Consider the following 72,089-nt stretch of genomic DNA (forward strand, 5'->3'; position numbering starts at 1 on the left):
GTACAAGTAGGGCTTCCTCTCACCTCAACCAATGATCCATTTTTTCCAGTTAATTTTTAAATACTGGCTGTACCTGAAGATGGTTTATGGGCCAATCCCATTGGCACAGGTGGCCAAGCTTTAGACCACTTAAACTTTTTTCTTTGTTCATAAAGTACATTTGTGCAGCACATGGCAGAACCCCTACCTTTAAAAAAGGTGCATGGCTATGACTAATGTCACTAATTCCCACTCTTGCACATTTGGCATCATTTTGCTCATTTGGTAATATCTCTACTTTGGGCATGTTGCCATATGTATAACTGGCTAGGTTAGTGGTGTGTAGCTGCCTATGTGTTTTAACCGTAACTATAATTGTACTTTGCTTGCCTCCTGTCACTAACATCTTCTCCTCCTCACACCGACAAAACAAAACAAAAGGACATCTCGTCTTTCACACAACCAACTCAAATGAAGGGTGTGACCTTCTGTACAGTATGGGCAGAGGAAAATTATACAATTTCAAACCACAGGGGTATCCTTATCAGGATACACAGACCCTCACTCACCTAGGTAACATGCTTCATTATTTGTTCATGCTCAACGATGGGTGGAGTGTGCAGTACATAACTAACTCAATATGAGCAGCGCTGTTTGAAGATCTTTTTGGTGATAAAAATGACATCTCTGAATAAGGACCAAGGTGATCATTTATAAGTACCCAGGAGACGCTATGCAAATATGCACTCTTCTACTGTGTAGATTGGTACCCATCTGAAAATGTACTTTGGGGCCATCCACCATTCCATCAACATTTAAAAGGTATGGTATTCATCACTCATTACAAGCTGTGCCCTTTAAAATTGGGCATAACATGCAGAGTTTGTCGCTTTGGACACCAAATTCTGCATATAGACGTATTTACCAGACATTTCCCCCCCTAAAATTCATCATGTTTGACCTGCCGAAATTTACAAGGGGGAAATATCGATATATGTGGTAACTACCACAAAACATATCATTCTGATTCCTATGCAAACAGTAGTTTGCACAGGGATCGGAAAAGAACAGGCCACTCTTAATGAGGGCCATAGTTTGTGCATTTGAACACCTGACTTGAGATTACTGCATTTCTCAGTAGTAACTATTTAACTCAATGAGCTATCCTGTCATATTATATGCAGTGCTCGGCAGACTCATATTAGTAGTTTACAATATCACTGAGGGTGGTGGTTGGAAGTTCCTATATTTAGGATGTCTATTATGTCCAATAAGGTTTCATCACTACAGTAGCTGTCTCTGCCAGAGGACAAGCCATTTTGACGGGGAAAATTTTTCCATTAATGGCTGTCAAAGCTGTCTGAATTTCTTCAGACCAGAAAGTAAAAGCAAATGTGATCCTCCTCAAAGTAAGAGCACTATGTAAGTGGCAGTGCATTTGCCTCAATGACATGCTGGGACATTCTGGAAACCTATCCATCTCTATAACTTCTATATGGTCAGGATGTTTTGGCCATTCACATAGAGTCCCAAAATAGGTCAATGGCCTTCATCAAAAACTGAGAATTCATATATATGCACTGTTTCTATCCTGCTTGTAGCTATCACAAAGAGTGAGGTGTGTGTTTGGTGTGTGTGTGTGTGTGTGTGTGTGTGCGTTTGTGGGTAGCAGTTAAGGTGTAATCAAAAGTCATCGAACTAGTATAATGTTGTGGTACATGGTTGACAATATTCACTGCAATGTATACCTAAAGTAGCAGTGTATGGAGATAGCAATGTTATCCAGAAGATATTCCTCAATTCCAGCACTCAGTATGAAAAACAAAACAGTAAGAGAAATGAACAAAAATATTTTTGTACATTATAATATAACTTCTACGGAAACAGTCACAATGCCTTTGTTACTTTCTCAGTGATCCTGCCATCCTCTCTGCAAAACAGCTTGGGTGCTAGTTGCCCTCTGTGTTTTTTAGCCCTTACTAGATAGTTCTAGATTTTGTGACAGCCTCCTTTCATCAGTGTATCTGTTTTTATAATTTTTTATAATTTATTGTATTTTTGAACTACTTTCAGCCCTTTAAACTTCACCACTCCTCCAAGCGAGTCAGACTGTTGTTTTTGCTTGTCTGGTTAGGAAGCAAGTGGAACGTGAACCACCATCTTAGGTGGTACAGCACCATTCATTCACATATGATCTTCTTGATGTGCTGCGACAAAGAGGAAATCATGGCTGTGGCGTGACCACTCAGCAGCTGCACCAATGACATGCCAAAGGCAAGCCCTGACTGGGCTCAGGGCCCTAAACCATATTGGTTTCAATTCACAGACAAGCTGTGATCTCCTTTTATCTCCAACATACCTTCCATGTGTCCCAATCCAAACTTGAAGCTTGGAGAAGCGTTTGTGTAATAACCCTTTCTGACAATAAAGGCCGTCAATAGTTATGATGATCCTTGCTAATGTCTTAACCATGTCACCCATTTTCATCGACAGTACGAAGGGCTCTAATAAATGTGCAGTCCCTTCTGAGGCATTGCACAGAACGTTTTGAAGTAATGTTTGAGTCTAAAAAGGATTGCCTATTTATGACAGAGGTTTGGTTGATAGATGACACTGCCAGAAATAGCAAAGGCACTTTCAAGCAGCTATCAAGTTGAATATAAAAGCAGAGTGGGAAAGACAGACAGGAACATAGCTTGTATTTTTAAATGGCACTTTGTGATGACTATATTTGGCACTATAGAAATTTCAAGGGAAGACTATCTATCAATCAATATTACTATTGTTGACCAGCTTGTAGATAAAACTATACTGGTATATCATACCCATGTTACCTCAAAAAGGTTTATCACCTCTTTCTTTGACACAGCTTCCTCCTGTCTTTTGAATATAAACATATTGATCCTTGGTGACATTAACCTGTATGTGGACTGTAGTCTCTTGTGAGTTAGTGATGGCGGGGCCCTGTTGTTTCCTGAGGGACTCTGTAGTACTGTGACGTAAGTGTTCGGTGTGGTGAATAGATTTCATGTTCAGAATGCTGACTTTGCAGTTATTCGCAGAGCAATAAAGGTATGTAAGACCAAGCTCTGTGTGTGTCATAGTCGTTTATGAGTACCAGACTGGTGAGGACGCTACAATTGGCAACGAGATAGGGGACATGTAACCCAAAGATCAACAGTGCTCTCCCACATAGTTTGCACTGGTTCAGAAATTGCCTACTTGTGCCACACTTGCCTTAGTCTAAGTGAAGATCGACATTTGGCATATTTGGAGTCAAAGTGCCACTCCAGCTAGTGTGAAGCTTTGAAGATAATGAAAGCCTCGTTGAGAAGATTATGAATCATGAAAGACGTACTGTGCCACTACACAACACTGAGCTATAAATCATACAGTATGACAGTGCTAAAGGCAGTGAGTACCAGGTACAGAAAAACGAAAAAGGTGGGGACAACCAGGTACAGATAAATGATAAAGGCAGTAACAACCAGGTACAGAAAATACAACAAGCAGCAACAGCCAGGTGCAAGAGAATGCTGTGAGCAGAAAGAAATACAATGCAGAGAGGTGAGAAGGGTGAAGAACCCATACAAGACACAAAGGGGAAGATTTAAGATACCCTACTGCCACCAGAGCATCACTGGCACTATGCACTGTGCCATATTTACAAGGTTGTGTTAAGCCACTTTTTTGCCACAACATCATCCATTGCAGTTTGCTCCAGATTTACAAATCAGCGCTAAAATCTAACACCACCCCAGGGGTGCATTTAGTATGCTGCAACAAGGAGAAATACTTTTATTTCTCCTTGTTTTTTGCTCTTTCTATGTTTGCTGCATTCTGAAGCACACATTGAATGAGAAAATCACCTTTTAAGATTGTTTTTGTGTAGAAGACTGTCCATTCCTGCACAAAAACAATCTCCTCCTCAGCACAGCCATCCTTGCACCATTGCGCCAGGGTGGCTGCATTGGCGCTTGACAGCAAATTTAGCGCCGGTGCAGGGAGCGACACAGGGGTGCTCCATATTCTATGAAATACTGTGCATCCTTGTGTTGTTAAAATGATAGAACGTGATGCTGCCAATTTTGGCACAGCATCACTCTAAGTCATTTTCTTTTCAATCTGGCCCAAATCCTCTACTCACCGCTAAAGAAGAAGACACCGCTTCACAGATAGAAAGCAGGTAGCAGGCACTGCTGGAGCGAGCTCCACTCTTGACAGCAAAAAGTTCCACAGGTTATGATGCTACTCATTTTTGAAACCACTGCTTCCCTTTGATACAATCAAAAAGCAAAATATTGGCGACAGATGGATTGCCTGGATAGAAATGTTTGATGATTTCAGTGATGCAATGGAAGATACAGACAACAAAAAAGTTTGTTAAATACCTTCAAAACCTTGCTGATGAAGGAGTAAAAGAGGTAATAAAGAAACTGCTGCAAACTGAGCAAGTCACATACCGTCAAATCAAAGAAGCATTAAATCTCAAGTTCAATCCAATGCAGAATGTCGATTACGAAAATATATTTTCAGTCAGGAATGACAGAAGGTTGGTGAAACACTCAACAAATTTGTTGAGAGGCTTCATACATTTGTCAAACACTGTCAGTTTAATGAATTCAGTGAAGAAGCTACACGTCTCAGAATTATTGACGGGTAACTGTCAGATTCATTCAGACAACCAATGCTGAATTGAAGCCCTTAGTCTCAAGCGAGTTCTTATGGCTGCCAGAAATGAGGAACATGCTGATTGACAAGCTGCTGACATGAAGGCTGGAGGTGCCCCGAATGAGTCAGTCATGAACATGAAAAGTAACCAGAAACACAATGCCGAAGGGCACAAAGTGATGTTTCCAAAGAAAAAGTAATTGTGCTTTTGATTTAGTTTTTGGTGTCCACACAAAGTTTAATGTCTTGCCATTGGGTAAGTATACAAAGGTTGTGGGAAGGAGAACCACTTTGTAATGGTTTTAAGGCAAAGGAAAAGCTAAGTGCACCATGACAAGAAAACAAAATGAATGCCAGAAAGATCCAGAAGCTACGTTCTACGCATGTGCACAAGGCCAAGAAGCAACATCAGCTGAGGCAAATCGGCACTAAATGGAGTTGATCATCATCTAAATTTTGGTCCAAGAGTTCTTCAGTTTCATTGTCAAGTGACATTGAGGAAGACATATGTTCCATATTGATGTTTACCTTAGAAAAATGTACGGATATCAGACTGGTCACTTGCAAAGAAGAATTCGAGTCAAAGAAAAGTTGATGAGTAAAATCACAAAACACAGTCAAACATTGTCCTAAGATTACTCTGAAAGTAATCAGTTGCTCAGTACATGTTATTTTTGACAGTTGTGCATCGACAAACATCATGCCTGAGGAGAAATACAATGAACTGTCTCCATTGCCCCTCCTCATAACATTGAAGACTAAAGTGTATATATGGGCTGCATTGATGCCAGATTAATTTGTAGCATCCATGAGATACAAAAAGACAAAAGTACAAGCAGCCTCTCACATACTTCAAGGTACTATGTCAGGTTTCTGTTTACTTAGTTTCAGTACTGCTACTGAGATGGGACTGATACTGTGAACTACAACATGAAGGCTCATCCCAAAATAGTATGTTAATTCCTGTCACTGTTTCATTGTTTAGGAAAACTGAAAGCCATGAAAGTGAAACTGCATATCAATGAGGATGTTCGTCCTGTTGCTCAACGACATAGACAAATTGCATTTCATCCTCAAGAATCTGTTGAGAAAGAGCTTGAGACATTACTAAAGAATGTTATAATTTAGTGATCTACTGGTCGAATTTCATGTTTTTCACCCCTACTGGTAATGGCCAAAAAGAACAGTAAAGAAGCTTCACGCATCTGTGTTGATAAGCTTCAAGCTAAGAAGGCAATTAAAAGAGTACACTATCCTGGTCCACACATTGCTGACATGATTGCACAGCTAAATGGTGCCAAAGCATTCTCTTGTCTTGATCTGACCAAAGGATATGGTCTGGATATGGATTGGAACTCAAAGAAAGTTGTAGGTACATTACCACCTTTTCTATCCATATTGGTTTCTTCAGATGCAAACACTTAAGTTTTGGTGTGTCATCAGCTGCAGAGCTTTCTTTAAGATGTCATTTGATATATCATACAACCTGTCATGAATGCTTTCAATTACATTGATGATGTATTTTTCTTTGGAGCTACCCAAAAGAAACAAGATAAAGCTCTTGCACAAGTGTGTTGTTTACTTGCTGATGCAGATTTAACTCTGAATGCCAAGAAATGTGAGTTTCACAAAACAAAATACTTTCCCCATATCTTTTCTGATGGTGGAATGATGCCAGATTCAACTAAAGTACAAGCTTTGTCAGCCACCAATCCCGAAAAAGATGTTACCTTGTTACTTTCATTCCTTGGCATGGCCAGTTGCCGTTCCAGATACATATGTGACTGCCACAGTAAGTACTCACTTATGAGACCTAACAAAAAGAAATGCTTTATTTTACTGGTCACATGAATGTTAAGAAAGTAATAAGAGAATCAAGCATGTGAAACATGAACTGTTCATGACTAAAGAAGGTATTCTCTTATGATGTTCAAGAATTGTCATACCAGAGAGTCTGCAGCAAGTAACAGAAGTAGTCCCTGAAGGACGTTGTGGAATTGCTGCCACTAAATGAGCTCTTGAGACTGAGTCTGGTTTCCTCATCTTGACACGAGAGATTTAAAAGGGAGTTGAAGGCCTGTCATCTGTGCAATTGCTTATCTCCTAAAATCACTCAACATGTGTGAGAGACAATGGTGTTGATTTCTTTGGTCTTCTTGGCAATAGGCATCACTTGATGGTGATTATCAATGAAAATTCCTATTTTCCACTAGTAGAAGATCTCTCATCCATTATTCAAGAAAGAGTCATAGATAGCATATTTGCAATATGGGCCATTCCTTCTACTGTGAACTCTGACAATGGCCTGTCTTTCAACAGTCAAGAATTTAGAGACATTTTAGTTAATCTCAAGGTGAAGGATCACAAAAGGACACCTCTTTGGCTACAAGCAAATGGTTCTGGTTGAACACTTTGTGAACACACTAAAAAAAGACTGCCCAGCATGCTAAGTTGGAGAATCTTGATCTGAAGTCAACACTTCATTCTACTCTTCAAGCTTATTGGTTGTCTCCTCTTTCAACGACAGGTGAAAGTCCTGCCACCCTAATGTTTGGGAGAGCCATAATGACCAAGTTACCACAATGGACCAACAAAAGATCTACAACAGATGGTGAAGTTCATCGAACAGACTTGTGTCGTAAACAAAACATGAAAGTATATGAATTTCAAAACAGAGATACCAGGGCACTCCAGATAGCAGTCCACAATGACTACATATACAATTTATATGTGCAAACATAAGGAATTAAAGTGTTTTCTCATGTGAAAACTACTCTCTGGAACGTTAGACTTTTATTCATTGTGGACTGCTATCTGGAGTGCCCTGGTATCTCTGTTTTGAAATTCATTTTCCAGCATGGCTCAAAGGAAGTCGCTTTTTCTTCTTCTTTTGATCTAGTGCAATTAATACCCTGGGTGGTTGGGTATTTCTACCAGGTTGGCAACCATTCAAGGACTCATTGCATACATTACTGAACATTGTTCCCTTGTGTTCAGATGTGCGAACACTAAGCATCAACCACCCAATTTTTGCGTATTACATGAAAGTATATGAGATTGAGTATTGGTATGACAAGAGAGAAAACGCAAATCTGATGCTCCCTTTGATGCTGAACCTTTCCAAGTTGTAACTAGCAAAGGACACATGGTGACTGCTCACTGTTCTGGAAAGTACATTATGCAAGAATTTTCACATTTCAGCCATCTGCCTCATTGTCCACTAATTCCTGATGTCAGAGATGAGGCTGGTTGCATTGAGACTGTAGAGATTCTCTTGACTGCATCTGTCCCTATATCATCGGTGTCAGTCATGGATGCGTCTCTTCTCTTTACAGTCTCTGAGGACACGATCTGGGTGTTTAGTCAGGGCTCCACAATAAAGTATTGAGGAGTTGTAATATATATATCTGTAAACAAATTTGTATTTTTTTGTTTGACAAGGAGGGAGATGTAGTGTCTTGTGAATTAGCGACGAAGGGACCCTGATGGACTCCATAAAACCGGGACATAGTTTTTCGCGTGTCGTGAATTGATTTAATGTTTTGAATGTTGAGTTCACAGTTACAAGCAATAAGGATGTGTAAGACCAAGCTCCATGTGTGGCGTAGGCATTTACGAGCACCAGGCTGGGAAGGACACTACATGGAAAATCCAGATGATAAAGATGGTAAAATGTTCTTGCCGTTTTGTGAGGCCATGCATTTATATAGATTAGATACAGTACCTGCTCATCACACAGGTCACTGTTTTGATCTAGTATTCAGCTCCCAACAGTGCATTCAACTTAAGGAAGTCCTCCCTTTAATTTGGACGGACCACCACCTGATCACTTCTAATGTATATGCTGAACGAAGAGCCATGTCGAAGTTTCAGAAACATGTGAAGTTCTGTGGAGCCTGGAAAAATTAAACCTACCAGAATGTACATACCCATTCTCAACCCTATGAATCCCTTTCCTAAGTCCCAGGCATTAGATAAGTGGATTTGAAATTCAATTGATGTGTTGGCTCCACCTAACAGAACAGTGCTTAAAAGAGCTCAGCCTTCACTTCTAGGCCAAAAACTATGAAACTGGAGAGTAAGATAGCAGAGGTGAGACTATCAGCCTGCCAATAAATGTCTCTATAAAACTACACTCCAAGCCTACTAGAGAGCAATTAAAATGTACAAAGCTAATTTTCTACAAAAAACACTTGGAGTACCTCCAGTCCCACCAGAGAAGCTTTTAAACTCTATATGAGACTAGCATGCCCCGAAGTAGATACTCACTTGCTCAATTCATTGCAAGACTTATGCAAGTACATGTGTGAGATTTTTATAAGAAAATCGTGGACACATTTTCTGCTACTCATGAGAACATGCCTGGAACAGCGTTATCCGAGGTAGATGTTCGTTGGCCGAGTTTCACAAAGACATTGCAAGAAAAATGTAAGGGGCATATTTATACTCTGTTTGCACTGAAATAGCTTAATTTTTTCCCACTATTTTCAGCGCAAACGTAATTCCATATTTAGACCTGTCTAGCGTCAAAATATTGGAGTTATAGTTATTTTTTGCCTGCAGAAAACTACCTTGCGTCAATGAGATGCAAGGTAAGCGTTCCCGGGCAAATAATGACTCTAAGGCCCTAGCACCTTATCTATCCCACTGTGCATAAATGGTGCACGGGAGGGAGGCAGGCCTAAATAATGGTGCTAATTTTGCTTAGCACCATTATTTAACACCTGGTCAGGGCAGGCGTTAGGGGACATGTGGTCCTTTTTCCTCGGTCAGAGACCATGGAAAGAGCCCACAGGTGCCCTTTCCTTAGCCCTATGATACGAAGTCACACAAGGTAGGATTAAACTCCACGTTTATTTCCATATGACAAAGAACCACCTCCACAGTATGTCCCCGGCACCACTCCAACTGCCTTCTCCCTCTCCGCATTTCCCGCATTCCATCCCTCGAGGCCACATTCCACAACCCATATTCTACACAGGAGCCCCCCCCCCACTCGGCTCAACAACCCGCGAGCCAAGCACAAGATAAACAGTACACAACATACCATCTCTCTTTTTTTTTTCTTTTTTTTTAAGCTTAAAACAAAACCAAACAATAACTACCACAAAAATGATAAAAAACCAGGGGAAAACAAACACTAACACAAACAAAAAAAAATATTATTGATCAGCTCTTAATTTCCATGGCAAAAAGTTTTCACGGGAAGATCTGCGTGGAAAATTTCCCTCATAATGTAAGGCCGACTTTTGAGTATTCAAGTCATGTAAGTTTTGAACATGTAACAATGGACTTCCATACGCATACCTGTCAATGTCATTACAAGGACTCAAGTCAGAATCATCAGATAACTTCACCACTCTGGAAAGGTTCCACCAGCGACCATCTTCAACCATAATTGCACTTCCACAAACTTTCTTTACCCTGATAGGCTTCCCAAAACTGTCATCACCTTTTTTTACAGACACATATTTTTTAATACGCACCAAATCTCCAGGGAAAACCTTGCATAACTTAGTAGCTTTGATCAAATCATATCTCCTCTTTATATGTTCTTGACCTGACCTCACCTTTTCCCACTCCAATCCCTTTTTACTACCACACAGTCCTTTGCTGTTCAGCGAACTGTCCAACCAAGAAGGGAAGAGAACAGTGGTTGGTTTACGCTCTTTTAAAGCTTCAAAAGGTGACACATTAGTTAATGAATGAGGTGTGGAGCGATAAACCCATTACATGGTGCTCACCGCTTCAAGTATGTCGTAATTATTGTGCCTAGCCCACTTTATATAGTCACCAACCACACGGTTCATCCTTTCAACCAAACCATTTGTCTGGGGGTGGAATAATGAACTTTTCAAATGCTTAATACCAGATTGCTTTAAAAAATTCTCCATTTCAGAATTAACAAATTGTACACCATTGTCAGAAATAATAATTTCCGGAAAACCCTCATGCAAAAAGACTTCCTTTAGAAAATTCACAGCATTAAACGCTGAAGGAACTGCATAAAAGCGAACCTCAGGCCATCTACTGTGATAATCCATAAGAACAAACGCATACCGTAAATTGTGAGGGAGAAAATTAAATGGGCCAATCATGTCAATCCCCAGCTTAGACCACGGTCTTGCAGGAATTTCAATGGGATGCAATGGTGGAGTAGTTACTTTCAACCCCTTTTCCGCCGAATTGCAAACAAGACACCCCTTGACGACCATATCAACTTCTTTGTCCATAGATGGCCACCAATAACTCTCCCTTAACCTCCTTTTTGTCATAGTTGCTCCAAAATGTCCTTCATGCGCTACATTAATCAGACCCGAAAGTAAATCGTGCAGGGGAATGCACCTTTCACCCCTCAACAGTATCTGATCTTCTATTGAGATCTCACTCGCAACTTTACAAAATGGTTGTAAGGGTAAGAGAACATTCTTTTAATTGGCCACCCATTAACTACAAACTCTTCAACCTGGTTCAAAATAGGATCCTTTGCAAAAGCTACCTCCCAATCATTTTTGTTATAGGCTCTGGACATTGGCAGATCCACAGAAGCAATAAAACAATCCTCTCTATCATCCTCAGCGTCAACACCCTCCAACTCATCCACAGGTAATCTAGAAAGAAAATCTGTTCTCACATTGAGCTTCCCCGGCAAAAACTTAACCTCCATATTATACTGCAACAACTTAGTGGTAAGACGGGCAATGCGTGGGGTAGTGTAATTGGTTATATCACACCTAGAATGTATAATAAAGGTTTATGATCTGTCACAATGACGAACCTTCTGCCCCATATGTAACTCCTAAATTTCTCCCTTGCCTAGACACAAGCCAACAATTCTTTTTCTATTACCGAATAATTGACTTCAGCCTCCCTCAACACTCTAGAAGCATAGCTGATGGTGACTTCACCATGTTCCGTGTCCTGGACCAGAACCGCCCCTAAACCATATTTGCTGGCATCAACCATAATTTTACACGTTAACGCAGGATCATAGGAATGTAATGATTTAGCACCAGTCATTTCGGTTTTTACCAACTCAAACGTGCCTGACAGTCCTTGTCCCATTTGAATTCAACACTCTTCTTCAACATATTTGACAGACATTTCATCTTGGAGGCATAGTTTGGAATAAACCTAGAATAAAATTCACATAATCCTACAAATTAGCATAATTCATCCTTATGTTTAGGGGGAAGACAATGGCGAACAGCATCCACTAGCTCAGGTCTCGGTTTGACTCCCTACGATGAAACAACATGTCCCAAAAATTCAATCTCTTTTCTCCAAAATTCACATTTCTCCTCCTTGACAACCACACCATTCGCCTAAAAAATCTGTAATACCATCTTGAGCACAGTATTGTGAGCCAGTAACTGTTTGGCAAAAATCAAAACATCAACCTGAAAAACCAGTACCCCCTCGACATCTTTTAGCAGAAATGACATGATACGTTGGAAAACTGAAGCAGTCGAAGCAAGACCGAAGGGCATTCTACGAAATTGGAAAGTACCAAACCGAGTGTTGAAAGCTGTTAAATGCCTAGAGTTTTCTTCAAGGACAACCTGGTGATAAGCTGAGGCCAAGTCAATTTTTGAAAACCAGACTGCGCCACTAAGCTTCTCAAGTAGATCACAAATTCTAGGTAAAGGAAAAGAATCTACCCAAATCTCTTTATTGAGACTTCTTAAATCAATACATAAACGGATCTCACCATTGCGTTTGCGAGCCACCACAATGGGAGACAACCATAAACTAGATTCAACCGGTTCAATTACACCAGAGGATTGTAACTTTTCCAATTCTGATCTAAGGTCCTCCCTCAAACTGAATGGGATTGCTCTTAACTTGTGCTTTATCGGAATAGCATTATCTTTAACTTTGATAGAATGCTTAAATCCTTTGATACATCCTAATTTTTTCCCAAATACCCTAGGGAACATCGAATGAAGAGTAGACAAATTCATGTCACCACAGTCTCTAACCACCATTACCTGCTCAGTGGTACCTGGTCTCAAAACCATCCCAAATAGGCCTTGGTGAAACCAGCCTAAAATATTAAGACCCTTGACAGCAACATACACCTTACCACGGATCTTGCGCCCCTTGAATTCCTAAACATCTTCAATGAAATCCTCCAATTCAATCCTCCTTCCTTCATAGGAAACAGGAGCTCTGTCAGGTGGAAACAATTTCCTATGACCCCACGTTCTCTTGAACAAGTCTAAAGTTATCATAGTAATACGTGCCCCAGAATCCACAAGTAAATGAAGTGTTTTACCCCCCACACAAATATCTACATACGGGTCCACACACTTCTCAAAATCATTCAAAGAAATTTGCTCATCTGTGACAACCACAATCATGTCACGGAATTCATTTTCCAAACATTGATTGGACCCTTCACAGATATCAGACACACTGCTGATTTTAACATTCTTGTCACTCTTGACACTCTGACACACTCTAGCAAAGTGGCCCGTCCGGCCGCATTTGTGACAAATAACATTCTTAGCGGGACACCCTTTAGAGTCTTTCAAATATGGAACATTCCCACATCTAAAACAAATATTGCTGCGTCTGAAAAACTGATTATTGTTGGTCTTGAGATCTTTGCGTGAGGAGACAACATTGACACAAACTTTCTCATCTTCCTTGCGTTGACACGAAAGTTCTTTAAGAGAAACTTGGGCTAATTCAATGCTTTTTGCCTGCTTAATAACCTCCTCAAGTGAAGGATCACCCATCGCAAGTAGTCTTTGTTGAATATGTCTGTCATAACAATTCCCACTGAGTTGATCCCTGACCAAGTGATCACGGAATGCACCAAATTGACATTGTGCACACAATTTACGAAGCACACTAACAAAATCATCAATCGATTCACTTTGTAGCTGGACCCTCTTGAAGAATTTGTGACGCAAAACAACAAGACTAGGTTGTTTATCAAACCTCAGGATCAGCTTCTTCACTGTTTCCTGATATTCATCCAATTCTTCATTATCTGTCATTTCAATTTCAGGAAGGTGTTTCAAAGTCTCTCGGCCTTCAAATCCCAGCGAATGTAATAACAAAAACTTTTTCCTTTCAGGTCGATATCGTGATGCCCCAATGGCTCCTAAGTAAGTTTCAAAAGCATCAAACCATTGAGACCAAGACACCGGTGGTTCACCAGGTGTTTCTAGAAATGGAGGAGGGGCAGAGACTGATTGCATATTTATCAAATAAAATTAGACCGTCAAGTTAAAGAAAAAATGATGAAACACACTCACAGAAACTTCTGATGTAGTTCTGAACAACTTTTGTTCAAAATTCAAGTACGTAGCCTGAGAGGGAGCAATAAAGTTGTTGAAAACAAATCTTGGCTAAAAAGAAAGAGAAAACCAAAAAAAACATACTAGTTGCAACCTCCTCATTGGCAACGTTCAAACCCCCAGTTCGTTTTTTAAAAGATGTTCACCTTCTTTTCCCCTTTTTTTCCAAATAGACCGATGAACGAGTACACATCCACCAGGATAATCCAAGATAACTGTGGTAACTATATATATTCCCTTTACAATAGATGACGAAACGTCCTGGGGCCAGGGACCGGGGACCGAAGATAAACAAATCGTTAATACGATGCACGCGCTATATGCCAAATGCATTTTAAAGCGCGTATAAACTTAATTCAGAGCACAAACAGCGAGTCAGCCAAAAATCTCTCTGTGACTTGTTCCAATGATGAAATCGATCTCACCTTCACCGGAGATCCGTTAATAGTGCTGCGTCCGCTTCAAAGAGGTTCACTGAGCGTAGGTTCGGAGGTGGTTCAGAGAAGACTCCTTGTTGCCAATATTATGTTGTATTCAAATGATACGAAGTCGCACAAGGTAGGATTAAACTCCACGTTTATTTCCATATGACAAAGAACCACCTCCACAGTATGTCCCCGGCACCACTCCAACTGCCTTCTCCCTCTCCGCATCTCCCGCATTCCATCCCTCGAGGCCACATTCCACAACCTACATTCTACACAGGAGCCCCCCCCACTCGGCTCAACAGCCCGCATGCCAAGCACAAGATAAACAGTACACAACACAGAGACCATGGAAAGAGCCCACAGGTGCCCTTTCCTAGCCCCAGGGACACCCCCACCTGCACCAGACGGACAGCGGAGGATGGGGGTCCCCATCCTAGGTAAGTATAGGTAAGTAGAGGTAAATAAAATATTTTTTTCCTGTAGTGCCATAGGGGGGCCTAGCTTGGGCCCCCCTGCATGGCATTGGACAAATGTCCCCTGGTCATGGTCATTGGGGTGGTGGGCATGACTCCTGTCTTAACTTAGAAAGGAGTCATGTCCATGGCGTTTTAATGTCAGAAACATTTGGTTTGGTTAGAGGCATTATTTATGCCTCCGTTTACTACGCTATGTAATTCTTCCTTATCTTCATACTGCTTCCAGTTAGCATGGTAATCGGACATAGTTTTGCCCCTCCTAAAAAAGCCGTTATTGGTTCCCAAGGTTTTATCCATTTATCAACCAGTTTCCCTGGTACTAATGTACACTAAATTAACTGAAACTTTGCAACACAAACAGCTGATGCCATTCCTATTACAGAGAAACCAATCGGAATTTCGTAAAGGCCACAGTATAGAAGCGGTTCCCATGAAGGCAATCAATGAGATTAGATGTATCAGAGGCAAAAGGTAGACAGTGTGCCCTGATTTTACTAGATTTATCGTTGGCATTTGACACTCTCCTTCTCAGGTGAAGAAATGACGTGGGTATGGCAAGGACAGTTTTCAATTGGTGTGCATCTTTCCTTCAAGAGTCGGGCCAAAGCAGTTAGACTTGCAGATTACTGATCTGCTCCTGAAACCATTGCAAAAGGTTCTCCTCAGAGCTCAATCCCGAGTCACAGCCTTTTCTATCTCTACGTTGCACCTTCAGCACAAATTACTGATATCTCTTTTTTTACCAGTGCTGATGTTATCCAGTTAATAACTGGACTGGATTAGGACCCGGAGAAGGTAACTGCTAACTTCAGAAATTGCCTACATGATGTGGCCAACTGGATGGATAACAGGACCCTCTCCTTAAAAAGAATTCAAACTGAAGGGATTCTGCTCAGACCACGATAATATATGGACCACTGAGTGGTGGCTGGACAAGCTAGGAGCTTTACCAAGACCTATACCTTGTGCTCGAAATCTGGTAATAAATAATGACAAAAATCTCAATATGGAGACACATGTTAAAATCACACGTGCCGCATGTTTCAAGCTGCACCATTACCTAAGAAATAGTCTAACTTTCATTCCCGAGTCCTTTAATAAGGATTTGGTAGCAGCCCTCGTTACTTTACATTTCGATTATTGTAACACGACGTTGCTCAATGCCTCAAAATACCTCATTCATAATCTTCAACTACGGCAGAATGATTTGGGGGTCTGAAAAGAGACTCACCTATCTCAACCTTTAGAGGCACACTAGAATAGCTTACCATGATCATAATCAAACTTCTTCCACGAAATCCATTTTCCTGTGGTGTGGCCCGGCAAGAGAACTCAAATCTAAACATAATACCAAGCCAAGGCTCAGGAAAATTAGACAGGTACGTTGCAGATTGTGGTAGCCACTGCCAAAATGTGAAATACTCTTCCACTAACCAGCAGTAAACAACTAAACATTCTGCACTTCTGGAAACAGATTAATAATACCTTTTTGTTTCCTTCCATAAACTGTAACTAGCAGGATTCTCATGGGCGGAAGTGAACTGTAGAAGGTCTACTGTATAGTACATTACTCTGTTTTTAGAACCGTGATACTTATTAGGAAGGGGCTGTTTGTTCTTTTATAAATGGCTAAATCAAGTCAAATCAAATTAACTCAAATCTAGTTATGTGGTCACGTCAAAAAAGGAACAAGGAACAAGTACCTCAGTATTTCACTGCAGTCAGTGCACAACGAGGAAACACACACCAGTGGTTAAAGTACTCCAACATTGTCCTAAAATTACAAGGGTGTATGCTTCATGAAAGGGAGGCGGTTGTGACATCCCCTGTAATCGTTCACTATAGAAAAAGTCAAACTTTCAAATCTGGATAACAGGGTGAGAGAGCGTAGCATTTATATTCAATATTAACATGAAATGTTTATGAACTAATGCAGTTAAAAGTTATATGTTAAGGTTTTGCTAATAAATCATTAGGCTTAGTTAGCATGAGTCGAGGCCTAGCTGCCCGGTTTTCATATTAAATGTGTTTTTCTAACGTGCAGTGTGCTGACTTGCTGAAGGACATGTACTCATACTTTTCCAAAGCTAAAGGATGAATGTAACCGTAGCAGATCCGTTCTCATGAAATTCGACTTGCTAGGAGAAACATTTTTGCTAAATGCAACACTGTAGACTAATAACAGGTACAAGGTCGCCTGAACCGGTACAGAAAATGGACCTACTGACTGAATGTGCGAGAGGACCACAAGAGTATGAAATCATACCAGACATTCTGCCCACTGGAGACGTCGATCATAAGAGCCAATAAACTACGTGAGAACTGTTATGGGGTGACAATTTTGATGAGATCATTGAAAAACTATTGGATGGAGATAGTGGGGTGCCAACCCTCACCAATCAAGAATTAGGGGACAGTACAACAGAAAAGGTCGTTGACACGAGGAGCCATTAGGAGAGATGCCATTGCAAACTTGTTATGACCCAGACACTTTGTCACTCTGCATAGAGACTTTGATGTTTGGTTCTTCAAACCATTCTTGCCTTGCCTTGCCCGATATATACTTTTCCTCCTTATGAGGGAAGTGTCCCTTTTACCCGTCTTGCTGTGTTTCCCTGACTGATGGCGAATCAACTGATGTCCTGAGGACGAAGACGGAATCTGTATACTGACCCATTACGGAGGGTAACTATATGATGATGAAATTGTAATTGTCTGATTGCCTTTCCTTTCTAGGTAACAACTGCTTCTTTTGACAGGGACCATAGTTAGATGTTTTTCCAAATTCGTGTTATCAAATTGTTTTGCATGAAGCCAAACATGCCAATGCTAATTCGAGGTTAGTTAAGGGGTTCACTGAATCGGACGCAAACAAATGACTGGTTCAATGCTTTGTTGAATGATGCGCTAACGATACTCTGCTAAGGTTAACCTATGTTGACGTCGTGCTATGTTCTAATGTTTGTGATCTTTGCCTTATTGAAATCTTATTCGAGTTGCCATATTATGACAAGGCTAATGTGTTTCATGGTTTAGAGACTAATAAACTTGCTAGTAGAATTGTAATCAATAGGAAATAAACTTCAAATAATCGTACTAAACTGGTGTGGTTATTCATGACTGCAAGGTCATGGTGGTTCCTGAGTCTTATTGATGACGTTATTGACATTTTGATTGACGTGTTCATCAGTTATCTCGTCCTAAGGTCTTCAATCAGGGTCAAAAGATTAATTGGCCTAAAACGAGTCCCAGAGTGAATAAATTAATCAGATTGGGACGCGTTAGCAAGGGTATAGGCATCAGACAGTCAAAGAAATCTGATTGGTTAAAAGTACTCCAGGAAGACACTGTTCAGGAATGACTCAGTTTTCCATGTACAATAGCTCTGTATGTAAACGGGATTTTTATAATAATATGTGTGCATTGTTATAATCCCTAATAAAAATTGAAAAAAGTACATCTTTGTGTAAGCTGAACCAGAATTTTAATGCTGAGGGATCCACGGTAGTATTAATGCTTCCTAAAAGCTGTTCTAAATGAAGTGAAACCTGTCAAATGGGGATGATATAGAGAATTTACTTTGTCAACATGACTGTCATCTGAAACAACCAAAACTGCCTTCTCTGGAGAGAGATGAAATATGTCTTGACACAGGTCTAATAATGTGAACAGGAGGCTGCATCCACCAAATGAACAATGTCTAATGCGCTAGGACATTTTTGGACACTGTCAGCGGACAAAACATGCTGACCATATAATAGACATTGGGATTGATAGGTTTCCCAAATATACAATTTTTTTAATTTGTATCCGTACGAGGAGAAGCTGACATTTAAGGCCACACTGTTAGTCCTGTAGAAAATGTTATCGTGTACTAGATGAAAGTTCGATCTCACCACCACCCTCTTTTGAGCATTCCTTACAGAGAAAATGTCTCATATGAGTTCTGTTCGGACACATTTGATGCCTGATCCGAATGAGGAGGAAACCTGATGATAAAATATGCCACCTTTACCGCCTTTGGTGAGTGGATGTTTCGCATCTTAAGTAAGGATCTTCTTTGAGGGGGCTTAGAGACTCTCCACAAGCCCTTATCTTGTTTAGCCTTGGTTCATTGGTTCGTTTGTGATGTCTTAGGGAGGAGGAATTACGGTCATTAAATTCCTCCCTCCCTTTACTCTAGTATAATATGTGTAGAAGGGTTTACATTTAAACTCTGCTTTGTAGAAGGGAATTCTGCTCCGTTGCTCATCGTTTAGTGATTCTCTTCTTGGTGATCCCTGTGATTTGCAGACTATTGATTTTTCTTAATAGACACTTTATGACTTGACCTGAAAACATGAGTTGGGGTTTTCTCCCATAGAGTGAAATGCATTCCAAATGTGTCATACATAGTTGTTTTTCACTTAAGACATTTTTAGACAGATGTGTTTCTTCTTCACGTATGTGATGTTGAATGTTATACTTGATTTGGGCATCTAACTCTATGTGATGTTGAATGTTATACTTGATTTGGGCATCTAACTCTCTTCATTGAACCTCTCACTTTATCACGGTTGGGGTACAACCTAGCATTCATAGATTTGTGAAACATTATTGGGTGTACCTTTGCCTGCTTAAGTCACAGTGTATACTCCTTCACTACACAAAAGTAGTATGCAAGATTGTCATGGTCTGTTATGTTGCTCAATATTAAAATGGTTTAGGCCATACATATTGACATCGACCTTTGGCTTCCTCTAAGCCCTGCTCCCTAGCAGTATGTGGAGCACATATCAGTAAGGGGTGAACATGAGGAGCTGTATGGTTGACTCATTTTTCTCCGGAGACACCACTGTAATAGCTCTGACAAAATGAACTGCCAATGTTGTCTCTATGAGGACCGTCGGCTGCAATGATACCCTTAGACATCTTTGCTTGCACGTTCGGGTACAACTCTACAGAGAGAGAGAGAAACATTGCATGTTGTGAATAAGTGAAACCAACAGACACCGTCCCTATTCAAAAGGGCAATGCGTAATCACATGTGACTGGATCCCTCTACAGGGTCACCCTCACCATGCCATTTCAACAGTATTTTTGGAGTGTTAAACCAGCAGCTGTCACATGTGCTTTATTCAAGACAGCTGTAAACTGTGAATGTTGTTTGGCAGTACACCATGTTTCTCTTCCACTTTCCCAATAAGTATATGAAAAGAATGCATATTGTTGTCATATAGTTTTTTATTTGTTCACACTCATCATTCACCTAATGTTTAGAATTTGCAGTCCAAATCATAGCTACATGTGCATCATGTCACTATAATAAAGGTATACTTGCTTGACACGTATTTCCAAACGGAATTCGCTGTAATGCGCAATGCCTCACAATGAGTCATCTTAAGCGAACATGTCTGAAGCATATCACACCTTGTAGGTAGAGCATGTGCTCCGAAACTGACAGTAACTGATATTACTGAAGTGCATTACGGCACTTCAGTGATATTAAGCTACATGAACATGCATATACACTAGGCATAAAAGAAGAGCAACGCAGCTTTAAGGCATCTGAACATATGAGTAGATTGGAATTTTATCACTCCCTACTAAGACTGACATATGTGTGGGATATACATACAGAGCACGCATACCCACGTGACACCTGACAGCCAAAGTGCTATAGGATTGAATTGTATTGCAATGTTTATATAGCACTTACTAGCCCTATGTGTGGCACTGAAGAGCTTGCCTACATTGTTACCATGATATGTTGTGTAGGGTGTATGGTTGGAAATGTGTTTGAAGTGTGTTGTCCTCATTTCAATCCTATGTAGAAGTGCTTCCATGTTGTGCTTGATGACTACAGAGTTGTGGTTATGGTGTTATAGGAGGCAGCACTTAGCAGCATGATGGATGAAAGAGTGAGAAAGAGGTGCACTATTTTTTACTAAGCTGGTAGTTTTTAACAGCTTTGCAGGTCCCCTTGTGGTAGTCTCATGATCATAATCCAATTAGCTGGCTACTGCACTGGATCGTCCATGGTAAGATATTGTTCTTAAAGTTTATGTCCCTGAGCAGGCATAGGTCGAAGGGTTAAATGGTGGAGAGATCTGCTGGGAAGTACTTTGTTAATATCATCCAATATTTCATTGTCATTGTGCAGTGTCATTAAGCGGTCATGGTGTGTAGCTTGTGATCTGTGGTGGTGGATTGAATTTAAGTCCTCAGTTAGTCAACATCATGTGTCATATATTTTCAGTTATTCCATACCTGTTCAGTTGGTAATGGGGTATATTGCTGTAGTCTGGTATAGTACTGGCCAATGGATATGGCCTATCACAATTTTACCTTATGTGAGTGTAAGAGTGTCAATCAGTATAATGGAATTGTTATGCAGCTTCTATAAGATACAATCGACTGCCCGAACACCGAGTGTTCTGGTATTAGTAGTAGTTTGGGCAGGAGGTTTTATATATTTATATATTGTACAGCAATTGCATTTATATAGTGCTTACTAACCCGATGAGGCATTAAGGTGCTTTACACTGGGCAAAACACTGCTCCAGAAACCATGATTGGTGTTTCTTTCAGTGGTTATTAGGGTTAGTCTTCTGCTCTATGGAAAACATTCCACACATTCACTCCAATTTTTTAGAATAAATAATTAGGAGTTAGATGCGGTCATTAGTGGGGGCAGGGGGCAAATTCATGCAGTGATTGGTGATATTAACAGATGATCTACAGAAATGTGGATATTGAAAGGATGCAAGAGTATGACCTTTAGAAGAAAAAGTTGTGATTTTTGTAATGGAAGAGTAGGAGATTTGCAGAAATATAATTACAGGGATTAAGGAACATATGCCTGTGACTTAAAGTATGCTGTGCTCTGAGAGCAGACATGCAGAGGATGGAAAATAAGGAGATGTCAATTTGGAAAAAAAGGAGAGGCAATAATTTCAAGTATTAATTAAAAGTCAATTTTCATAGGAATATAGAGGATGTTTTTTAATATTGCATGTAGCAATCTTATGACGCAAAACTGTAGAAGGAAAAATTATTTCCATGTTAGATAATGCTTTATAAGGTACTTTGATAAGCTCTAGAATCAGGCGAACAGTCACTGCCCTGAAAGACTACTGATTACTACAGCTGGAACTATGGCTGGACCTGCACATAGGGAAATATTGAGAGGCAACAGTAACCTCATGATCATAACAACGTCAGCGAGTACACAGGAAAAATAACACAAGTATCAAATATACATTTTGTAAATGCTGGCTGCCGATGGCTTCTAATGTTCACCCTTAAAGTCTGGTTCACAGTATCAATTAATCAAAGAATTGGGATGTATTTGGGGGGACCCAGTTTTGGAAAGGCACAAGATGAGGTAAGGATAGCTTCCCCAGTTACTGGAAGTGATTTGCCTGTATTCCTCTGACTGGAGAGTAGACACAAATACAATGAAGTGTGGATGATGTAGGAAGGGCTGCTTATAGCAATTTAAAGTCTTGTTAGTAAAGGGGTTCTGCCTGAGTTCTGCTTTTTGCTACATGGTAAGACTGGAGGGTGAGAGTATAGTTTCTGTTGTTCAAGATGACGACCTGTATAAGACAGGCACAACCTTATGTTCTCCAATTCCTACTCCAGGAAAGGTGATGACAGCCAAGTGCACACTTCATTGTGTCTATGTTGTGGGTACTCCTGCTTGGAACCAACCCCCAGTGCTTCCTCCATAATCCTAGACAAATGTAAGGAGTCCCAGAAGGTCACCTGAAAGGAACCAAACCTGTTGTGCAGCGTGAGCCAGAAGATGCACTATCCTTGGTATCATCTGTTGTTTAGGTGCCTTCGCCTGTTCACACATCAGCTCTCTTTCCACTTTTCTTGCTCTCCTCACCTTTCACTCTCTGTTCCTACTGCCCCTTCATTTCTCTCTGGTTCACCCTCTGCCCCTTCCATGTTCTCTCATATGGTTAAAACTGATTTGTTGGAAACGCCTCTATTGTATATTTTCCAGTCGAAATATAAATGCTTCAAAACGTGTTTGGATTTCACTGGGAAATGTGCCAAAAAGAAAACGAAGTAACAGAAGGCGAGCTGCTCTTTTTTCATTTGAACACTTTAATTTCTACTTCTGTTACTTATCGTTCAGGTGTTTCACATATTTAAGAAGGTTGTGCGTTTCATAAATAATTTTAGAACAGAACTTCTGACAATATTTATTATTGATGTAATCTTTGGACTTTTTTGATGTGATTTACAAACAAATAATTTCATATAAAATATGTAAAAAATTACTGCAACCACAGATCGCTATCTCCTCCACTTACATTTTTTATTGCTCTCACTATCTCCATGTGGCCCTTTTAGAACTTACACTTTCGCCCCGACCTCGTCTGTCTGTATGTCTGTCTATCTGACAAACTTCAACCATCATCTCCTCTTACACATTGTTCACCTGTTAGAGATAGGGTTTCTGGTTGGCTACAGTATGCACCTAATCCTTAATAGCAGGAGCTGGCTTGTGCTGAGGGGGCACTTGTCAGGATGCCACTGCCCAGGGACACCATCAGGAGCGTGCCGACTCCACTCTTTGTCGTTCCCGTGCCCCGGGGGCACGTTGAAGAGCGCGATTAGGATGCGCTGGGGAATCCCAGGTTGCGGCGGAGATTGCTTCCCTCGTAAGAAACAGCGCACTCCTCATGAGCCACAGAATAATCAAAGGAACGCTCTCAGGCGCTTCAGTAATTTCCAGAACAGGCTTTTCCAGGCTTTGTGGTAACGGGAGAAAAGCGCTTACTAGGCACTTGGATGAATAAAGAGGAGTGCTCTTTGGGCACTCTTCACCCAGGACAAATGATTCTTGAGGCTGGAAAACAAGTTGCAGAGGACACGGGCCACAGCAACCAGCCTCTGTAGACACAGGGGTGACACAGGGCGGCAGGGCCCAGCAGCAGGCCGGCACAAGGAGTGTACAGTCAGTGGCAGTGCCTCCTAGTGACCCACAGGTCACAGGTCAGCACACCAGCAGCAGTCCAAGGCAGTTTCTGGTGAGTCCCTCCAGCAACATTCTGTGTCCAGTTCCATAAATGTTCCTTGTTTGTCTTTATGGAGAAAAATCCCTGTACTTATACTCAGTTTTCAATAAGGGGTAGGGGAGGTTCCAACCAGTTATAACTGGCACTAGGAGTGTTCCCTCTCTCCTCCAGCACAGGCTCCAGACATCAGTTGGGGGTAAACGAGCCCTTTGTGTGAGGTCAGGGCACAGCCTTTACAAATGCAGGTGTGTCCCGCCTCCCCTTCTCTCAGTCCAGGAGCACCATTGAATATGCAGATGCACCTCTGTGACACCTCCACCCTCCCCGTGTACAGGCTGTCAGAAACGTATGCACAAAGCCCATCTGTCACTCTGTCCAGACGCGGATTGGAGTCAAGCTGCAAAACACCAGATTCATAAGCACAGAGAAATGCACACTTTCTAGAAGTGGCATTTCTATAATGATAATAAACAATTCACCTACCCCAGTAAGCAGCATTTCTCACTACCATTACAACCATACCAAAGATGCCTACGCTACCCCTCATAAATCAGACAAATCCCCCTAGACATGAGACGGGGCATTTCCAATGCAATTGTATGAGAAGGTAGCGCTCACATCAGTGAGAAACCAAATAGGCTGTTTGTCACTACCAGAACAGACCACTCAACCAAGCACATGTCCTGCCTTCTGCACACATAGCAGCCTGCCCATATGGATAGTTAGGGCCTACCTTAGGGGTGACTTACATGCAGTAAAAGGGGAGGTCTAGGCCTGGCAAGTAGATTCAGGTGTTAGGTCCCTGTGGCAGTAACCTGCGCATGCAGGCCTTGTGGTAGCAGGCCTGAGAAAGGTTTGAAAGGCTACGTCTGTGGGTGGTGCAAGCAGCACTGCAGGCCCACTAGTAGCATTTAATTTACAGGCCCTGGGTATAGAGATAACACTGTACAAGGGACTTACAGGTAAATTAAGTGTGCCAATCAGGTATAAGCCAATCATACCAAGTTTACAAGGGAGAGCACATGCACTTTAGCACTGATTAGCAGTGATAAAGGGACCAGAGTCATAACATCAGCCAAAAAGGGTCCGAAAAATTAGGAGGAGAAGGCAAAACGTTTGGGGAATGACCTTGTAGAAAGGGCCAGGCCCAACACCACCTCTATCAATCATTCAATCAATCGGGATTTCTAGAGAGCAGCTAGGTGAGGATATCCAGGTGCTGGGATCCTGCTACAATCAGTCAAAGAGCCACTTGGTTTCCTTTTCAATATCTAGCTGTGTCTTTTTCCATCCCACGTTCTAGTCATTCTTACAGAGCTCTAGAACCCCCTACCCTGTCTTCTCTTCCCACTATCACCTCCCCGTTCTCGGGATTGTACAGAGCCCTTGCACTCACTGCAAGTACATAACCTCGATTATGACAGCACTTCAAAGCCACATGCCCTTTCTGTAGGTGCTATATAAACATGATATGTGGTAGTCGCAAAATGGACTGCACATAGCAAGAGTGAAGGTTGCAGGCCTACTGCACTTTACATAACCATATATCATTGTAGCAGAGAGTGAACGAATACTCAGAAGAAGGGACTACACCGAGCAGTTGGGTAGGGCCTTAGTCAGCCGCCAGACCTGCTCTAGGCTGCCCACTACCCACAGATTGAGGTTTTGTTTGGTAAAGGAGTGGGACTAGGCCAGGCTGAGGAAAGCTCACCCTGAAGTCATTGTTAGAGAGGCAGCTGCCCTGAGAGCAACCACATCGAGTATGGGAATAAAGCAGGTTTGCACTTCATAGGAACACCACTTGGAATCTGAGGTGCCTCATACATGTAAAACACTATCTTATGACAGCAGAATAACTTGCTCTGGCAATACTGTAAATAGGGATGTTTTTTTACACCAAACAATGTTTGAAGCCCTTCAAACAAATCAAACAAGACATGATCATTGCCAGATCAGTAGCAATGAGCTCTAGCACCATAAGCTTCCTTTATTAAAACTACAAATTCAGACATTTCAGGAGGCCCAAAGCAAGTATGGAGATTTAGCAGATCAGTTTTCATAGCATGCAAGACTCTCTAGAAGTCAGATGGATCTGGACCACAGTACAGAAAGCTCCAAAGGAAATGGATACTCTAATGCAAATGTTATCAATAGAAACCAATGGAGAATTACTGTCATGTCCCTAATGAGCCCTAAATGTAGATACGCTACAATGACTGATAGGAATAAGGGAAAATCAGGATGCCATTTACTGAGTCTTATTAACAGATAGGGAGTGGGATAAGCCAATAGCAAGTAGAAATTATGGGACTTTTGTGAAAAGGTATTACTTAAAATGCGGGCAGATATTGGATATTATCCAGAAGGGGACATCAAACAATGCATACTAACTACTGTGCCCAAACCAAAAAAGGGAAACTGAGATATTAGTTTGCTGCCTTTGGAAATGAGAGTGAAACTCACAGGGCAGAAAACAAACTGACTGAGGACTTAGCACAGTGGCACAAGAAAGCCCCTCGCAACCCATACAGTGTGGGGGGCCTGACCCTGGCTTGAGTACTCCTGAGTGACTCCAGAGGCAGGGCCCTCCATATACTGTGCAGTGTGGCGCCCTAAAGATTTGTTATGCCATTGACTTAGAGGATCTGTGGTTACTACCTCAAAACATACTCAACCTTCCTGATACTAGGACGCAGAGAACCCCTTTAAGTGCTCTGGGAATAGCATGCCACAATACATCTACAGGGGGAAAAAACAAGAGATTCACACCACACTTTATGGTCTGGAAACGGGAAATAAAATAGGGAGAAATGAGCAGAAGGAAAAAGTAGCCTAAGTCCTTAGTTAGAAGAGGGTGAGGGGTGGACCTGCAGACTGGAAGGTAAAAGATGGGAAAGAGAAGAAGCTGATGCTGGGGGAAATTGAACATGATGAGAGTTTTCAGAGTTGGTCTTTTTTCCCTATCTTCTATCAAGAAGATGAGAATGTGTGTCAGTGTTATTATACATACCTAACTGTCCCTCAGTTCTTCACGTAAAATGTAAAATAAAATACTTGTGCACTGTTGTTTGACCTGGCCCTTTCTGCAGGGTCACCCCAGATGTTTGCCTTCTCTTAGTAAACCAGTTTTGTTGGCTTTTAGGACTCTGCACACTTTACTCCTGCTAACGAGTGGTAAAGTGCTTATGCTCTCCCTTATAAACATGGTAAAATTGATATACCCCGGGTTGGATTATTTAAGGTACTTACATGTCCCTACTATATGGCATTATGTCCACCCAGGGAGTGTACATATAATGCTAGCAGTGATGCATCACTCATTGTGCCACCCACTAAACTAGCACTCCAAAAACTGTCTCAGGACTGACATGGCAGCCTATATGCAATTTTAAACTACCATTTTGACCTGGCAAAATAAATACATTTGCCAGGCTTAAACCTTTATTTTTAATACTGACATGTCACCCCCAAAGTAGGCCATAACAGTTCATAGGTCAGTGTGCATGGTATTCAAAAAGTAGGACCCATGTAGTTATGTTTTACATATTCTGACCCCATTAAGTGTGACCTGGTGGAAGTGTATACTACCACACTCAGGCATCACCAGCTTACCACATGTCCCCATTTATCAAATGAATGGTACTAGGACCTATCCCTCCTAGCAATCCCCTTATAAGGCTACCCTGGCCATTCCGGTGGTAACCTTCCTCTTGGAGCATGCTGTATCACCCCTGCGGTGTCTCAACTGCTGACAGTCACAACACAAACTCCTCTCCAAGAGTATATTTAGTCCTAAATCCTTACTACTCCACTTGCCAGATGTGGGGTGGCTTTTGACTCGCTCCTCAGGGTTCTGGGGCTCTGAGGGAATCTCCTTTGTAGGCTTGCTACTTTCCTCCTTCCCTACTACGGGCCTAGCCTCTTCTTGGGATCACCCCCTGGGACTTCTTGGGTACTCCTTTTCTCACAAACTTGTTTGCTCTCTTATCCAACTCTCTAAGGCTAGACAGTTTTGAGTCTTTTAAATAGTGATTGTAGGAAATTGGGTTACTAGTTGAGGGAGGTGAAACTTTAAGCTAGCAGCAACCACAATTCTTGTCAGAGTGAAACAAAAGCAAACCCCTAATTAACATGTGCTTAACCCTCTGGTAGCTCAGCACAAAGCAGTCAGGCTTACCTTAGAGGTAATGTGTAAAATATTTATGCAGCACTTCAAATAGTAATGAAGTGAAAACACAACACAAAAAATTTTTTTGCACAAGTTTAGATAAATAGAATAAAATGTAGTACATTATTTGATACCCAAACAACAAAACTTCAATCAGCAGAACCAGAGACATGAAGTTTTAAAGATTTAAGCTAAGTGTAGCAACAAAGCACAGAAAGCGCCATATGCAGTCATCTGGTTGTGGGAGACTGGGTGAAAGTCACAAGTTCAGGCCAACTGTGATGGAGCATAGGCCCGATACAGGGACCAGGTTAGTCTTGCTTTAAACGTTACCTTACAGTGTCCAGTGCAAAAAGTTCCATTTGCGGTGGAGTTGGCTGTGAGGAGCAGGGAAAGCATCACGGATAGTCGCCACTGTAGAATGAAGAGCAGACCGAGCAGCTCAGCAGGTCATAACTGTGGCACGAAGATCCTGTAGTGTGTCGGGAATTATAATTTCAGGAGATTCAGGTAAGCAGTCACCGTGGGCTGTTGAGGCTGTAGCACGAAGTGCAAATCTTGCATTGCCGGTTATAGCTGGCAGTCGATATAGCGTGAAGAGTCAGGTTCACCAGAGCTTTGTATTGGCGGTAGGTGCAGGCGGGAAGATCTTGGCACAAATAGGCCCGTTCACAGTCACAAAGAGGCCAACACTTTGGGATTTCTTCTTTCTTGAAAAGGGAGAACAAATGATGCCACACCAAGGGTTCAGGGACTCTGGGGTACCACTTTGGGATCAGGATTTCACTCCAACAGAGGTGAGCAGTGCTCAGACAGATCAAAATGCAGATGCAGGGTGGCCTCTGAGGCTTGTTATGTCCCTGAAGCTCAGAACAGAATGTCAGGCAGTTGATCCTTGAAGTCACTTCAGCCTGGGATGTTGTCTGGAATTTCTAACCTTCCTGCCCTGGCCCCAGCTTGTCTGAGGGCACAAAAGACTTGTGGAAAACCCTTTATGAGTGTGCTGAGGTAGAACCTTTGGGATGGGCACATGGGGTAGGTGACAGCTCTGTCCCTCTGTCGTGATGGCCCATCCTGCCTTTGTTTCACTATCTGGGAGCAATACATAAAACCAACTGCCAGCCACATCTATTCATGTGTCCTAGGCTACAGGCTGTAAGCACCAAATAACTGGGACAAGAAAACACCAACTTTCTAAAAGTGGCATTTTCAGAACTGTGACTTCAAATCCACCCTGTTCACCATTAAAGAGAGGAATAAATTACAATTATTTAACCACCAAATGCAATTTTCCTACTTGCTCCCAATTGAAAGTTATCACTTATTAAATGTAATAAGGTAACCCAATGTTATCATATGGAAGCGGTAGGCCTTGCAGTAGTGAAAAACTGATTTGAGAGTTTTTTTACAACCAGGGTATATAAATGTTTAAAGTAAATGTCCAACTTTTTAAATGCATTGCACCCTGCACAATGTGTTGTTTAGGGCCTACAATGGGGGTGGCATATATTTATTGAAAAGGAAGGTTTAAGCCTGGCAAAAGGTTTACTTTGCCAGATTGAAATGGCAGTTTAAAACTCCACACACAGGCTGCAATGGCAGGCCTGAGACAATTCATTTAAAAGGCTACTTAAGTGGGTGGCACAATAAGGTCTGCAGACCCACTAGTAGCATTTAATTTATGGGCCCTGGGTACGTAGTACCAATTTACTAGGGACAAGGGACTTAGAAGTAAATTAAACAAGCCAATTGGGTGTAAGCTAATCTTACCATATTTTAGGGTGAGAGCACAAGCACTTTAGCATTGGTTAGCAGTGATAAAGTGTACAGAGTCCTAATATCCAACAAAAACAGGTTTAGAAAACTTGAGGGTGAAAGCAAAAAGTTGAGAGATGACCCTGCAGAAAGGGCTAAGTCCAATAGCGACATAATTTCTTTGAAGAACAATTTGTATGTGCTTTTACCCATCAATTTGTTCATCCCCTCATAGGTATTCACTGTGTCACCCTCAATCCAGCATCCATTACCTTTACTTAAGCATTCACAAAATCCAGCCATGTCTGTGTTGCCCATTTGTGTTTTGTCTTAGCCTTTGGTTTATACTCCTCAGGGGTAAGACCAAATAGCTCCATGAATGCTGCCACAATATGGGGGTAAGATTCTGTCACATAAACTGTATGCCTTATCGCAACCTGGCTTCTAGAATTCTATGCATTTATTGAATGTATGAGCTCACTTTTCGCGATTGCGAATGCTTGATCAAGCTCACTGTGAAACCTTCATTTTTACATTTTTGTAAATAGTACCCTGTGTTATGCTTCTCAACTCAAGATCTGTAAAGATAGTCTCCTCCCTAACGGTAGAAATGTATTGCATGCATTCCTATGGCTTGAGGGTGGAGGATAGTTACTGAAGTGAGAAAGAATGGTGAGAGGGCTCCCCCAATTAAAGTCAGTGACTGCCTCATTAGGAAGGTGCTGCTGATTACTTGTTTCCTTGAGCTGTGCAAGTTTGGTACATGGTAAGTGGGAGGGGTGGGACTGTAGTGGGACTGTAGTTTCTACTGTTCAGGTGAGGAAGTTTCTATGGATGTCTTTTCCTTTTGTGCTTTTGATTATTGCTTCAGGAAGCAACCAGATATAAGATTTTATGCTTAATTGTGCCTATGTTGTAGGTGCTCCAAATAAGTCAGAACCCCAGTGCTATCTGCCCTGAAAAGCATTATTTAAAAAAAAGTCACTGAAACAGACTCTGTTCTCCTTCATCCCACCTTAATCATCAATGGGGAGGCACAATTCTAGCATACAAAGTACAGCATTCCTGTTTTATGTTTCCTTCCATTGAATTTTAGTGCAAAATTAAACCATATTTATTTTAATTCTCTTTACCCCTGGTGGTGCACATGTGAGTGCACTGGTGTTCCCATGTCCTACAATGATATTGCAACACATGAAAATAATGTTATTTCTTTTCAAAGGTTTTTATGCTGTCGCAAAAAAACTCCCCAATATTCTGAAAACCCCTTATGGAAAATGATTTTGGCTCTAGACTTCAAATTCCCAACTCTCCGTTTTTTTCCCAATTATTTTCTCCTTCCTTTCCTTCTCTGCATGCCTCCTCTCTCTGAGCACAGTCTACTCTAAGTCACATGCATGTGTACTTTAATCCTTATTATTGTATCTCTGCATATTAGCTATACCTCATTTCAAAGATCACAACTTTCCCTTCAAAAGTCATACCCTTGAAGCCTAACAATACCTAATCAGCTGTAGCTCCTTTATTAGTACAGCCAACAACTCCATGAATTCAGATAACTCCAACCCCCAACTAAAAAACGCACCTTAGTCGCATTAATTTAATCTTTAATCTAAAGCATAGAAAATGAAACTGATCCTTAAGAGTGCAAGGTTAATTTCGATTAATTCCAATATATATATATATATATATATTAGTATACTTACTGGCGGTTGCCAGTAGGTAGTTATAGTAAGGACCTAGCTTCTATAGAAAAAGTGTTTTTGTTTTGTTAATAACTTTGGCGCAATTTGATGAATCCTCATGAAATTCTCCAAGAAAATATGACGCTCACTTCAGCGCCTGTCTGGAAAGTTTCAGGGTGATCCATCAATCAGGGAGTGAGAAAAGGGGGGGTCCCAAAATGCTTTTTCCTATTCATTTGTACATAGAGATTTTGAACAGCAATAGCGCCCGAACCACTGGGCAGAATTACACCATATTTGGCAGAAAGGTAGCTCTTGTTCCAGAATAAATCCCTTTTTGCTATTTGGTGTAAATATGTTCAGTAGTTTTTGATAAATTAAAGAAAATCCAAATTTGTATACATAGGGGCGTGAAGGTTCTACACACCCTCCCAATCTTGTGCTGAGGTCTGATTGGCTGCCACACTTCAACAAGGAAGTGTTGGCAGCTATCTTTGGACTTGGCTTCAGATGAGTCCCAGAAAAAAGGTAATAAAAAAAACAAAAGGGGCCAGGGTAGGGACATCCTAGCCCCTTAAGCTCTAGTGCTGGGATCCCACGGGGACCTCCCAGAGCTAAAAAAACATTTACATTTTTTTTCACAATGAGTTACAACACGGTTCTGGTGAAAGTAAAAAAACAAACAAGTGCGTGCTGCCGTGATTGTTAATTCTGAAGCCCCTGGGTGGACCAAAGACCTGGGGGCATTGCCATTTTAATGTGGAAAGGCCTCCCATCCCACCACTTCCCTGGGGACCACCAACTCCCTGGGGCTGATTTTTGATAGAATGCGGGGGTACCCTGCATGCCCCCCTCCCTGCAGTCCCAGGGACCACCACCTCCCCATGGCAAATATGCAATGGAATGTGTGGCAGGTCACCCCGCCCCTCAAAGCCCTGGGGGCTGTCACCTCCCTTAGACTAAAAAGATTATGTTTGCGGGGGAGTCACCCAGCCCCCTGCAGCCCAGGGGACAGCCCCTCCTGGGGCACATCTCTCTATCTAATTTGGGGGGCCATGTTGCACCCCCGCAGCCCAAAGGACCACCACACACCCCGGTATTTTAATCAAATGAAATGTGGGGTGGCTGTCCAACCCCCACCGCAGCCCTGGGGACTACCACATCCCCAGGGCTTCAAACAATTGCAACTGGGGGCTTCCTCCCAGTCCCTCTGCAGCCCATGGGACCACCACCTCCTCTGTCTAATTACAAAGTAAATGCAGGGGGGTGCCTGGCCCACCGGTATCCCCAGGGACCATCACCTACCAGGGTCTTTAACCAAATTCAATACAGGGGGGCCACACGGCCCCCCACAGCACTGGGGACCACCACCTCCCTGGGAGCTTAATCAAATGCAATGGGGGGCCATGTGGCTGCCCCCACAGCCCCAGGGACCACCCCCCGGGGCAATATTTTTAGAAGGGGGCCAAACAACCCTCTTGGGGAGCCACTGATGGCCCTGGGGAGCACCACCCAGAAGGGCCGGCTCCTGCATTGTCCCATGGTGCCCACCCCCAGGACATAGCTGTTTGCTGTGAGTTGGCAGCAGCTTTAACAGCTGCCACCAAGTCAGAGCAAACACTTGGCTCACAGCAAGTGAGAGCTGTTTAACAGCTTTCACTTGTTGCGGGCGGAGGCTTCTTCTGTTTCCTTGCCCATGGAGATGCAGGAAGGCAAACTGAGGAAACATTGCTCTCATAGAGAGGGAGCTGCTTTTAGCTTTAGTTTATGTTAAAGAAACATAAAAATTCACTGAAAAAAACAAAGGTTACAAAAACTTTACAGTAAGGCTCAAATTGTGAATGTACAAAACCATAGAAATTAGTTATTTCAAGGAACTATAAATCGTGCACTAAGGGAACTACAACTCTTGCAGCCGCAATGCACAGTGATCTCATCAATAATTTTCCTGCAAATGTTACAGTAACATTATCAATGATGTTCATGAGTGCTGTAATATCTGGGGTAATTAGCAGTAAATGGCGAGTGAGCGAGTTATAGTTATCTTAGGGCACAAAGTATAGTTACATGGAATAACTCTAACTATAATGGCTGAATTTCTGCGGTTTTGTACATTTAAAATATGAGCCTAACTATAACTTCCCTGTAACCTTTGTTTTTTTAAGTGAATGTCTATGTGTTATTTAAATTCTATTTCCTAACTATAACGTCCCTGTAACCTTTGTTTTTTTCAGTAAATGTCTATGGATTTTTTAACTCAAAACTATTTTAATTACTATATTTTAATCCAACCACCTCCTATTCCCACCCTAAACCCTAAAAACACCTTAAAACCCAAAAACCCATATCCACCCTAAACCCTTAAAATTCACTTGCCCCCCAAAAACCCATACCCACCATAAACATTAAAAATTCCCTTGCCACCCAAAAACCTATAACCTCCCTAAATACTAAAATGACCCTTGCCACTCAAAAACTCATACCCACTTTAAACCCTTAAATTACCCTTGCCACCTAAAAACCCTACCCATCCTAAACTCTAAAAATTCCCTTGCAACACAAAAACCCATACGCTCCCTAACCCTAAAAACAACTTTTCCCATATATGTACATATATATATATATAAAATATATATATATATAAATATATATATATTTTTAAATCTATTTCCTAACTATAACATCCCTATAACCTTTTGTTTTTTTCAGTGAATTTCAGTGGTTTTTCTTCCCCTAAAATAATTGTCATTACTATGCGTTAATCCAACCACCACTGCGCATGGCATTTGGTAATGCGTAGCAGAGGTTGACAGAAGGGCCTGGACTGCGGTCAGACACTGAGGCCATCCCCGATAACCACCAAACCTGTGCCATGCACAGTGGGAGTTGGCGGCAAAGCCTGGCCTGCATCCAGGACCTGCTGCCAATCCCCTATAACCACCTAACCCTGAAAGAGAGAGAGAGTGAGAAGTTGTGAGAGAGACAGTGATTTAGAGAAAGGTTTGACAGAGAGAAATTGAGAGAGAGTCTAAGAAATAGAGTGTTTTTAGGCATTGGTGAATGATATACTTAGAATGAGACATTTCTAGACAAATTGAAAAGAAAAATGTTTTCGTCATTTAAGAGTGAGATCATCTCTCAGTGTTTAACTTAAATAGTTATAGTCAAAAAGCAACTAGAGCAAGAAAGGACCACAGACTCACGTAGACTGGAACCCTTAATCTTCAGTGTGCATGCTTGAGACCTTAACCACTAGGCCAGAGGTGACTCCCTACTGTGCACTCGCCAGACTTACTAAGGACATTCAACCCACAGATTTTAAGAGGAAAAATACTTAAATGTTCCATCACTAGGAATGTTTAACAGTCCAAACCCTAAAAAATAAACAGGCACACTGTCATGAGATACTAGGATTTAACCTTCAACCTACTGGCAGTACAAAAGTTTTACTATTAGGCCAAAACTGACCTAGATCTGCTGTCCATCAAAATGCATAACATTTGCGCCAAACATCTTGCTAGTTTTACGCTTTGAAGTCATTCCATGGAGTGACCATTTAAATAGGAATCACTTTCTCAAAGAGAGAGAGAATACCAGAACCACGGGGAGGGCCTCAAGGCACCTGCGGTCCTACCTGGATACCCGCATCCTTCGGGAGCCGGCACTGCACCCACAAGCAGGGAGCTGCATTAAAAAGTAACTCTGCCTGCTGGAGCAGTACTTTCAACTGTTTTCCTGCACACATATTTGCATGCAGGAAAACAGAACAAAACTCCACTTTCTGCAAGAGGGAACTGTTTGACTGTTCCCATTTGCAGAAAGAGGAGTTTTTGGTCCGACTTGACGGGAGCTGTCATAGCTCCTTCCAAGTGAGAGCAAACAGCTATCCCTCGGGGGTGGGCAGTCTGGGTCATGGCAGGAGCCGGCCGTGGGGGTGGCAGTCTCCATGACCATTATGGCTCCACAAGGGGGGCAGAGCATCCCCCCTCCAAAGTGAAGTTGCCCCACGGAGGTGGTGGTCTCTGGGGCAGAGGGTCAGTGAAGGTCCCACTTCCTTCCTTAATTTCAAACCTGGGGAGGTAATGGTTCAGGGGCTGTGGGGAGGGGGTGTGTGGCCCCCCTGCATTCATTTAGTAATTTTAATTTAAGTCCTGGGGAGGTGGCAGTCTCCAGCGCTTCAGAGGCCACACACCCTCTCATTTCTTATGATTTAAGCCCCGGGGGTGGTGGCCTGCGACCTCGGCCCCGAGGACCCTATCCCCCAGGGCCCTGCCTAATACTTATTTTTTTGGGGGGTGGAGCGAGGCCAATCTCAGCCCCAGGGACCCATCCCCGGAGCCAGGCCTAAATATTTAATTTTCTTTTGGGGAGGGGGATGCACGTCCCCCCTCCCCAGGCCGATCTTGGCTCTGGGGACCCCATCTCCTCGAGCCTGGCCTGACTATTTAATTTTTTTGGGTGTAGTGGGGCCCCCCTCCTCAGGGCTAATCTTGGCCCCAGTGACCTCATCCCTTGGGGCTCAGCCATGTGACTTGGGTGCCCCCCCAGGGCACCCAGTCTCAATGTTGGGGACTGTGGGGGAGCCTGAAGGCCACTGCAGTCCCAGCTGGCTCCCCATCTTCTGTGGGAGCTGACATTGCAGTTATTGCTAAAGCAGCTCCCTCTCTGTGAGAGCAGTTTCCTCTGTTTCCCTGCCTGCATCTCAGCTGGCAGGAAAACAGAGGAAACCTCAGCTCACATGAAGTTAGAGCTGTTTGACAGCCCTCACTTCCTCAGAGCAGAGTGTTTGCTCTGTCTTGGCAGGAGCCATCAGCTATCACCAAGTCACAGCAAACAACTATGTCTCCCGGTGGGGTACCCCAGAACGCAGCAGGATCTGACCCTGAGGGTGGGGGTCCCCAGGGTTCCCAGGCCATTAATCGCTCCTTGAGGGGGGGGGGCGCGTAGGTGGTGGTCCCCAGGGGTCTGCAATGGACCACCTTCAGTCTTTTTATTAAAGACCAGTGCTAAGGGGTCAGATTGTCCCTACCCTGGCCCCTTTTGTTTTTATTCACTTTTTTTCTGGGACTCAGCTGAAGCAGAGGCTCAAGATGGCTGCCGACAATTTCTTGTTGGCAGCTAATCAGATCTCAGCATGAGATCAGGAGGGTTTGCGGAGCCTTCAAATCCCTATATATACAATTTTCTTTTTTTTAATATTTCAAAAACTACTGAATAGATTACACCAAATATCAAAAAGGGGCTTTCTGGACTAAGAGCTACCTTTCTGTCAATTTTGATGTAAGTCGGTTCAATGGGTCAGGAGCTAATCCTATTCAAAATCCCTATAGGGAATTAACATGGGAAATGCACCTTTTTTTGACCCCCCCCTTTTTCTCAACCCCGCTTTCAAGATCCCCCTGAAACTTTCCAGACACCAGTTGATGTATTACATTTTTTGGGCAAAATTTTGTGAAGATTTGTCAAGTGGTGGCAAAAATATAGGCAAGTAAAAACTAAATTTTTTGTATAGAAACTAGGTCCTAACTATAACTACCTACTAGCGACCACCAGTGGGTAATATATATATATATATTTAGATATAGATATAGATATATAGATATATATATTTTAACAATTCAAGTCCTGCTGTTCTTCCTGGTGCTGCCTTGCGAAGCTGGTGCACCGATATGAGCACAGGACCCATAAAAATGTGATGAAAATGAATGCAATTCGAAACTGGCACTCCAAACAACCATGATGTTTATTGCGAGTTAACATCAACTTTCACTAGGATGACTTGTGATGGCGACGAGTTTCAACCCTGACGGTCTTCTTCTTTGGCCCAAGTCATTGCAGAGGCCTCCCCTTCCATATGTTAAATACCATTCGTCATCATAGACATCATCATCATAGACATACAAGAAATTTTCAGAAAATCCTGACAGAAAACTTGAGCTACCCCAATTTTGCATAATTCAGCAAACACATTTTAAATAAATGTATGGAAAATTCCATCTTCAAACTTATCAAATATGGGGACAATTATGCCCAACTCAAAAACAATTAATGTTGACCAGTAATAATCAATTGTTGCTGTCAAACCTCCAGACAACATATTAAATAACAGTCCCATTCAAACCTAATAACTGAAAAATACACTTCCAAATGGTACATAATTTCTGGGGAATAACCAATATTAAAACACCAATTAAATCAACAGATTCAGGATCAAGTAGTCATGTTTACACTGTCATTGTAGTGTGTGGCACAATGGGTTCTGCAGTCTGCCAATGACATGTCCCTTACATGTCATGGGTACACTTTGTCCCAAGTACTAGTGACATTTAGGTAAGTTACATTTGCCATTTAGTAGTATAGCTCATTTGGCATATTTTAGAGGTCTGATCATATGTATTGGGTCCTAGCTAGCAAAGTTAAAGTGCATAGAGTCAAAATCCACCAGCATCCATTAAAGAAACATGGGAGTGATCATGCTAAAAGAGGCATTTTCCTACAATTACAAAAGACAAATTGTAGAGCTCAGCTGTAGTTGCGAACAAGAGAGAGAGACTGAGAAGTGGGACTATCGCTTGACCGTTGAGTTCTGAGCTCTCAACCCTCATTACCTCCCTGAGAAGATTATGACAGCTAACCCTTGCTATCCCTAGAGTTAAGTGTGGAAAGGTTTATTCTTCGGCATTTCACAGAACCTTTGCAGGACAGGCTATAGGACACAAGCAGTAAATGGCCTTGACCACCGCAGTAGTTCATGTCTGCCCAGTGGCTCCCTGAATGGGGTATGACAATTCAGTTTCAAATGAACCAATGCTTTATTCGATCAGGCACAGACACAATTCATCGGCCTTTGTGTGCACATCATGCAGCCTTTTACATTGCCTGTGGCTATATAGGTAACTGACTAGGACATCACTGCTACAGAGGTTGTGAATGAATGAGTACCATTTGATTCAGGTCAAGAAACATAATTTATGTGCCTTAGACAACAAAAGGCAGGTTCAGACAATTATTGTTCCTATATATTAAGATATTGCAAGTATGTCTTCCGCATATGTCTGTTGCTTTCTTTGCTATGTCTACTACAATTGGTACAAAAGTGACCTGCAAAAACTATACCCAACCATACAAACATGCTTGCATTAATTATGCACGCCAGAAGTTATCAACAAATATTACATGTTTAACGAATTAGCCAACTGCCCAAAATAACCTTTTCAGAACAATAAATTGCAGCAAGTACTTGCTAAAATTATTAACTCATTAAATCCTGAATTGTGCATAGGGAGATTTGAGGGAAGCCGTATTTCCTGTCAAACCAAACAAAATATTTGTAGAGCTAAATATGATTAAGCCAACCGAATACTAAATCAGTTTGTAAAAAGTACAATTTATGAGATGTTAGCCGACTCTTCTTTGTTTGAAAGACTAGAGACTTATCAAGGGAAAGATTGCCTTTGTTGATGATAGAGGTCTGATGCTCCCCTTAATTCCTGGCCTTCCAACCAAAACTGCAGACATGTGTTTCTCCGAGGCCTGGAAGCTGAATATAAATGTTTTGGTAGTATTTGCAAAGACAATTTTACACATGTAGATTTGCTCACCTGTACATTTACTCTTGCACTTAGGTGTAAACATTTGTGCTACTGACCATGTCCAAGTGAATATTTTCATCTACTCCCTGATATCAGAGATATCTAAGAGTAAATTTACAAATGTAAAGTTACTAAGAGTTCCAACTTATGACTAATGACTTTTCATATCTAATTAATGGAGATCTCCCATTGGGAAAGTACAGGGAAACCTAATAATGTTATCATTTAAAAAAATACAAATATTTTATTATAAAATATAAATGCAAAATAACTTTACATATTTACTATTACCACATAACTGATAAACTAAAATACTACAGCACATTATTTCGTTAATCTAAATGTATACTAATTAATTATGAATTAATTACATTGTATTTATTACATTTAAAAATCATGTTTCTTGAAGAATAATTCTTTAAGAATAATTTAAAAACATCTCACCCAGAGCAACCTTTTCATTTGATTTGTATTACATTTTGTTAAACTTTATGTGTTGAATTAATTTACAGTATTTCAGTTATTTGTCGGGTTTAAATTTTTTGTATTTTTTTATGATCACACTTAGCCAATTATTATTGTTGTTTCAATGAGCGTTTTTTAGGGTAACCCATGTGAACACTCATTATTAAAATATGAGTACAGGAAAACACCTCATGAACTACGGATATTCCACTGGGTGTATGTTTTTGGTCACACAAATCCGTCTTTTCTAGTTATTTCTATTCCTAATTTACCACACCTAATTAAGCGAACGATGTTTTTAACATCCTGGCTGTATGGCTGGAAAGAAGGAACACATGAAATCTAACTTTTGAGTGATTGTTGAAAATGTACATTCTTACGTATGCTTTCTACACAAAGGTCTTCCTCACCAAAGCTGCAGTGTTCTTGTGGGACTAACTATGAAATCCATGCTTTACTCATGCAGCTCCCTCTTCAGCAGCATAACAGAACAACAGTGGTCAAGAGTATGGCATGCACATTTTCTGATTCATACTGGTTGAGTGCATGCAGCATGTAAATGCTGTGTTAGACAGGTTGAGGGCATATCCCCAGAACTGTGAAAAGATAAAACTGTGAAAAGAACAAAATGTATTCACATGATAGGCATCAACACAGCAAGCTGATGTTATAGCATTATAGAAATAGACTGTATTTACTTTCCATCTGAACTGAATACAAAAACATGTGAAAAACACACACACTCCATAGTGACTATATTATAAGGTAGAGAGGTTTGCATGTATTTTTTTTTAGGATTACTGCAAAAACACATATATTAATAATTATTAAAGCGTAGGTGCCAACAATGGAAATGTTCTAAGGCACAGCAGAGTGGGGAATATATTATGTCTGAATCAGGTCATGGAATGCCAGTGCTCGCCCTCACCTGATCTTGGGCAAATGAGGGTGATTCAAAGGTGCACATCTTATGATGAGACCAAGCCTTTCTGGTAAGCATCATAGCTAGGTTTGCCCCATCGAGAGGAGGAACCCAGCAGCCAACATGTGGATGACCCTAAGAAGACTGCCTCACTAGTTTAGACTCCTTCGGTCAGGTGTAGTAGTTGACATCATGGTGGCACTTTCAGCAGGCAGTGCACTCTTTTCTAGAAGAGGAGAAGATCTATAGGTTAGAGTCCTCTTTCTCCACAGAAATTGGCTAAATGGGCCATTTAGTCTTCATGGGGAGTGGGGGCATAGTAGAGGCCATTGGATATGGCTATGGACACTCCAATGGGAATTATGTAGAAGAAGTAACCTGTAGCTCCCGAGGGCAATGGCTAGGTCAGATGCTGCCATGGTTCTGGACATGGCATGAGGATGGACAGACTTATCCTCAGCTCATCCTTAGCATGAAGTGGATTCCCTGCCACTGCTTCCGCTCTCTCGCTGAAGATGTCCATGTCCCGTCTGTTCTACAACCTGGTATGCAAGCCATGTGGGAGAATTCCTACAGGGAATGTAAAATAAAACACAACACTTCAAGGCCTAAAGTCTAACATGTTTCATACAAAATTAGCCAATCTGTGAGCAAAACAGTAAGTGATGATTGTCATTTCAAACCGGAACCTCCTCTCAAAATTCTTTTGAGCATATAATGGTAAAATCTATTAATTTCTGACTCACTTGTATATACATTTCTCTCAATGCAAGTCAATGGAAACATAAACATGTCATGGAACCTATTCAAAAAAACTAACTAATTAGTAAGAGGTAGTATCTTCTCATGAGGAGAATGTGAGAATACCTAAAAATGCAGATACTGCTAGATAAACATATGACTGAGCTCTTTTCTTTTTGAGAATCACTCTTTTCATTGCCAACATTAGAAGCCAGGCTTCCCTTTGCTATGAGATGCAGGAAATGTGTCAACTCAAAACACTAAGTAACGTGGCTTCTGGGCCTAGAGGAATCATTAAACATAGCGCGCATTTTTAGGCAAATTAACTCTTCAAATTAATAGAAGAACAACACAAAAACTTGCCAGTGCAATATATCAGTGCATGTTAAGGCATACCTGTGTAACAAAGCATTAGTATTAAGACATAGGGTCCATAGCTGTTCGCGCAGTAGCAGCACCCCCCGCCTCCCTTCTCCCCTTCCGCTCCTCAGCGCCTTGAGACCCTCACTGGTGAGTAGTGCGCTTTACAAATTCCTGATTGATTGATGGAATTTTACTTTCTCTGACCCCATTTTTCCCCATAAGGCAAAACCCTTTAAAACAATTCATTTGCAGAAAGGCACAATACTTCTTTCTTTACCCCTTCTTTATTACTATCTTGATAATCATCAAAAGCTGTGGGAGGTCCTTTTATATGCACAAGTGAACAGGATGTTGCACTTATGTTATTTTGTTGACACATACAGAATAATCGCAATGATTATCTCAAATAGTGTTATATCTCTAATTCCATAGATTCTGCTTGATTATGTCCAGGACCCATTGAGATAAAATCTATTCAGTATTTTAGCTCATGTAGTGTTTTTAAACACTATCCTTGATGTTATATATGGCTGTGTATGCTACGTGAGGTGCTATGTAATTATGTGCAATATTTAGTCCCTACTATTTCACAGACACCCCCACTTTGATGCTAGGAAGTAATTGATAGCCATTGTATTCTGTGAGAGTGTAGTCTTATGAGCATGTAATTCTCCATGAAGCTGAGACCCTTGGAACAAGAATGTGAACAGATATGTCAACCTATGAGAAATGTACTCAAAAAAGGTAGCAAGTTTACATGGGCTACAGAAATGAGTTAGCCATCAAAAATCTAGTAATCAAAGCTACAGCTTTAAATCCTTTCAAAGGTGTTTCATTAATGTGGACGCCAGTATGAAAGGTGTCGGAGCTATGTTTGGTCAGAAAGTCATTGGCAAACAAATCACTATTGCTTTCGCTTCAAAGAGTCTCCGAGAAACTGAGAAGAATTATAGCACAATTGAAAGAGAAGCGTTAGCCTGTGTTTGGGCTGTCCAGAAATTTTAAAAATATTTATGGGGCAACTCTTTTGAGCTGTACACAGATCATCAACCTCTAGTGTATTTACCTCAGGGTGATGGTTTAAACAAAGCTTCTTCAGCTTAAAGCTTCTCATGCACTGATTGAGATCCCTCAAATCCACACATATGTGCACCTTTCCATTGGGTTTGCGAGCCAAACCTATGGGACAAATCCAAAATCGAATGATTCTATAGGTTCACTCACCCCCGCAGAAAACAAATGATCAAGTTCTTCCTTAAGTTGAGATCTCAAAGCAAGAGGTACATTTCTCACATTGTGTATCTTGGGTACACTTCCTGACTTTAGCACAATGCGATGTTCAAACTTCTTTCAGCAGCCTAATTCTTTGGCAAATAACTTTGGGAATTTGTTTGCCCATTTACTCCCTTGCTGAACATTAGTTAACAACAACTGGTCAGGGTGGTTGGTATCAAAAATAATGCCAAGTGCTTTTTGCTCTTTCCATCCTAAGAGTGCTCTGCCACTTTCTACAAAATACACTCTTCCCTTAGCATGTCTAGTCTTGTACATCAATTCACAATCAAAATAACCTATCAGGGGTAGCTTTACACCACAATAACCTTCAGGCTCCACATCTGATGGTGATAATTTGCATGCACCTAAATCTTCCCGTAGATGCTTGTCAATAATGTTATAGGGAGAACAAGAATCTGTCCAGAATGTGACCTTGTTCCCATTAAATTCCATTTTGCATGTGGGAGGATAGTATCCTCCTTTTATCTTCCCCTCGTGTCAACATTTTTTTCCACATCATCGCATATCACTAAAACTTCATCAACATTCCCAGCCTCATCATCTTCCGAATTATCAGTGCAATTGTAATTCACTACGTTTATGCTGCGTTTGCTTTCAAATTGAAACTTTGCTCTACACATGAGACTAAAATGCCTCATTCTTTTACATTTAAAGCATTTAGCTTTAGTCGCAGGATATGTTTCTGCATCTACTATATATATCATGCTACCGCAACAGTAGCATGATTTTTTTCCTTAACCATCAAACTCTTCGAACTCACTGTGAGACATTTTCCTCCCTTACCTAGAGCATTTACTCTACTATTATTTGTTCTACCTTGTAATGAATCCCCATTAAGTTCCTTCACATACCTAGAAGTATTTTCTACACGCCTTGCTATATTTATAGTCTTTTGTAATGAAGAATCCTTAAGTTCTAATAATGTTTCTTGAATTTAGGTGTTGTTGGTCATATTTATAAATTGATCCTGTATGATTTCCTCATGAAAATCCCCAAATTTACAAGTTATAGCCAGAGTTCTCAAAGCAGAAACATATTGCTCTACTGATTCACCTGACAATTGGGACCTTGAAAAGAATGTATGTGTCTCCACAACTATGCTAGTTTTCTTTCCGTAATTGTCATCAAGAGCTTTCATTGCGCTAACATATTCATCTGCTGTGGTATCCTCAGGACTACTCACAACTTCCCCATCTCCATCATAGTTTCTTGCTACACTGTGTAGGTTTGAGCAATGTTTACAACACCTTTCTCCCTTCAATTCATAAACAATGCTTGAGTAGAGCTAATTTACATGATGCTTCAAAGGTTATAGCACCCACTGCTTCTAAATAAGTGTCACAAGATTCTCGCCAGTCATCCCTTAGCATTACAGGAGGGCCTGGACTTTGTAAACATTTCAGAGGAGCTAAAATTGATGCATCCATTGCTAGCTACACTAGTATCTAGCTATACTAGTGTAATTACTCCCCTTCTTTTTTTTTTAATTCTTACTTTAGAATTATATATTATCACCTGCGCAACAGTATATCTTGAAATTATAGTTATCACTGTCTCAGATAAAACACAAGAAGTACAAATGAATATTCAGAAAAAAAATAAAAGTAGTCACCGTTGTCTCTTTATAAAGTCCAGTCTTATGCACTGACGAACGATGCTGCAAGCAACTGTACTCCACATAAAATTCCAAATGGAAAAGTTGCAGCGTTTTATGCACCGATGATCGATGATGCAGAACGGTGTAATCCTATCACAAAACCTCCATTTGAAATTGTGCCGCTCATTACCACACAACTTCCTTGTAGTCTTTGCCACAAAAAAGTCCTCTGTACTTTGCCAACAAACGCACAGGAATGGGTAACTAGGTCGTCCACGCATTGCGCAGGTACACGCGTAGCTCTCTGGTGTAGCGTATGTTGTAATGGCGAGGTGACGTACATTCCACCTATAAATTATCCAGGAAGATGGTTCCAGTACATCAAGGAACCTACGTCGCAAACGGTAATGTCCAAAAATAAACTTGCTTAGATGAAATGTACTGGCGCGCACACAATCAGCCAACGTCGGTAAATCTTTCACTTAATGATAGCAATGCCGAGTAATGTACAATCTGATAACGTCTGCTAGCAGAGAATTAAACAACAGTATCTCTACATTTTACTCGTCTAAGTTTACTTCCAAATTGTCCCGGAAATACTTAATTGGCATAAGCAGTTTCCACCAAAAGTAAAATTCAACACTTTAGGCAAATCAGGTACTTTCTTCGCAGCAAGCAGAAGTAATTAATCACTTGACATCCAAAGTCATGTGAATCCGATATCTACCAAACCACAACAATACATGCAAGACAATAAATGTTCTTCACAGCAGGCTGAAGTAATTAATCACTTGTGCCATCAAGACTCACCAGACACTCTCCTAGCACCCTGGGATAGTATAAGGCGTTCACTCTGCGTTCCCTTTGCAAGTTCCGACATAAATGGCAAGGGGTATCCAAAATTTTAAACTGAGCTTCTGTACCATAGCAATTATGTGTATCTCACCCTCGTCGCCATTTTTTATGTTCACAAACGTAGTAGAAATTCAGACGATAATATTACCTATTTATTTAAGTCCAGAACTAACACCCCTTACCCATCCTCACAGTGTCCAGCTTCTCCTTCTTCCAACCGCCAGTCTGTCCCGTCCAGATCTCAAATCCTGGCCAGCGTTGCTGGGATACAACATCTCATGCCAGAGCAGCGTGCAGCATGAGTTGCTAAGATACAACAGAGGTGCTATGTAATTATGTGCAATATTCAGTCCCTACTATTTACAGACACCCCCCTCTGATGCTAGGAAGTAATTGATAGCCATTCTATTCTGCAAGAGCATAGTCTTGTGAGCATGTAATTCTCCATGAAAGCTGAGACCCTTGGAATGAGAATGGGAAGAGATATGGGCCCTGATTTAGAGTTTGGCAGATGGGGTTACTCCATCACAAACATAATGAATATCCAAATCCACCAAACTGCGATTCCATAATATCCTCTGGAAATAGTAATATGGCGAACGGGATATCCATCACATTTGTGACTGAGATACCTATCTGCCAAACTCTAAATCAGGCCCATTGTTCTCTTCATGAATGAGAATGTAAAAGAAGACAGAATAGAGGTCCACCACTGTAAACCATTGAGCGTTCATGGAATGCAAGAAATGAGGTGGAGGGGTTAAGGACCACAAGGAAGCGTGGAATAGACACATTATTAATCAAGTTAAGGTGTTTCAGAAACCTGAACAGGTTGGTCCTGCCCCCCTTGCATAGCAGGAGAATGAGGGTATTACATTGACTGACAATAGACATTAAAACCTGCTACATCTGCTATTACAGTGCGGAACTCTTACTCTGCCTCAGGTGTCATGAAACTTTTTGAATCTACATACATCTGCATTCCACAATGGAGCTTCCGCTGCATTCAACATTCCATCATTACCAAGGTCAACTACTCTACCAAACCATCTCTCTCTTGCTCGGGCCACCGATCGTAGTAGCTAATTAATATTTGCCCAATTTGGTCTGCACATTTCAAACACACTCTGCAGCATCTGTCAGAACCGAATAGTATATTCTCTGATGTTAGAGAATTATTTCTTAATGCTCATTACACCATAAATTGTCCAAGTAACATCAACCACAACTCTATCCTGGCCACTGTATAGTCCATCAAAGGAAGAGGGGTCCTCATTGTCAGCATTATTCAAGTGGGGAGAAGGAAAAAACATTCTATCGTGATAGCATGTGGTCTGTCTTCAAATCTCTTTAGTAATGTTGGGGCTGCATTCTCATTGTTCCTGCGGGAACAGATTGCATGCTCGTTCAGGACGGGTCTACTGTAGCAGAATGATTCAGCATCTTGTTTGGTCACTGTCATCCCTCTACCAGATGCTTTACTGCCAGTCAATTATGTTGTAGTGTCCGCTTGCAAGTTACCTTCTTGTCCTCCATTTGCAGGCACTCCCACAGTTGCTTCCCCATTTCTAGTTGCATCTGCAGGGCCACGCTGATGGCCGGTCAACCAGCAGGTGGACCGTATACAGCATGTCCTCCTCCTGGTGGTCCTCTCTCTCTTTTTAATGATATGAGTTAATAGATTGGCAGCATACAGAGCAGTTGGATCACAAACTCTAACTCTGTCCATAAGGTGACTAATTTGGTACTCGCTAATTTTAATAAGTCTTTGTATTTCAAAGGTATCATTTTCGGGAAAATAATTCTTCCCATTGTTTGTAAGTCTCAGCCACTCTTAAACATTTGTACATCCCTTTACTATTTTGGTCATATTTTAGATGGACATATTAATGGTAGGAGTCCCTTTTGGTGGGGCTTGCTACGTTTAGATTTTCCAATTCAACCACTGTTTTCCGATGTTCATGTGCCCACAGGTAGCAAGGAAAAGGCATTTCCATTTCCTTGTGTCCTTAGCTCATTCTGTGGAGGGCGGATAAGGGAAGGAAGCATGGAAGTGTGAGGGTTCCCTCAGTTATTTTTCTCTAACAGATATTGTGGAGGTGGAGGAAAGTATTGTACACTCACACTCAAAGCTCCCCTTGAGTTTGGCGTTTTTGCCTTTAGTCAACATCCGGTGGGGCTCACAAAGCTGCTGAGACAGCTGGATCTTTCTTTCATGCAGGTATCCTTCAAGGGTCTGTGCTTAGGCTCCGGGTACACCTGCCTATCTTTCCCATTTCAACGCTATTTCTAGGGCTCGTTTGCTCTAAAGCATGAATTCACTCACTGGACTCCAACCGTTTCTACCTACCCAATCAATTTAATAATTTCTATGTTGTGTTCGACCCTGAAGATATTTGTGTGTGCCCTTTTGAACAAAATTTGTATTGTCGATAAAACAGCACAAGCTATGAAAAAAAGCAAGCAAATATACAATAGGAGCTGTTGGACTAAGTTTTGGTTCAGCTCCTTCGCACATGCACCAGGTTCAGTACAGGGCCGAGCCTCGCTGCAGTCCCCCTGGAGAAATGTATCCCTTACCACTGACACATAAGGTGGTCGTGTGGAATCGAGTCAGTGCTCTTCTGTTTCTTTACAGGGAGATAGTTCCCAGACAATGCACCATTTGGAAAATAAAACACAACATGCCAAGGCCTAAAGTCTAACATGCGATTAATCCAAAAAAAGCCAATTTGCTACCAAACTATTAAATCACAATTGTCATTTAAACAGACTACAGCGTCTACTCAGAAACTCCATAATGCTAAAAGCTATACATTTCTGATTCTTGTTTATACACCTTTCTCTTACTACAAGTCAATGGAAACATAAACATGTGATGAAAACTATTACGTCAATGAAACTAACATTTTTTTTTTAAATGACGCTTTTGATTGTCATCATTGGAAATGAGGGTATGCTTTACTACAAGATGGAGACAACGTGTGACTGTACAACACTAACTAAAATGAATTCTTGGGTTAGGAAAATCATGAAGCACAGCATACATATTAAGGCAAGGGAACACTTCACGTTAATATAAGAACAACGTAGAAACCTGGCTGTGCAATATCAGAACATATTAAGGTATACATGTGTAAAAAAGTGTTGATATTAAGGCAATGGTTATATGTGGTTATAATTTCTCATGGGGCCTAGCAATCAATCCAGGGAATGATATTGAAAGTGAGGCTATGCCACTAAAGACAGTTTAGCAGTATGTTTATAGTTGGATTTTGTATTTCTTGGGGACTGTTGAGGACCAAAGCTGTAGCATGAGTATGCTGTTCCTTTGGATACTGCATGCTACCAATAGGGTGGAGACTAGCACCCCCAAGTCTTGCATAGTTCCTTCAAAGCACCTTGATACAGTAAAGCTACAGAGCTATGTTTGAGTACCTTTGGAAACTCAGTGTTCCACAGGGAGTACGGGGCAAAGGGGGCTTCAGTTATCCTGGAGCTTATTGATAGTGCTAACTATCTGCAAATCACAGTTTTATGCTTTATGTAGTCTGTTAATGTGGAGTCTGCTGTGCAATATGTCTCTTGCTTGAGTAAAACTTGGTTTGGGACTTTGGCTTTATGCCTGTGTTGGGTGCAAGCTTTTAGCAGCTTGTGTGACTAAGGCGAAGCTGTAGAACTCTAATGCTGAAATAATAATAGTAACAATTTCTTTCTGCCCTAGACCTTGGCCTCACAGCAGAAAATAACTATAAATAAATACTATCAGACAATCCAGAGGGAATCAATGGATTCACCTTAGAAGGGTGAGAAAAATGTATGGATTTTGGGTGGATGTGTGAGTACGCTGGGCTATCTTACCAGCTGTACTTCTGCAATTTTCAGTAATACTATGAGCACCACTGCAATTGCTGCTAATACTTCAACAAGCAGTGGTACTAATAGCATAGCATTCAACATTACTAGTACTGAAAGAAAAACTACTAGTATTGGTATTGCCCCTACAATTGTTAATAGTAGTAATAATATGGGCCACATTGGAAAGGGCAATGTGAGTAGACCGAGATAAGTCAGGGAGTATTTTCTAGATTCCACTGCTGGCTCCTGTTCTGAAAAAAGAATAATATTAACTAATTAAAAATAAAGATAGGATACTAATATTATTATTAATATCTTACCTACTAATTAGTGATAAACAGGTTACATTCGGTTAAAGATTGGTAATTTTTGTTTTTTTTGCAGATTTCCCCATAAAGTTTCATGAAATTGCAAAACACTTTTAGTGCAAAATGTGGTTTGTCACTATCTCAAGTGACCCGGGAACTACCCCAAGTAATTACCAGTGGTTGAAATTATTTCAAGCATTCCATCCATCACTTTTTTGTATACTTTCGTTTGTCACCATAGGCAGGATGAGTATGCTCAGACGTGGGTCCTGTCACTATGTGTCACTGGAACCAAGCTATGAGTGGGTGATGAGCCCTAACTGGGTTGCTTGTGTTCGTGTTCAGGGAGGACCAGGCTTTGCAGTTCGGGCTCGACTGCTCCCATTGGACCAGGGTAAAGACTGATTTGCATATAGCTGAGTCTAAACCGAGGTGGCTTGTTGTGCCATATAATAATGGACTGGGATACGGGCCAAAGTAATTACCAGTGGCTGAGATTAGTTCAAGTATTCAATCTATCATTTTTCTGTATACTTTATCATGTTGGGCGAGGTGGGAAGGTATGCCCAGATGTGGGTTCCGTGCACACTGTAGCACTGGAACTGAGTTATACCTGGCTGATGAGCCTTAACTAAGGTGAAACCAGCCCTGGGTTGCTTGTGTTCCTGCTCAGGGAGGACATGGTTTGGCAGATGAGACTGAATTGTAGCAGTTTCAAGACTGATTTGCATATAGCTGGGTCAAAACTGAAGTGACATGGTGTGCACAGTAACAATGGACTGGGAAGCGGTGAGAGTAATTACCAGTGGCTGAGATTGATTCAAGCATTCCATTCATTACCATTCTAAGTGATTTGAAAGAATAGGTAGATGGGTAGATCAGGCATCACCTGACCTGTGGCAAATGGCCTGTGATTGCCATCGCTAAGTGACCACCTAAGATTTCAGGTTGATATTTTATCTCATGCCTCCTTCTGAACAGAAATGGCAGTGGTGTAATTCAAACTGGGAGCCATGACTTCATTTTTTTAAAACATATTTTATTTCAGTTTCAGTCATCCATTTAACATGTAGCCATAATACAGTACAACATATAATAGTCTTGTAATCCAGTGCATGGGTTCTACCCGATCTGTACAACCCAAATCCTAGGATAGCTGAGACCCCAATAACTCCCCCCACCACCCTCCCTTCATCCACCCCAACTTCCCCTCCACCCCTAGGTGAGTTCTTTAATATATTGCTATGATGCCAGTGGAACTTGGTGCGCAGGGGTTGGGTATAACCTTCCTCTCTCAGTATGTGGTGGTGTATAACTCATTCACCATAATCCTAATCATAAGAGGAACAGTCTGTAGGTGGGTCTCAACTGGGTCTATATAGTCTATCTGACTGTTATTCAGTCAGGGGGCGGGCTCCGTCTGGCTCTCCTCTCCAAAAGCATCTAACACTGTATCCCAGGGGGAGCCATGACTTCACGTCAGTACTTTACATCCTGGCTTGATGGGGACGGGAAGACATTATTTAAGAGACAGCTTTAACAAGTGCAATGTACATAAACTTTCTGATTCTGTTTACAGGGCAAAAGCAATCCCATTGTAGTAAAATTAATTAATTCCTGAACATGGCTTATATTAGACTAAGGAAGGTTTGAAGGTCTTAAGTGCCACACACATATGGGATTTTCATTTTAATTATATTCAGCATTCTAGAGTAGTGTGCATCTTTTTCTCTGCAACAGAAGCATTCCAACAACAAATGCAGTACAAAAGTGTGTGAAATTGGATTGTTGGTTGAGGGGCTAAAATCCTACTCAAGCAAGAGCCACAGTCCGTACCTAACCCTCTCTGGTAGATTGACACAAAAACAGTAATGCTTAACTTAGAAGCAAGTATTTATGCAGCACACAAACAGTTCTAAAGTGAAAACACAACTTAAGAAAAATCCCACACCAATTTAGAAAAATAAAGTAACATTATGGGGGTAATTATGACCCCAGCGGTTGGCGTTAATGTGGCGGTAAGTATCGCCAACAGGCTGCCGGTAATTACCACCATATTATGACATTGGCAGGTTGGCTGAAGCCAACCACTACGACCGCCACGGTGGTAACACCTGCCGGGCTGGAGATATCCATCTCCAGCTTGGTGGCTGCCATTGTTCCGCCTGCGGGAATATGACCCCGCTTACCGCCATGGTTTCCGTGGCATTCATAACGCCACGAACACCATGGCGATAGGCCATATCAGTGATAGGGAATTCCTTCCCTGTCACTGATAGGGGTCTCCCCCATTCCCCTATAGTTACCCCCACACCTCCACCTCTTCAAACCTCCCACCCGCCCTACATTTACGCCCCCCTTCACACACACACACACACACACACACACACACATGCATACACACACCCATTCCTACATGCTAACACGGCTGCATCCATCCATTCACACATCTGCACACAGTTAGTAACATTCACACAGGCACGCATTCACATAACACAACATACATGCACTCACACCTCCATACATGTACACACACATCCAACACGCAACACACACCCGCATCCATGCACACACAAACATTCACACACACCCCCACACACAACACTCCACACCGCTCTCCCCTGTCGGAGAACCAACTTACCTGGATCCAGGGTGTCCTCTGGTAGGAGATGGGACGGGGCGCTGCTACCGCCAGCAGCACCTGCCAGCAGAACGCCGCCAGGCCATATTATTGGTAATAATACTGCTGGCGGCAGTCTACTGGCATGGCGCTGCTGCCGCCATCCGCCGGGATGGTCACAGACAGATTTTCACCAATTTTGTGGCGGAAATCCGTCTGTGGTCATAATATGGCGGACGGTTCGTAGCCGCATTGACAGTCTTTTAGCGGCCGTCGTCACGGCGGTAGGCGGTTTTTATCCCCGATGTTAAAATGAGGGCCTATATGAGTTATTTGGTACCAAAACAATATAAATCCAATCAGTAGAACCAGTGATAAGCATTTTCAAAGATTTAAGGATAGTATAACACCCAAAAGCACAAAGTGTCTCAGTGTGAGACTGATTGAAAGTCACAAGTTCAGGCGGAGAGCTGGCCAGATAAAGGGAGCAGGGAAGTCCAGATTAAAATGTTACCTTCTAAAGTCCAGTGCAAAGAGTTTCGTTCATGGTGTAGGAGGCTGCGAGGACCAAGGAGAGCATTGTGGACGGTCGTCACTGTAAGTGAAGAGCAGGCCAGGCTTCCGGATCCTCATCACTGTAGCATGAAGATTCTGTCAGGTGTAGCAGGTGACCGTTGTTGGAACTTTGCATTGGCTGTCACCAGAAGCTTCAAAGCTCAAGTGTGAAGTGCAGATCTTGTGTTGCCCGCCATCGCTGGTGGTGGATGTAGCGGTAAGAGTCAGGTTTACCAGAGCTTCACATTGGTGGTCAGTGCGGGAGGCAAGACCTTGCTTGTAAAGAGCCAAAAACTTCAGGATCTCTCCTTGTCTTTTAGAAGGAGCACTATGGATTGCACACCAAGTGTCCAGGACCTTGGGTATCAGGAACTCACTCAGGCAGAGGCCAAACGGACTCAGGCAGGTCTAGGGGCAGGCCCAGGCAGGTCCAGAGCAACATGTCAGCTGGGCAGTTGCGGGGAAACATCTGGAACTTGTTGTGTTATTGTAGCTCTGATCAGGAGATCAGTCAGCTGAACCAGGTAGTCACTTCAGCCTGGGATGAAGTGTGAAGGTCTAGACTTCCTTCTCAGATAGCAGGCAGGCCTCAGATTGCAGTCCTTCTTTTTTAGTATCCACTGGTCCAGGTTTAGACTGAAAAGTGTGCCTGAGAGTCCTTTGTTTACAAGTGGTGCCCAATTTGAAAAGGAAGAAACTTCAGCATGTGTCAGGAATTTCCTGTCTTGCTGTCCTGGTGTCAGTCTGTCTGCAGGCGCAATAGGATAATATGAAGTGTGTGAGCTGAGGTAGTGTGTCTTTGAAGTGCAAGCGTGACAGGTGGCAGCTTCGCCTCTCTCATCAAGTCTGGGTGGCCCAGCTTGCCAACATCCAGACCCTCTACTGTGTGGCTGTCTGGGAGCAATAAACAAACACCAGCTGCTAACTGCACCTAGTCACGTGACCCAGGAACAGGCTCAGGCATCAAATGATTTGTAAAAGTGGCATTTTCCGAATTGTGACTTAAAATTTTACTTTACAATTAAAGCGGGTGTTAAATTACAATTTCTTAGACACCAATCATATTTAAACCTGCTCCCAAACAAAAGTTACCACTTATTAAATGCATTAAGGTAACCCAATGTTATGCTAAAGGAGAGGTAGGCCTCCCAGTAGGGGAAAACAAATTTGAGGGTTTTTCACTATCAGGGCTTGTGAAACTTAAAAGTATATATCGAAAGTTCTAAACACAAAGCGCCACTCCCTACGGGCTGTTTAGGGCCTACCCTAAGGGTGGCTTATATGTATTAAAAAGGAAGGTGTAGACCAGACAAAAGGTTTGTTTTGCCAGGTCGAAATGGCAGTTTAAAACTGCATATAGGCTGAAATGACTTGAGACATGTTTAGAAAGACTACTTAAGAAGGAGCTACAATAAGTGCTGCAGCCCCAATACTAGCATTTCATTTACAGGCCCTGGGTACCTCTAGCACTACTCAATTAGGGATTTATAAGTAGATTACATGAGCCAATTAGGTTACCGTGGTTGGAGGAGAGAGCACAAGAAATTTAGCATTGGTTAGCAGTGATAAAGTGCAAAAAGTCCTAAAGCCAACAGAAACAAATTCAGCAAAACAGGAGCGGAAAAGGCAAAATGTTTGGGGGTGACCCTGCAGAGACAGCCAGGTCCAACAAAAAGATTTTTTTCAGATGGTACATATTTCATACAATTTTTGGTTGGTCCATGTTAGAAATGGGGTCTTTGGTTGGCAGTCAGGTTACCCCCTGTCCAAGCAAGGACCCTCACTCTAGTCAGGGTAAGTCACACACAATCCAAATTATCCTGTGCCCACCCTCTGGTAGCTTGGCACTGAGCAGTCAGACTTTACTTAGAATGCAATGTGCAAAGTATTTGTGCAATAAACCATACAATACAACAATATAACACCACAAAAATACACCACGCAGTGTTTAGAAAAATATATAATATTTATCCGGATAAATGCAGTTCAAAAACAATTAAAGCTGAAATAAGCAAACGTAGGGATATCACTGAAAGTGATATCAAGTGTCTTTAGAGTTAAAAGATTACTGTAAAAGCAATAAAAAGTGTCTAAGTTCTCCTAGAAACAACAAGTGTCTCTTGCAGGGCAAAGTACCTGTGTTGCGTTGAAAAATCCTCGCAAGGTACCGCAGAGGAGGAGATGCGTGGAAAACGGTGAGTGTGCATCAGTTTTGCCCCTTCGCACACAGACTTGCTTTGTTTTTTTCCATGCAGGGAAGTCGTTGTGTAGATTTCCAGTGCGTGGACTTGGATCCTCTTCGGGTTGTGGGGTTTTCAGACGCCCCGGGGACGATGCGTGGAATCCTAGGCTTGCAGAGCGAAGTCACAGCGGCTGCGTCGATTCCGGTAGGCGTTGCGTGGAATTTTCTTCCGCATGGCAGGCACTGCGTCAATTCCTCTCTGGAAGTGGGGCGGCGTCATTCTGAGACGGCTTGCCTTGATCCAGTAGGGCTGTGCATTGAAGTTCCGGTCGCATCGCTGGCACTGCGTCGATCTTCTGTCGCAAAGTTGGGCTGCATCGTTCCGGACTTGGTGTGCGGTGAAATTTTCACCACAAGCAGGCTGTGCGTCCTTCTTGGTAGGCGGTGCGTCTAATTCTCGTAACACGGGGATTTCAGCTGCAGGAGAGAAGTCTTTTTGGTCCTGAGACTTCAGGGAACAGGAGGCAAGCTCTATCCAAGCCCTAGGAGAGCACTTCTGCAGCAAAGCAAGAGAGCAGCAAGAGAGCAGGGCAACAGCAAGGCAGCAGTCCTCTTCAGAAAGCAGTCAGGTGAGTCCTTTAGGCAGCCAGGCAGTTCTTCTTGTCAGGGTACAGGTTCTGGTTCAGGTTTCTTCTCCAGGAAGTGTCTGAGGTGGTAGGGCAGAGGCCCTGTTTTTATACCTAAATGTGCCTTTGAAGTGGGGAAGACTTCAAAGAGTGGCTTAGAAGTGCACAAGGCCCCCTTTCAGTTCAATCCTGTCTGCCAGGGTCCCAGTAGGGGGTGTGGCAGTCATTTGTGTGAGAGAAGGCCCTCCACTCTCCCAGTCCAGGAAGACCCATTCAAAATGCAGATGTATGCAAGTGAGGCTGAGTATCCTGTGTTTGGGGTGTGTCTGAGTGAATGCACAAGGAGCTGTCAACTAAACCCAGCCAGACGTGGATTGTAAGGCACAGAAAGATTTAAGTGCAGAGAAATGCTCACTTTCTAAAAGTGTCATTTCTAAAATATTAATATTAAATCCATCTTCACCAGTCAACAGGATTTTGGATTACCATTCTGGCCATATTAAATATGACCTTCCTACTCCTTTCAGATTAGCAGCTACCACTCAAAACAATGTATGAGGGCAGCCCCAATGTTAGCCTATGAAGGTAGCAGGCCTCACAGTAGTGTAAAAACAAATTTAGGAGTTTTACACTACCATGACATGTAAACTACACAACTACACAGGTATACATGCTGCCTTTTACCTACACAGCACCCTGCTCTAGGGTTTACTTAGGGCACACCTTAGGGGTTACTTATATGTAGAAAAAGGGAAGTTATAGGCTTGGCAAGTACTTTTAAATGCCAAGTCGAATTGGCAGTGAAACTGCACACAAAGGCCTTGCAATGACAGGCCTGAGACAAGGTTAAGGGGCTACTGAAGTGAGTGTCACAATCAGTGCTGCAGGTCCACTAGTAGCTTTTAATCTACAGGCTCTGGGCACATATATTGCACTCTACTAGGGACTTATAAGTAAATTAAATAGCCCAATTGGGTGTGATCCAATGTTACCATGTTTAAAGGGAGAGAGCATATGCACTTTACCACTGGTTAGCAGTGGTAAAGTGTGCAGAGTCTAAAAATCTGCAAAAACAGTATCTCAAAAGTGGAGGGAGACAGGCAAAAAGTTAGGGGTGACCACCCTAAGGATGTCAGTTCTATCAGTCCATACATAGATTATGTTCGGATCAAATAGATGCTTGAAGGGAAAGTACCATTACAGAACATTGCAAACAATTTTTCAAAATGTAATTAATTACAGTGAGGACATTGGTGGTACATGGGTTTTAGATTGGATAGCTATAATTCTTTTTGTGAGTTCAGATGTACCTTGAAGGCAATCTTAAATAAGTTCAACACATTAACTGAGAATAGCTTACTCAGAAGAGAGACACAGTTTAGCATTCCTACTTTTTAGAATGAGCAGTGTTTAGCTGTCCCGTCCGCCAGTCTTAGTGTAGCCAGGAAGTTTGATTGACAGATCATAGAACATCATTTGTAGTGTTATGAGTTATTAGTGTTGCTAGGGAGTTCCGATGGTGCTGCTTATGACTTATAAATATAGATTAGAGGTTGGCAGATGCCTCCCTTTTTTCTGGAAGCAATTGTTTTGATTATGGTAATTTGATGTGGGCTTTGGGAAGATTGAAGAGGGTCCAAATGGCAAGTTTGGAACTTTATTGGTTGGTGTAAAAGAATATACTGAAGTCTAATCAGTGGCATAGCAAGGGCGCCATGGGCCCTAATGAAACAGCAACATGGACCCCATAATTTAGCTTGATGATAAAAAACAGCTTAATTGGGCTGCACTAAACCCCTAAGAACACCACTGCACTTTTGCAGTATTGATAGCTACGTCCCTTTGTCAAACTAATAGGCTTCGAAAATAGCCTAACCTGCTAAGTACTAATGAGGAATAGGTTTATTGGTAGAAAGGAGTGGTTAAGTGATTAACTGTTCTGTATTAAGTTATCCTCTTTTTAACTTTCTTTTTTCTTTTTTCTTTCTCTCTTTCTCGTCTTTCTTTTCTTTTTCTCTTTCTTTCATTCCTTATTTGTCTTTTTTCTCTCTTTCGTTCTTTCTTTGTCTTCTTTCCCCTTCGCTTCCTTTGCTTGTTCTTTCTTTCTTCCTTCCTTTCTTTCTTCCTTCCTTCCTTTTTTCTTTCGTTCTTTCTTTCTTTTTTTCTTTCTTTCTTCCTCCGTCCTTTCTTTCTTTCTTGCCTCCTTTCTTTCTCTTTTTCTTGCCTTCTTTCTTACTTAATTTTTTCCTTTCTTAAAGGTAAGAGCTTTGCAGCCAATGGCAGACTGATTGACTTTTTTAGGTCTCTGATAGCCAAGATTTTATGAGTTTACTAAAGTGATGTGTTTAACATAGTTACTTACAGGTGTTTCAACTCTAGACTTCATCCATTAGTCTGTGGTTGGCGTCACATTTTCATCCGCCCACTCCAGCATGCGTTAAGGGGCAGTATGAGCCAAATCTAACCATTGGTTGACTTCACCTTGAGTTACAGCATTACCCCCTTTTACAAGGAGCACATAAACACAAAGTAGTTCCATTCAGTGCCAGGAAGTACTATGGTAATGTGTGTTTTTGTTAGACCAAAAAATGGTTTTGCCTTTGGCAAATGATTTACTTTTAGATCAATGAGGGCCCAACATAGTCCCAAACAATAAAGTTTTGCAAAAAACATTATGAAATAAAATAAGAATTGCCAGTAGGCTGGAGGCCAACGCAGCACTATTGGCTTTGCAAATTCTTGTTTCAATTTGTTTAGGCACTCCATGAAATTGCATTTGTTTTCCAGCTGCCTCCCTCATGAGCTTTTCTTTCCCCCAAGATTCTGTTCTTCAACCATGTGCTTTTCTACCCCATCGGCAATTGTGCTGCTCCCTCTCACCCATGTGTTACACCGCTCATGCTCTAGCGTGTTCCCTTTTGCCAGTGTTCTCTTTATTGTGTTGCTTTTTTCACCTGCCACGTTGCTTCTCCTCTGCCTACCGTGTTGCCTTATTCCCTGTATTCATTCACTCCTGCCCCTCCCAACCTCTCTCCCGACCAGTTCATCCTTTAGTAGGTGTGTGAATGCTTGTTAAAGCGTGCACGCAGCTGCTTTATTGCATCTTTTTAGGGTCAAGGCAATCGCTCTGGCCTGTTGTAATCTCTTTGTGGGCTTTTAACCACGCCCACTACTGCTATTTATTCTTTGTGTTGCTTGTCTTAAATGCTTCATTTTGTTGGTGCATTTTGTGAAATATCCCTCCTTTGTGTGCTGAGTTCCCTCCCAGTCGATTTCACTAAGTCAACATTTTTGTTGCCCATCACACTATGTCATGCTTTCTCCTGTTACAGCGTGTGATTGCCCCTCCTCCATTTTTGGTTTGCCTTTCATCCCAGCCGCAATCCTTTCTAGCCATTCAAGCAGGGAGGCAATAACTCTTGCGGTCATGCTCACAGCGGCCATGGAGTTTTGAATTGACTTGCTTATGTCAACTGTTTTACTTTTCATTTTCAATTTATGTGACAAGAAAATTCTAGTTAGGAATTTACGGCGCTAATAACTCTAACTCGAGTAAACGTGATACCCATTCCATTGCAAATGCTAGTTTTTTTGCCATGTTGAATAGCAGCCATTAAGTTGGACTGCATGGCTAAAAATGATTGGCAAAGCCAAAAGGTTTTATAGGCGAGACCTATTGGCTTTTCCAATGCTTTCTTTATTTTGGAAATCCGTGTGTACAAAGTAGTCAGTGTCATTGTTCAATGCGTTTCGGAAAACGAAAACCATTCTAATACTCTAGTTTTATGTATATATCTTACCTTCAAAGAGATACTTTCCCTTAGCGGTTCAACCAGAATGTTCTTATTATTTCCTTACCTACTGCTATCCAGCAAAATATGGCAATATCAATAAAAGTCAAATATGTTCTTTTTCATGCAACGGCTTTGTTCAAATATCTCTTTCAGCTTTTCCACTCACAAGGAAATAATTTTACTAATGTTTTCCTTTCTGAAAAGGATGTAATAATTGGCACAGAGGACCCCGCTGTGATGTTACAAGATGGTTTCCGGCGACAGATGCCTCACCGCCAGGTTATGTAGTGTGTTCTCATTCATCTGAAATAAACCCTCTCTTTTACTGGCAGCTCAAAGGTGCAGCGTCTGAAAATAACTCTGTGGGTCTTATCAATCAATCCCCATCGTTCAAAGCAATAATTAGAGGTCTGCTCGAAAAACGGCAACGCTTGTTTTTAGTGTCACATAAACATCTAAAGATACAGCTGCAATGTTTTTCTTTTTTTGGTCAGGTTTAATTGTTTACATGTGTTCCTACATGATAAACACGCTTTTGTGCTGCTTCTTTAAAGCTGGATATTATGGAAATGATGTTTAATTAGTGTAATCTGGGATTTTTCTGGTTTGACTAAAAGATAGTTCTATCATTCATCTCCCAGTGAACAGGGTTGATCTTGTGTGGCCACTCCATTTATATTGGCAAACTGGATGTCGGGACGGAAAATACCCCGTGCAAGGCTTAGGAGTGTGTTCATCACTGCCCTGCTTTATCAATAGCGAGTTTTTAACGGCATTTTGATTTTTGTGGCCACAGTAAGATGACAACCATGTAAGTAAGCTAGTAGCCCGATGTGGCACAGACCGCAAACCAGAGTGGGTAGACTAGCTTCGAATCACAGGGCTGTGGGGTACTGAAACCCATTTTGATTTTGTGAGCGCTGAAATTCACGTTAATAGTATTTATATGTATTAGTATAATTGACATATGTATTAGTATAATTGACTTAACATATAAGATGTAATTAGCATAGAAAAATAACGTGTGACTCATAACGTGCCTACTAGATTGGCTACCATCATGTATGAGGTTATTAGCTAATAATGTATTAATATGAATTAAAGAGTTTATGTATGCTTGAAAATGCATTACTTTGTCATACTTGCAGCTAAATATTATGAACTTTGCTTAAGCTAACTGAAAGGCCTCAAGTTTTAACAAGGCTATGGTCAAATTGTGTATCTGCCAAAGCATTGTAAGCTGTTACTTAGTTGAATTATCTCATGTCCGCTGTATAACAAGTTCTTTGTCTGAATCTCAAACTTGTTTAGAGCTTGTATTAATAAAATGTATTTCTTTTCGAGGAAATGTTGTATAACACGGACTGTTTCTACATCACTGTAACTGTTGATTGGAAGTATATTTGGGAATGGTGAAGAACGATGAACTCTCTGATAATGAAGGGAAGGATCCACAAGTTGATTCTTATTGTATGGACTGGATGTACGCAAACGGAGAAGAACCAATCACTGATGTACGGATGTCTGCCTAGCATATTTTTCTGATATGTAGTAAATCTGTAATTGGATGTTCTTTCTTTCTTCACCTGATGTTTCTGACCAATAGCAAATGTGTGATAGTTTTAATTTAATGTTGAGGTACGGAGAGTGGTTGGGCATTTTTTCCGTTCTTTTTCTTATGACTATTGTCCTGAGATGTTCTCTCTCGTTGATTTGTCACTTTTACACCTCATGCCTTGCCAGTTAGTCTACTGCTGTTCTGGTGCTTTATTATTTTTCTGAGTTTACTTTGACTGTTTCACTGCTGAACTAATGATTTGATGGTTTAGTGAACTTATAGTCCAAATACTGAACTGTTCCCCCTTTCCCTGCCCTTTGTCTTGATAGCAAAGGTGTGGTTATTCGTGACCAAATGGGTCATGGTGCATTTCTTTACTGACTCTTTAATGATTTGTATTGTTTAATTGATGAGTGATTTATGTGCTACTTAGGGTATGATCATCTCAAACGAGTCCGAAGGTTCATCGGCCTTGAAAACGCTTCTGCTTATAAGGTACTATAACTAAACAGGTAAGCCTGGGCGCGCTCACAATTTCCTGCACATAAATGGTGTGGAGTGCAGGGCTATACCAAATGCGCTCAAACAAGTGTGTGGGGAATAGGAGACAAGGGGTCCTTTTGTAGGACAAGGACATTCTTTGTCTTGATTATTACCCATTCTTCTTCTGAGGTGTTATCCCTACACATTGATAGATAGTTAAGTGAGGGAGTTTTCCCCTCTTTTGTGCCAGTTTATTGAGCCTCCCCTGAAACAAAGCTCACAGCCGCGCTCCACGTCTCTGCTGACACTAGAGTCCAAAGACTGTGCCTTGACATGTATGGGAGGAATACAAAAAAGTAGGAGACTGCCTGTAATGGGTTCTCGTTCGCAACAGGTTTGTAAAGAACCATGGAGACACCCAATTCGGTGATAACACTCTTTTTTCTTTTATTGTAATATGGGTTAGGGGAATTATATTCACTGTTCCGGTTTTCTTCGTGTCCATTGTCTCAGATATTGCCTTCTTCTCGGGTAATCAGAAAGATGATATTTTGTCTGTTCTTTTCCTAGGGGTTCCAGGTGTTTGTCGCGATCCCAATCTCAAAAGGAAGATGATGTTCCCCAAAAGAAAACGGATTGAAAAACCAGGTAAGTGTAGACGTTTGGGTTTTTATTATATATAGGTTAGTGGGAAGGTGAAGGTAGGGTGTGGGTTGGTGTGGGGAGCAAATTGGTTTACTGTGTTTCACACATCCAGTGGTCCTAATTTTCTCTCTTTCTCTCTTTTTCTTATTTGTATTGTAGGAGAGTGGTTTACTTCACCACCTCCTTATGTGTTATTAGGGGAATTTAAGCACTGCTTTAAGCTTCCCTCCTCCCGGTCCCTTCCCGGTTCCTCGCTCCATTTCGTTCGCTTTCTTTCTACGCGCATCCACTCGGGTAGGACTTTTACAATAAGGTACGCCCGTACCTGTGAGAGCCACGCCCCTCCAGGTACATGGCGGTGTTGATCGTTATCCCTTGATTTCTCGGCGTCTTCGGCGTCGGTTTCTCCATCTTCCTCTATGTCTCCTCCCGCGGTCCTCGTTCCAGTACTCGGACTGCTCACTCTCTCTTCAGGCTCTGCTCCTGCCATCTCTCCTGCGCGCGCCGCCTCTTGTTTCTCTTCCTCTCCTTTAGCTTCCCGCTCCCGGATATCCGTATCCGACTCTACTTCCGGGTTAGCGATTCTCGAGGCCGTGCCCCAGGGGTATGGGCCGTCGGGTTTGGGGCTTTGCTGTGTAACCATGGCGACGGGCGCCCGGTTACACTGCCTGAAACCTGTCCCAGAGCTGAACGTGTGGAATACACCAACTCGGTGGGGCAACTTGTTTGTTGTAAGTCAGAGACAGAAATGGGCAGTCTTTGTGCCAGGATGTCAGTAACCGCTACCATGGTGTCAACTCCAATGAGACCGAGAAAGACTTGTGAGCTACAGAGCTGGGGTGACATAAGGAAGAGGTTATTTAAAAAAGACAGAGATTTGAGGCATGAGGCAGGACGACAATTATGTCAACCTGTTCAGGAAAGGATCTGCACTGCCATGCTATAGGATGATGCTTGTGCCTAATCTCATTCGCATGAGACAACACATTCCCAAAAAAGCAGAAGTGACTGCGATGGGTTGGCACTAAAGAAAATCACAAACACACTCAATGGTTTCATGCAAGGAAGTAAAAGAACTTGTGACAGAATGGCACTAAGGAAAATTACAACTTTGCACTGTGGATTCACCCAAAAAAGCAAAAGGGCCTGTGACAACCTCCATTCGCTTTTGGCAGTTTCATACAAAGACGATGGAATGTTTGTGACAGTGTGGTGCTAGAAGAAAATTCAAATAGCAATCCACTGCAAGGAATCGCAGGCTCTTGACCCTGGTCGCCACAGCGAACAGTGATGGGCTTTTAACTTATTATGGGGGTATGGCTGAGCTTGGGCCAAGGAAGATCCAGAATTAGTACCCACTTCCTCAAGTGGAGCACGGGTGAACCATCCCTTAACAGAACTATGTCAGCACAGCCCCTCCTTTTCACAAGCAAACATGGCCACCTTGGCTTTGCACCAATCACAGGAGCTTATAGGGCTGAAACCGAGTGAGCGTGACTATGTCCTCAGTGCAAGCACACAGCAGCAGCATTCAAAAATTAAATCCAGTAAAAAATGTTATCCTTGCTTCCTCTCACCATTATTACATTCCTTACTATTGAAGTTTTACCTACCAGTTTGTCTTGAGTACTGCAGTGTCTAGCAAATCTCAAAACAAATCCTTGCTGCCCTTCCAGCTAAATTGCTTATTGTCAGCAAAGCTTTATCAGCATATTAAAAGCAGTGGTGGGGTGACTGATGTATTCTCTGTTTTTGTATATTGGTAGATGCATGCAGATGCCTTGTGAGAGGTACCTTGCCCTGGAAGACAATGACTGAGATGTGAAAACTTTGAGATTTCTTTTTTCTTTACAATTGAGTATGCTACGATGACTGCACATTGACCTGGTTTTCCATATAGAGAATTAATGCAGTTTGGTTTGTACTTGTTAGATCCGGCATCTTTTGGCATGTTTCCCCTGTCTTTTTGCATTCTGGCCTCCTGTTTTTAAGATATGCTGGACTTAAATTTTGCTGGTTAGTCATCTCTGTGCACTTTACCACTACTGATCAGTAATAAAAGTGTGAGTGCTCCCTCTGTAAAGTATGCTATTGATTGATATTACCATCATTGGCTTATTTGATTTACTAGTGAGTCCCTAGAATTGTGCCCAAGTGTGCCCAAGACCTGTAAATCAAATGCTACTAATGGGCCTGCGGCACTGACTGCGCTACCTATATGAGTAGCCCTGAAAACATGTCTCAGACCTGCCACTGCAGTGTCTGTGCTCGCAGTTTTAAACTGCCATGTCGATCTGGCAAGTGCACCTCTTGCCAGGCTTAGTCCTTCCCTTGTATTGCATATAAGTCACCCCTAAGGTAGGAGACGTAGTAGTGTGTTTTTATATGTCCTGATAGTGAAATACTGTGCATTTTGTTTTTCACTTTTGAAAGGCTATCTCTTACATAGGTTAACATGGGGTCTGCCTTGAAACATCTTTCAAGTGCAGATTCCCATGGGAAGACAATAGGAATTTGGAGTTTGGGATCTCTGAACCCCCAATTTAAAAATACAGTTTTAAGGGAAGATGGTTTTTAAATTATGGGTTTGAAATGCCACATTTAGAAAGTGGGCATTTTCTTACTTAACCATTCTGTGCCTGCCTGTGGAAACCAATTGGGTGTAGCTGACAGCTGGGGCCTCATGCGTACACTCTAGACAGTCACTTAAAAGGAGTTTACGTGTGCCTCGCATATTCTTATGGGCCTTCATGGGCAAGAGTGGTGGGAGGAACTGACACTTGCAACTGAATAGGGCTGGACCTATCCTGCACAAAGAAGTCTGCCTCTCCTGGAGAGTGTCTGGCACAGAACACGAAAGAACTGGATATTGTGAGGGTCCACAACACCCTACATTTATAAGGTACTGTTTGAGGGGCTACCCAAAACCGTAGCTGACCTGCGACCTTGGGATTGGCCTGAACTGTTGGATTTGTTGTTCACAATGCCGTGATATCCCCATACGGAGATATCAACTCCAAGGAACTGTATTTGAAGCTGATTCTTACAAAATTCGTACCTTAATTACTGTATGTTGGATTTTCCTCTTTTGGTCTTGATTTACACAGACAAATATTGGCTATTGTTCTAAAACTGGTATGAGGTGATTTTGTAGTGTTTTAAGTGTATTACTGAGTATTATGTGCAAACGCTTCACACATCTGAGATATTCCTGTGTGCTCGTGCCGAGCTACCAAGGGGGCGAGCAGGGGTTGTTTTAAGTGTGTAACTCCATTCTCCTGACTAGAAGGAAGATTTCCTACTTTGACAGGGTGCAAGCCACTGCCAACTAGAGACTCCCATTTCTAACAGTACTGCACAACTTTCCTGATTCTGGTAGTTTGTTCAAGCAACTAGTTGCATCCTTAAGAAAATGTTTTTTGTGTGCATTAAAACTGTATTGTGTTTTCTTTGCCTGTGATGAAATTCTAGAATGTATATGTTTCAGTGATTCAGACCAACTTGGGCTGGGGTTTTGCCTTTTTTATCCTTGAGTTTTTGACCTTGAAGCTTGTTCGTGGAGAAGCTATGGACTTTTTCCTTTGCATGGTTGGACAATAGCTGGGCAGTCCTGAGGTGTTTTGGGATAAAGTTAGGATCTGCAAGCCACTCCTCAATTCACTCTTTCGCTCATTTTATTGACAGATCAACACCATAGCTCATTGACAAATTCAAGATACAGGGGGTCATTCCAAGCGGGAGCCGCCAGAAGACCGTACCGCGGTCAAAAGACCGCAGCGGTCATTCTGGGTTTCCCACTGGGCTGGCATGCGACCGCCAAAAGGCCGCCCGCCAGCCCAGTGGGAAACACCCTTCTACGAGGAAGCCGGCTCCGAATGGAGCCGGCAGAGTTGAAGGTGTGCGACGGGTGCAGTAGCACCCGTCGCGAATTTCAGTGTCTGCTAAGCAGACACTGAAATTCAAAGTGAGGCCCTCTTACAGGGGCCCCTGCAGTGCCCATGCCATTGGCATGGGCACTGCAGGGGCCCCCAGGGGCCCCACAACACCCCTCACCGCCATCCTGTTCCTGGCGGTCGAAACCGCCAGGAACAGGATGGCGGTGAGGGGGTCGGAATCCCCCATGGTGGCGCAGCAAGCTGCGCCGCCATGGAGGATTCCCCTGGGCAGCGGAAAGTCGGCGGTACACCGCCGACTTTCCGTTTCTGGCCGTGGCTGTACCGCCGCGGTCAGAATGCCCAAAGGAGCACCGCCAGCCTGTTGGCGGTGCTCCCGCGGACCCCGGCCCTGGCGGTATTTACCGCCAGGGTCGGAATCACCCCCACAATCTCTAAACATATATTAAAACAACTATGGATACACAATTCATAAACTGTTACACTGATGAAGATATAAGAAGAGAAAAAGGTTAAAATGAATGTACTACAAAAAAAAAAATTATGCAAAGCTAAAACGCAGAAAGGCAATGTCTTCACTGTTCTTGGTCGAGCTGCCATAAATCCATACATACACACTAACAATATTCAGCGAACCAATGTAGTCTGCTCATACACAGAACAGAAGACTGGAGTGACAACCCTCAAGGGGGATAAAAGTTAGTATATCAAAAGATAAAAATAGACTGGTGGAAAAAATTACACAGGAAGGAAATACCACCACTACCAAAATAAAATGCACAAACTGTGGTGCTAGCGGGGCGAATAATGCATGCGGCCAGACTTTCTCCAAGAATTTGGAGACTGCAGTCACCACCCCCATTGGAGCACTTTTCCAGATTCCCAGTGCATTTATATGGTCTGCCACACCCAGAGTGTGGCATTTTGGTGCACTACACCTGGATTGTGGATTGGAGTAGGATGCGCAGAAAAATAAGAAATGTTCTGTTTCACCCACTAGCTGACAAACTAGCCATAGATTGGATGTGTTGATTACGATGGCCATGCAGAAGTAAGTGTTGCAAGTGGCAAAACACCATATCTACATTGTAAAGAAAGAGATCTAGCACGTGGGTGGGTAATGCAATCTAAGAATTCCTCATCCCTATATACATTTCTGTGCAAAAGAAATGCCTGGGAGTGACTACCGATGGAATTTGAGAGCCTGCAATGAGTGACAAATTGAGCCCAAAACCGATGTTTGACATCCGTTCATGTGGATGATGTGAAGGAAGAATGGTCTTGCTAAGGTTACCTAGCCCTCAAATCATTGAGCAAATTCTCAACATGGGCCAAACAAGGGATCTTCTGAGTGCTACCCCAGCTTACAATATTTCTGAGAGCTTCACTGCAGGGTTGTAGTTCTTCTGTAAACCAAACATGAAACCAGTTATGTATTGGCCTTAACCTGGCCAACTCTGTAATGGGCTTAAGGGCAAGGTCTAAGCTGAGTAGAAGTAAGGGGGTGTTTCTCTCCATACATACTAGTGCCATTAAAAAGTTATTCTTGCCCACCCCTAAGGATGTATTAGAGCAATAGCCACAAAGCTCTGCTCCATAGAGCATAGAACTCCTGGCTAGGGCATTAAATATTCATATTGCTGGTGAGACTGGATGGCACGTTCATCTTAGCAAATCTGAGAATGGAAGAGGCACAGTGCTTAATCAAGAGGCTGTCTTTGGAGATCTGAGATGCCCATGACTCTAAGTTCGATAGTCAGATTCCCAAGTAGTTGAATCCTTTTACTCTCTCTAATGGCTTGCTGTTCAAAAGAATGGCTCCCTTAACATTTCTCTGCTTGTGGTAGATCATGAGCTTAGTTTTCTGCACATTGATCTCTAACCCATACAACTGACAAATCAGCTGGAATCTACTGCCAAGGGTTTGTAGGCCGGAGGTTTTTTTGAAAAAAAAGGTATTATTGGCAAATGGCAACGTTGAGAGCCTCTGGCCAGCCAGGGTTTGCACAGTTCAGTAAAAACTCAATGCAGTTGTAGATAAATAAAAGAAAAAGAGTCAGACCAAGACACAACCCTGGTAGACTCCTCTATGGAGGGCAATTTCCTTAGTCTATTCACCTTTGGGGCACCAAACGATCTTAGTGTAATTCCCCTTGTGAGAACAAATAATGCTGAGCAGGCTATTTAGAATACTCAAGACAGAAAGTCTGAGGTAGTCTCTTGGAACCAAATCAAAAGCTAGTTGGGGACCTATGAAGGTCATGAAAGTGCCCCACTCCCTTTGTCAGACATCTTTCATATAGGCATTAGAAAATGGAAGACCTGGTCTATGGTTCCAGTCTAAGATCTGGAACCACCCTGAAGATGAGATAAGACCGTATTCTCATCGATCCACTCCTGCAATGTCCACAAAATCTATTTGCAAAACATCTTCTGAAGGTTATCTAGCAAACTAATAGGTCAATAAATTTTTGTTAGATTACAGTTGCCTTTTTTTAAAACTGGAATTTTCTCGGTGCCCTTTGCCTCACAGACCGTATTGATGTAAGGCACTCAGGTGAGTGGATCAGAACAAAACAGGTGAGGAATCTTGTCTAACCCAGGGGCCTTGTCCAACCTTTGCGAGGAAACCACAGCTAGAGTCTCTTCTATAGTAAAAGAGACTTGAGCAGAGGACAGGCCTAAGGTATGTATGGTTCCCGGCGTAGATGGGCTATCCACTCACTTATTTGAATGGACTTTTCCAGGGGTTTGACCAGGTTCTTTCCGCCTTCACTCACTATCAGCTAGAAGGATTTATGATCTGTTTTGCGAGAATTCCAAAACTTTGTCCCACATTTACTTTCCCAAGACGCTTTTGCAGATTTGATAGCATCCCCAAATAAGGCTCCAGAGGACCTGATCACATTGATCTGAAACCGAACTTAATAGACTTGGCAAGCGCATCCCTTGCAGACTTACAATTAGGGGTGAACCACTCAAGGGTCTTTATGCTCCTGGAACCATGCATAAAGTCCTTCATGCAGTGGTCTTTGAGTGACACAAATACATTGTTGCTCACCAAGAGGGTTGAGTTAATATTCTACCCGTTTTCAAGCATCATGGCCATGCAGATAGCCACCTTGTTGTAAATACCTGCTATTACCCCAGGGTGGTGGCAAATAGTGTTCCACTTAACATTCCTGTGGTTGGTAGACCAAGCCAACATATTCTTGCAGGGAACAGAGTCAGGCTGCCAAGCAAAGGATATTAAATCCTGAACAGTTATTATCAAAGGGTTGTGAGCACGCTCAGTCCTAGATACCTCAGCCATATTGTTAGACCTGGCATCCTTGGCATGGTCTCCCCTATCTTTTTTGCCTCTGCTTCCCATGTTTTGACTGTATGCTGGACTCTGTTTTTGCTGGTTTTGTTATTCTGGGCACTTTACCACTGCTGGCCAGTGCTAAAGTGCAAGTGCCCTCTGTGTAAAATGAATATGTAATTGGCTTTTCCTTGATTGGCACATTTAATTTACTAGTAAGTCTCTAGTGAAGTGCCCTAGAGGTACCCAGGGCTTGTATTTCAAATGCTACTAGTGGGCCTGCAGCACTGATTGCGCCACCCATATGGGTAGCCCTGTAAACATGGCTCAGGCCTGCCGCCACAGTGTCTGTGTGTGCAGTTGTAAACTGCCTATTTGACCTGGCAAGTGTACCCATTTGCCAGGCCCAAACCTTACCTTTTTATACATGTAAAGCACCCCTAAGGTAGGCCCTAGGTAGCCCTATGGGCAGTGTGCAGTGTATGTTAAAGGTGGGACATGTGCTGAAGTGTTTTATATGTCCTAACGTGAAATACTGCCAAATTTGTTTTTCACTGTTGCGAGGCCTATCTCTCTCATTTGTTAACATGGGGGATGCATTTAAATATCTTTCAAGGGCAATTTCCCTTTGTGAGCAGATATAGAAATAGAGTTTAGGGTCTCTGAACTCACAATTTAAAATACATCTCATGGTAAAGTTGATTTTTAGATTGTCCGTTTGAAAATGCCACTTTTAGAAAGTGGGATTTTTCTTGCTTTAACCATTCTGTGATTCTGCCTGCTTGTGTATTCCCTGTCTGGGTAAGACTGACAGTTGGGCAATTGTGAATCTCCACTAGACAGTAATACAGAGGGAGCTGGGGAGTAGCCTGCATATCCTGATGGACCATCTGGGCTAGAGTGGAGGAAGGAGAGGCCATTTACACCTGAAAGGGCTATGCCTGCCCTCACACAATGTAGTCTCCAACCCCCTAGTGGGTGTCTGGGGCTAGGCTTGGGCAAGGCAGGAGCTTGTGACCAACAGAGACTTTTACCTTCTTCAAAGGCAGAAAGGTATATAAGTAGTGGACCCAAAGTCCCAGATTTTTAGATTACTTCAAGGATTCAAGAGGAACTTCTGCCAGGAGAAGACCTGAAGGAGAATTGCTTCCCCCGTGCTTTGTTGAGCTATCCTAAAGTTGCTGCTTTGGGCTATGAAAGTGGACAAAGACTGGACTTTGTCGTGCATTCCTGCTGAGCTTGCCTCCTGTTTTTGAAACCTCAGGGACAGCATAGGCTTAACCAACCAGTATCTGAGTCTGCATGCTATGGACTCTAGCTTGCTAGAGGGTGCCATTCCAGTTCCTGGGTCCCTGGAACTAAGTTTCTGGTGAAATCCTGTGAAACAACGCTGGACGACTCCATGCGACTTCGCTAAGGACGCCGCCGTACAAAGCCCGTAACCCACCTACACAAGGATCCTGGGACCTCGCCGAGGTGCAATGACTCCACCGTCAACGTAGGCCCAACGTCGCTGCAGCCACTGACATCTGCACAAACTCGCGAATCGGAGTGCCGTACTCCCGACATTCGTGACATCCGTCTCTGTCACAGCACCTGTGACGTGATGTGATCACGACCCCGGGAGGTCTCCCCACAGCATTGTGATGTCGCCAGACATCAACTTTGCTGGAGGTGCCAAGGAACTGCTAACGCATCCTTCCATGTTAATTTATACACATTGGGACTCGTTTTAGGCCGATGAATCTTTTGACCCAGTGGTGAGACACCGTAAGACGAGACAACTGATCAATATATCAATCAATATATCAATAATATTGTCAACATATATCACCACAATATATTTCACTTTAGACATTAGTAAACCTTCGACGCAACCATGACCTTTCAGTCATAAATAACCACACCTTATTGAAGTTTTGTGAATTTTATTCCCTATTGATTACAATCTAATAGCAGATGTATTAAACTCAAAACCAAGAAGCAAAAGAGCATAGTCACAATGCAGCAACTATGATAAGGTTTCAACAATGCAATGATCACAAACATAAGATAGTAATAAGGAGGTAAACAAATCAAAATGCATAGAACCTCTTATATGTCTTAGTTCAGCATAGCACCTCGTCAGTCAAGTCAACTATGTCAGTCAAGGTGAATGCCTCATCTAGCCACTAATTAGCATCAGCATGTTGGGCTTCATGCAAAACAATTTAGAACATCAATTTGGAAAACATCTAACTAAGGTCTCTTATCAAAAATACTCAGCAGTTGGTACCTAGAAAGAAAAGGCAAACAAATGAATTTCCATTAGCAACAGTATAATTACCCTCCTCGAAATAGGTCAGCATACAGGATCAGTCTTCGTCTTCAGGACATCAGTTAGATCGCCGTCAGTCTATCTAATCTAAGGGCAGGGGGCACTTCCCTCATAAGGAGGAAAATGTAAAAGGACTACTAAGGGTGAGGATGGTTTTTGTCTAAGTCTCAAATCACCAAATAGAGTGACAGAGTTTCTGGATGCAAATCGATAGCATTCCCTACCTAATGCGTCTTTTCTCTCGTGTCATGAGTTTTTATCCCTTTTTTGTAATACATTCCCCCAACATTCTATTGGACAGTCACTACACCCCATTATCTGTAACCTATCAAATTATACTTTAAGTAATGCACTTGTCATTCTATGATAATTTACATTCTTCTAATTGGTCTTCATAATTGACGTTTTTCGTAGGTGGCACATCCGGGGTTACTTCATTTTCTGGCACGCTCTTCGGGTCAAGAGTTCTCTTTTCCGTGATACGATGTCCTTGAAAGTGTCCATATTTGTTGCAAAGCTTATAATTTTTATACTAAAGCTGCTAGCAGGCGGATAGGAATATAACTGTTAATTGTACAATAAGCGGAAAAAAGAACAAATGCTGGGTCATGGCCTTTGCGAGTCA

This window comes from Pleurodeles waltl, chromosome 5 (genome assembly GCF_031143425.1).
Source record: "Pleurodeles waltl isolate 20211129_DDA chromosome 5, aPleWal1.hap1.20221129, whole genome shotgun sequence".
Classification (NCBI taxonomy): Eukaryota; Metazoa; Chordata; class Amphibia; order Caudata; family Salamandridae; genus Pleurodeles; species Pleurodeles waltl.